At 33.5% G+C, this 62,387-nt stretch overlaps 5 protein-coding genes, 1 long non-coding RNA gene and 1 pseudogene across 12 annotated transcripts; 2 read left to right on the top strand and 5 right to left on the bottom strand.

The window, feature by feature from the left end:
* Positions 1-3,315: 3,315 nt before the first annotated feature.
* On the bottom strand, positions 3,316-8,753 carry LOC122313419 (polygalacturonase At1g48100-like). 3 transcript variants are annotated; one of them, XM_043128399.1, is made up of 7 exons: positions 8,282-8,749; positions 7,194-7,325; positions 5,844-6,071; positions 5,703-5,747; positions 5,404-5,611; positions 4,509-4,699; positions 3,316-3,886 (listed from the first exon to the last, which is right to left on the bottom strand). In XM_043128399.1, the coding sequence occupies exons 1-7, from the start codon at positions 8,681-8,683 to the stop codon at positions 3,494-3,496; spliced, it is 1,599 nt and encodes a 532-aa protein (XP_042984333.1). In that variant the 5' UTR covers positions 8,684-8,749; the 3' UTR covers positions 3,316-3,493. The 3 variants fall into 3 exon arrangements, with proteins under 3 accessions (XP_042984333.1, XP_042984332.1, XP_042984331.1); XM_043128398.1 differs by having other exon boundaries at positions 4,509-4,630; positions 5,703-6,071; positions 8,282-8,753; XM_043128397.1 differs by having other exon boundaries at positions 5,703-6,071; positions 8,282-8,751.
* Positions 3,579-5,355, top strand: LOC122313420. The gene is made up of 3 exons (XR_006243388.1): positions 3,579-3,718; positions 4,908-5,210; positions 5,294-5,355. It is a non-coding gene; the product is annotated as an uncharacterized LOC122313420 (long non-coding RNA).
* Positions 8,754-26,071: 17,318 nt separating the features above from the next.
* LOC122313109 (probable polygalacturonase At1g80170) lies at positions 26,072-29,658 on the bottom strand. The gene is made up of 9 exons (XM_043127843.1): positions 29,085-29,658; positions 28,789-28,917; positions 28,375-28,545; positions 28,249-28,269; positions 27,929-28,136; positions 27,562-27,643; positions 27,284-27,392; positions 26,805-26,921; positions 26,072-26,654 (listed from the first exon to the last, which is right to left on the bottom strand). The coding sequence occupies exons 1-9, from the start codon at positions 29,322-29,324 to the stop codon at positions 26,340-26,342; spliced, it is 1,392 nt and encodes a 463-aa protein (XP_042983777.1). The 5' UTR covers positions 29,325-29,658; the 3' UTR covers positions 26,072-26,339.
* A 127-nt stretch (positions 29,659-29,785) lies between these two features.
* On the bottom strand, positions 29,786-32,573 carry LOC122313107 (pentatricopeptide repeat-containing protein At3g03580). 2 transcript variants are annotated; one of them, XM_043127842.1, is made up of 2 exons: positions 31,487-32,573; positions 29,786-31,297 (listed from the first exon to the last, which is right to left on the bottom strand). In XM_043127842.1, exons 1-2 carry the CDS (start codon positions 32,312-32,314, stop codon positions 30,212-30,214), a joined length of 1,914 nt encoding a protein of 637 aa, XP_042983776.1. In that variant the 5' UTR covers positions 32,315-32,573; the 3' UTR covers positions 29,786-30,211. The 2 variants fall into 2 exon arrangements, with proteins under 2 accessions (XP_042983776.1, XP_042983775.1); XM_043127841.1 differs by having other exon boundaries at positions 29,786-32,572.
* Positions 32,574-32,653: 80 nt separating this feature from the next.
* Positions 32,654-36,906, bottom strand: LOC122313110 (pyrrolidone-carboxylate peptidase 1). Of its 2 annotated transcripts, none has more exons than XM_043127844.1 (5): positions 36,765-36,906; positions 35,293-35,637; positions 34,095-34,199; positions 33,942-33,989; positions 32,654-33,161 (listed from the first exon to the last, which is right to left on the bottom strand). In XM_043127844.1, exons 2-5 carry the CDS (start codon positions 35,551-35,553, stop codon positions 32,922-32,924), a joined length of 654 nt encoding a protein of 217 aa, XP_042983778.1. In that variant the 5' UTR covers positions 35,554-35,637; positions 36,765-36,906; the 3' UTR covers positions 32,654-32,921. The 2 variants fall into 2 exon arrangements, with proteins under 2 accessions (XP_042983778.1, XP_042983779.1); XM_043127845.1 differs by having other exon boundaries at positions 35,293-35,604; positions 36,765-36,864.
* An 11,374-nt stretch (positions 36,907-48,280) lies between these two features.
* LOC122312693 lies at positions 48,281-48,409 on the top strand (annotated as a pseudogene).
* A 2,499-nt stretch (positions 48,410-50,908) lies between these two features.
* Positions 50,909-57,707, bottom strand: LOC122313106 (probable BOI-related E3 ubiquitin-protein ligase 2). 3 transcript variants are annotated; one of them, XM_043127839.1, is made up of 4 exons: positions 57,373-57,707; positions 55,201-55,399; positions 52,147-52,508; positions 50,909-51,582 (listed from the first exon to the last, which is right to left on the bottom strand). In XM_043127839.1, the coding sequence occupies exons 2-4, from the start codon at positions 55,304-55,306 to the stop codon at positions 51,037-51,039; spliced, it is 1,014 nt and encodes a 337-aa protein (XP_042983773.1). In that variant the 5' UTR covers positions 55,307-55,399; positions 57,373-57,707; the 3' UTR covers positions 50,909-51,036. The 3 variants fall into 3 exon arrangements, with proteins under 3 accessions (XP_042983773.1, XP_042983772.1, XP_042983774.1); XM_043127838.1 differs by having other exon boundaries at positions 55,201-55,385; positions 57,373-57,706; XM_043127840.1 differs by lacking the exon at positions 57,373-57,707 and adding an exon at positions 57,122-57,337 and having other exon boundaries at positions 55,201-55,385.
* Positions 57,708-62,387: the final 4,680 nt, after the last annotated feature.

The raw sequence follows: 62,387 nt of genomic DNA, 5'->3' as shown, positions 1-62,387 counted from the left end.
ATTTGAGGATGAGAACCTTGAAATTTCTTACTTTGCAAAGGGAGAAAGAGAGAAGTCGACAAGAGAGCGCTCACCATATTCTGTTGGTTTCTTAAAATTTCTTCTTTGAAACTGATATTTCTATGTTTTTCTTCTTCTTCTTTTAGTTGTTTTTTTTTTTTTTTTGGTCCACTACTTTGGAGGTAGAAATCAAGGTTAGTTTGTAATGATTTTTACATGTTTTTGCCTTTTGGTCATTCAAGCCTAAAGGCTGGAGAGGTTCACCGAGATACAATTGGCTAAAGGGTTGCAAGGGGTTAGAGATAGAACCTAGCTACGACGGGCTGGAGAGATTCATAGGGCTGCGACGGGGTGAGGAGGTGCGGCGGTGTGGAGTGCAAAGGGGGTTGTGGCGGTGTGGGTGGTGGGGACTTAGGAGGGAGTGGTTTAAATAGGGGCAGAAGTATGTTGTAGATTGGGGGAGTGGCCAAAAGTTTAAAATTAATCTTATATATTGTATAATTACAATTTAAGTGTAAATATTCTTTAAATATTTAAGATTGCCCCCAACACTCAAACACACGATGTATCACTCAAATATTTTTAAGTCCATTAACATAATAGTATTGATTTGAAATTCTAAAAAGTCTAATTCACACATGTCGTGATATGCTTTTGTCTTTCAGCTTTCACCATTTGAGTCTAAAAGGGTAGCATTGACATAGCCAAACAAATTTGAGAGTTGCACTGACACAACATGCTAAAAAACCTATCTGACTACCTCTACCCATGTACCCAGCCAAAAACCATTCCTTTTATCAGACCGAATGGATTTGAGAGATAGCAAAAACAATTCTTTTTTCATATTTAAGATTGAGAGGAAGCAAAGCACAAAAAAAATCCACAAAACTCGGAAGTCTACCCCAATACCATAGATACGAAAAGCAAAAATGGTAAAAGATTTGATCTCTATCTCTCTTTATTTGCCTTTGGTGTGCATTGTACAGTTTGTTTAGTTTTATATCAATGATATCACATAAGTTTTTATTGTCTTTCTGAGCTTACATAGTTACATGATTTTTTTTCTCTCATATGGGTCATTCTCAACTTCATTGAGTCTCTTGCCTATCACTTGTATATAACATTTGGGATGTTTTTAACCACATATTAAATTAGTGAATTAGCTAGAAGCTTCAAGAGAGTTTATCTAATAGTTAAAAAAAATCTAGAAGATTTTTGAATATGGGTAAAAAATTTATCTAGCTAGATTATTGATGAGAAGTTTCTAGAGAGATAGAAAGAAAATGTGAAGAATTTATTAGTTATTCACTTGCTTTTTTTGTTCACTTATTAATAGTAATACGATTATACAAATCATACAATAAAAATCTAACGACTTTTATATCATTAAGTACTTTTAAGGCTTATTCTTGATTTATAAATTTTTCTTAAAACTTATAAAAATATGAGCAAACTGAGAATAATTGTATAATTTTATAATATATTATTATTTTTATATAATCACGTGTAAAAAATACATATTGCTTATGCTGATACATATCGCATGCTTTGCCAATCGCTTCCTAGATACCAAATCCCAATTCCGTCTCTGGGTTTAAGCATTCGAAAGAAATTTTGCACTGTATTTTACTTTCCTATAATATGACTTATAGGATTTACACGAGGATTGCTGACGTGTCAAAATTTCATTTGTAGTTGTTGATAGTCTCAGGATAGCTTGCCTGATGAGAAGAGGGATTGAAATATTTTTTTTAGAGGGTTTGGTTTGGCTCCTGTGCAAAGCGAACAAGAAATCTCATGTTAAAGAATTAATGGCCATGATTGGCTACCAATAAGCAATCTTAGCCCTCCAAATTCTTTCCTATTTTTTTTTCTCTCAATGTGCACTTGCACTCATTTTGATCAAATCAAAATCTTCCATATTGTCACTTAATAACTTTCATATATGAAGTTTCCAACATATTTCATCCCTCTCTAATTTAAAAAATGATATTTGCAATTTTAATTTTGGGATGTGTAAATCTTGCATTTTCTTTATAAAAAAAAATTGAGATTTATTTAAAAAATCATATTTTTAAATTTAAAACTCGTTTATATATATATATATATGTGTGTGTGTGAAATTTATACTCTAAAATATACCTAACATTACTCATATAAATTTTTTGTAAAAATTTTATTAAAAATAAGTTTAAAGATATCAATGAGAATACACTTGCATTTATTAGGTTATTTATTACGTCCTAGTATATAATATATTATTTATTATAAATATTATAAACTTAAAAGATATAAATATATTTGATACAAGCTATTATATTTAATGAATAAATATGTTTAATGAATAAATATTTAGAGAGGCTGAAATATGTTGGACGTGTAAGAGATGAAAGTTATTAAATTGCTGGGTTACTAACAAACAATTCTGACCATTAATTCTTTAAAGGAATATGTCCTGTTCTTTTAGTACAAGACACAAACCAAAATTCTTTTCTAGAAAGAAAAATATAGTTATAAGTATAATTATGTATTAATATATATATATATTAACCTAATTTGTTTGATAAAAAAATAAATTTTATCAAAAATAATATTAATTTAAATTTTAACTATAAAAAAATTAATATTAATACTCGACTTTTTTTAAAGAAATGAGAGACTCGGGGAACCGGTTCGAGATTTACACCCTCCAAATAACCAGCTGACACGTCATTGTCCTAAGATGGAGAACAGAAACTGAAGCATCGACCTGCGTAGAAGTGAAAGAGGAAAATGTCGCTTAATCTTCTTCTCGATCCAGGAGTTGGGTACTTTATCTTGCTAGATTTAGTTTAGTTTATTCACTTTATCCCTGAGCCCACTCCTTTGATAATTTTTCTTTGGTGTAAATAGTTGGTTAAAATAACTCTTACCCATTGTTTATGCGCGTTGATTACTGTTCTTGATTCCAGAGTCCCTAATAATTTGCTGGTGCTATACTTCGAGAATTCGTTTCCTTTAGGGCTATAACTCCGGAGTTTCCCCATATTTGATGTTTTTAGTTGTTGTTATTCAATGGGTAGACCAAATTTTCCTTACTTTTTGTGCTCTTTATCGATTCAGAATCATGTGGTTCTTATTCACACATAATTTTTACAGAAATGTGCCCATGCCCTTGTATGCTCTTTTTTTATAGTGATTTACATGATTCTGCATTTTTATAGAGGATATTATTCTATTTCAAAATGGGATGTTGAAATTTGTTTGCTTTCTCAGACTTTGACAATCTATTATAACAAACAAGCTAGCCTTATTCACCATATGGGACTCCAAACAAAAGCAATGCCTGTATACTCTCACAATTATAATTGATATAATGCTGCTAGAGAAGAATTTGTATAAACTAGGATTGTCATAACATAGACGCTGTACCTAACTAACTAATGGTGTGAAAGGGGTCTGGCAGTCATGCCGACCGCACAACTATCTGTACCATTAAATAACAATGTTGAGTTCAGCAAGAATCGTGATCGGATTGAACCCGGTTGCTGGATGGCTTTCCAATCTGTAAACAATCTATTGGAGGTATTGTAGGAGTCATCAACTCTCCAAAAGTCTGCCAGCAGAAGGGATCATACATGTGGTAGCCCTCTTGCAACGGTTTTAGCTGTATGGCAGTCAGTGTTACATCTGTACATGGTAGGCTGTCACTACAGGCAAAGTGTACGGGCTTGACTGTGTAAGTCCCTCTTATCCTCTCATAGTTGATTCCTGATAAAGCGACAGATGATGTTTGGTTTTTGCATGTGCTTTTGTCACAATAGTACTGGTCAATCACAATTGGGAGTTGAACTTCTGAAACTTGAATGTTTGAGAAGAGTACCCCCTGGACAGAGCCTGATCCTCCCTGCAGATTTAGCATTTCAGATCATGTGTAAGAGATATAGCTGGTTTATATGTGATTTTTGTAACAACTTGGACGTTGAAGGAACTCAGATCTAGTTCAATAATAATATTAGAGGAGTAACTTGTATCCGACATTGGTAACGGCATGCATTGTATGGTAATTTTTCAGATTGTATTCTTAAAAATTCCCAAATTCTGAGAGGAATTTCTTTAAAAAGTTTAGTGAATTAATAAAATGTCTTCTCAAGGTTCTCATGTTCTTTAGTTTCTGATATCCTGGAAGCTAATATTGAATTGGGTCAAAGTTATGATAATAGGTTTTAAAAAATTCTTTTAGTTTATACAAATTGCTAAAACTCTTTAATTCAGAATTTACATGTTGATATCTATTTAAGAAGAGGAAAAAAAAAAGGAATCCCTCTATAAAATTTTATCCGTCTTTGGGTAAAAGAATATTTTCCTTCCCTATGCATATGGCATAGGGAGTGAGGTTCAAGCATTTTGAGTTCCTTACAAACGAAAAAAAAAAAAAAACTGATCCGACTTCTTAACTAGAATTTGATTTTGTTAATTTTAACTTCTTGAACTTTTTAGTCATATAGAGTCAGAAATGGTAACAATACCTGCCATGTCTTGATTCTGACACCATTCATTGTGTTGTGCATAATGACATCTCGAACGGTGATGTTAGAGACACAGGCTTTGCTGCTATCCTTTCCTAGACTTCCAATGCTGATTCCATGTCCTGGTCCACAGTTCACATTGTGTATATATACATTTGAACATCCAGTTTGTATAGAAATACAGTCATCCCCTGCACGTATCATAAGAATTCGGCAACTCTTTTTTTAACAAAAATAAAAAATAAAAGTTTGCTTTTAACATCGGATTTATTTTAACTTTAGTGGTCCTGCTCACTTTACCCATCGTTTATGTATAAGATTTGAGTTTTTAAATTTTATTTAAGGTTGTCATTTCCTCCTCAAATGTTCGCGTTTTTAATGTTCATGCTATGTTACTAGGCGGGTCTCAATTTAAGTACAGATAAACAAAGTGAAGGAAAGGGGAGCAGAAGTTATAGTTGCTAATGAAGACAAAAGAACTGCAGAAAACAACAAAGAAGTCTTCATGTTATCCGTGTTCAAGATCTAATCCCCTATTGGATGGTCCACTACTAATTTAGGAGAGAAAACGTCATATAATTGGTGGTTGAAATGGGAGAGTTTCTGGAGCCATGTGTCAGATTGTGAATGGTCAGAGATTGTTGGCTCTAATGGATAAGGCTTTGGCAGGATAGTATTGTGTTTTGCACAATCTTGTTTCAGGTATCTATCTTCTTGTGTAATATTTTCTGTCACTGATTTCTATGTTCTTTCAATATTTGTAAACCCATCTTTTGGCTCCGTAGGCTGTATTCTTGATTCTTGCTCGATGGTTGGCCCACAACTGTGTAATTCATCTATCAAAAGACAAAAAAAAAAAAAAAAAAAAATTATTCAATTAGGAGTGATTAATTACCGCAAGCAAGGTTGGTGCTGTGAATTAGAACATCTTTTGAGTTCTGCAGATGGATTCCATCTGTGTTGGGACTGTCACCAGGAGATGATACACTAATATCATGGACCAACACTCCCATGCAGTTGTCAAACTTGAGGTGGCACTGGGGACTACTTTGAATTGTTATGCCTGTGACGGTTACGTTAAAGCTCCCATAAAACCTCAGTGCCTGTGCAAGAAAATGCAACAATTAAGTTAAAGGATTGACATGTGCACAAGCTGTATATGTTGCCAATGTCAAGTCTTGAAGTGGTCCTTACAGTTGGCTTGATGCTAGGCATTGTCCTCCCAAGCTCGCCTCTTATCTGCCACACAGTTGTTGGAGAAGCATGATCATGATCAGTTACAGGTAGATAATGCATGAAGTAATTCAGTGAAAGAGAAATGAAGTGAATTGCTACCGGCATTGGTGGATTCTTTTCAACAGTGCTATTTAATGGGATAATGAGTTTTTGTTCATCGTCAACCGGGTCATCAAATTGGCTGTCTTGCCACCAGACTGAGCCTCTTCCATCAATGGTGCCCTTACCCTGGATGGTAATTCCTCTTAGCTTTGTGAACTCGAGCCATTGTAGCAGACCTCTGCCCCAAGCTTCGGAGTTTGTGGGAGCAATGATCGTACCATCCAGCTGAGAAAATGTCAAAATCATCAATGGTCATGCATTTGTTTGTTGGTAATACTAGACCCATTCTAATTTATAAATGCCAAAAAAACACTGTTCATTTCACTGTAAAAAGACCCCGTGTCTCTCTCAGGGTTCTCCTCGCAATATTAGAGAAGTTATCAATAGACTAAGTGAATTTGTTTGCTCATCGTCCATACACTACATATTTGATAAAAATAATAATTAAAAAGTTATGTATAGTGTGTGGAGATGATGAGTATAATTTTTCTATAATAATACCAGATAAGAAATTTGTGTATAGTTGTGAAATGATTTGTGAATAGTAATGAAATAAGTTGAGTTAAGATGTTTTATTGAATTTTAGAAAATGAGAAAGAAAAAGTTGAGTAAATATATTATAAAGTTAAAATAATATTAGAATATAATATTTTAAATTTATTTTTGTTTTAAAATTTGAAAAAGTTGTATTATTTTTTGTGTTTTGTTTAGAAATTTGAAAAGTTATAATGATCAAATAATGATTAAATGAAAAAATAGAAACTTGAAATTGAAAATTGTTTGTATTTGAGTGAAGTTTTGAAATGAAATTAAGAAAAATTTTGAGATGAAATAAAGTGAGATTATCAGTGTTCCCAATTGAGACCTAAGATATACCTAAGCAATTGGAAACAAAAAAATGTATTTAAGTCGATGTAGAGACGCGCCTGATGTGTCTGGCATATCAAATTTTAAAATTCTTATATAAATTAAATCTTGCCATGTCATCAATATATAGACCGATAGTGTTTATTTTGTCACTGACTTTCATATATTAAAATTTAAGAGATACTTTCATTACAAAGAAATTTTATAAAAGAGTAATATTAGGTACATATTCTAAATAGATAAGTCACGTATATACCATTTGTAGAAAAGTGAATCTCACTAATAAAAAATATTTTTTTTACATTTTTTTATGAAGTTTTATACGAAATTTATCTATTTAAAACTTATACAAATTAATTATTATCTAACCTATTATATAAATTTATATGAATTTATAAATTTATTTTTATCAGATATGCTTAGCAGTTTTATTACTAAACATGTAGTTTGTCAAAAGAAAATTATTAGGAGGATACATACCTGAAATACAATGTTTGCTTGACAGTAAGGACCAGAGAAGGAAATGGGTCCTACAAGGAATTCGTATTCTGATGGAACCATAATCATTGATGCCTCTACTTTACAAGCAGCTGCCCATGATGCTTGGAATGCCTGCGATGCATAGTAACAATTTCACCATTACTTTTATTAGAAAGCCAATATCTTTTTGTTTACTTTTTCTTTCTTTTTTACTGAGATACTTGTGAATCACATCACATAGTACGACCACATAAACAAACAGTTGGTGTTCGTTTCTGATCTGCAGTTGCAGTAATTGTTGGAATCTCAACTCAAACTGTCTTAGAATATAGATGGGGGACCCGGACACCTTTCTTTTTCTTGCTTGGGTCCCACCTGTCTGGTTAGGTGGGGCCCAAGTTACTTCTTTTGTATCTCGAATTCTTTCTTTGGCTTATGCCGGGTTGGATACGAAATATTTTATTTTATTTTATTATTATAATTTTTAAATTTTTTTTATATAAAATATAATAAATAATTTAATTTTTTAAATTTTAAAATAATAATAATAATATTTTATTTAATTATTAACTTTTATCCCTTATCTAAACAGCACGACATGATTAGCCTTCTTCCACCAACAATTAATAGTTATAACACACCAAATTTTTGTCACCCTCTTCTATATATGGTTTAGCACACATTTTTCTACTTCTATGCTTTAATTCGGAAAAAATGTTATATACTATATATACGTTCGTATTATTCTATTGTATTGATAATGACTTTTAAAATCATTGCGAATTCATGAAATATTTTGTAATGAAATTCAGACTGTTTTTAGTATTACATTTGGATTTCATTTTTAAAAAAAAACTCGTCCTTAAAAGTTCAATTTTTTGTAGTGGATCATATTCCTCTCTTATTAAAAACTCCATATAAGTAGTTCTTGTGTCCCCTCATTTTTTGCAGAAAAAATGAAAACTTTGTAATCATATTAAAAGATTAATGTAAATCCCTTCATGAAACTACTTAATGCCAAGCACCAAAAGACTCTTTCTCCCCATTTTTCTTATTAATTTCCCATTATGTTAGAATTGGAGAATCACCTGTGTGTCATCGGTGCTTCCATCACCCTTGGCACCAAAATCAAGCACGTTAAAGCTGGTGGCAGCAGTATGGCCGCCACCATTGTAAACTTTTTGCGGCGGCGGCGGCGGGGGGCTTGATGGGATGTTTTCTTCTGGTATGGGAGGTGGAGGTGAGCTGGCCGGAGCTTTTTGAGATGGAGGTTTCGGCTTTGATCCTCCAGGACTATAGTGGTGGTTTCCATTGCTGGGATTCTTTCCTTTCTTCTTAGACAGAGAGGCAGCGCTACTAGTTCTGCTGTGCCTCCAATGCCTACCTCTTCTTGCATTGCATGTCTCAAAATTTGATGACCAAAGTATGAAAGCAATGAGAAGCATTAATGCGAGGCTTCTGAAGCTCAAACCAGTCATCATGTTTGGCATAAACGTAGACCAGAGAGAGAGAGAGAGAGAGAGAGAGAGAGAGAGAGGGCTACTGAAGATAGCCAAAATGAGTGGTGGTTTGGGGTATAAATAGGAAGCAGCGAAGTCTTCAAGGTTATGGTGAAAAGACTGTGCAGGCATAAGCCAAAATATATATTGGTAGTTGGTGGCATTTTTACGTTTCATTCTTCCTTGGTGTTTTCTTTCTTTCTTTCTTTCTTTTTTTTTTTTTTGGCTCCTCGTTTATTAATCACATGAACTGTTTGCATTTCTGTGAATTTTGGATGAAATTGATCTGTTTATAGCTCACCAGTGTGTCCCATTTGGCCAGGTGTCGATTTTTTTGTAATAAATGATCAAAATATGCCAAACTTTCCCATTCAAGGCAACTCTGCTTCATGCCAAATTGTGTCTATTTTGGTATCCACTGTTCTTAATTGGTCACTCTATATTAATCTTTATAAATTCATATACGCACATACATATATACAAAAATTCAATCACATCGGTGAAGAATACAGTACTCTTCGTATCATGTTACTAGTGTGAAGAGTGCAGTGTCCTGAATACTAACATGCAAATTTATTTGTATCTTTTATCTTTTCTTTCATTATAACTTCCTCTTCCTGATCTATCTTCCTTCCTTCCAAATTTATATGGCTTTCCTCCATAGTTTCAAGGCTGCACAACATATATTTTACATGTACAGCTACCACTGATAATGGAGAATGTGATGTAAAATCCAAAAAGGAGGCACGTGAGTGGGGGCTCTTAATAAGGTGTCAAGAGCCGGCACTGATTATAACAGCTCTACAAGATCACATGCAGCCACTTCACGGGCTTGCTCTTGTTTTGGCTTTGTCTTTTACATCCCATCCCCATATACCTATCTATCTATATCTATGCCTATCAACAAACTTGAGGCTATCTACTGGTATCGTATTTTCCTCCTCTTCTACTTCCCCTTTCTTCCACCCAATTGAAAAATATATATAAAATTCTTGTTGGCAGAAGAGATAGAGAAAGAGAGAAAGAGAGGCCAAAAAGTAACAGAAGCTAACTGTCTTCAAGAGAACAAATGGTGACGAGGGTTTTCAAACTTTCTTTTCTTTTCAGATTCTTTTCAGATCAGGTACTTGTAGGGAACAATGTACAGCTAGGCACCTCAATCCGCCCATGGTTTTGGTATATGATCTATATATATAAAGAGCACGTACAAGCTAAGTGTCCTACATTTCAAATAATAGGAATTTAATTCATAAACAAAAGACGTTTTAGGAACATATATATATATATAGCTTGCTTTCTTGCACATCACATGTTTAATTAATTCCTGTGAAGAGTACAGTATGACCTTAAGAAGCAAAAAAATAAAGACAAGACAAACAGAGAATTACAGAAAAGATCATTGCGATGCAGCATTCAAAAGGCCACATGAGGAGCTTTGAAGCTTCTTGAGTCATTGGGGTGAGAGATTGGAACGTACTCTCTCTTAAGTGTCCTCACAAAAATAATACATTTAAGCACTGAATATCCATGTCAGTTTAGCAATGTTACTCATCGTTCTTTTATTAAATACTCATACAATAATTAAAAGACTACGTATCATGTTTACCAATTAATTAATATCACATTATAAAATAATGAAAAATTAATAAATAAATATTGATGGATAATATATATATATATTTCTTTATAAGGTTAATTGTAAAATTAATATATAAATTTTCACTCAATTCAAAACCTTTCTTAATTTTCTAACGGTAAAATTAACAGTATGATTGACATGACTTACATCGGTGTGTCACATGTCAGTCTCTTATTAGCTGACATGGTTATTGAAATCACATGTTAGCTAATCAAAGACTAATACATGCCTGCCGTTAAATTTTCAATAAAAGATTAACGCAGATCTCTCGTAGAGTTTAATAAACTTAAGGTATTAATTATATAAAAATTAAAAACCAAAATCTCAAGTATTAATTATATATATATATATTTTTTTACCGTTAGCAAAGTGTCTAAACCAACCCACAATTGTTGGATCATTTTGAAACTCAAAACATTATTATAGAAGGAAAAAAAATCTTCACATAGTTTTTTATATTAATGATAAGTAAAAAAATTCAATAAATATAATTAAAAAGAATAAAATAAAATAAAAATGGTATATAATACGTAAAAAATGATGAATATCAAAGCTTAACAACTGAAATTACCTAATATCACATACTCACAGTAGTTTAGGTAGTCTACTAATGTGTTGGGTGTTTTTTTTTTCTTTTTTTTTTTTTTTTTTGATATTGGGGATTGGGGAGGGGATCGAATCCAAGACCTCTCTTATGGAGGTTGAGTCTCATGCCATCTGAGCCACATGCTCTTGGCGTGTTGAGGTATTTTTAATTATTTTATTCTTCCTTGAAAAACGAGATGAAAAATTGACCGACACCTATGCACCCACGCTAAGTCCAAGAAAAATATGGAATGCTAGCACATGATGACCTCTAAGCTTTTCAACAACAACATGCCAACAACATCGACGTTAACAAAGTAGAATAAGTCTGATTAACATCTCTATACTATACTTTTTTTAAAAAAAAAATTTTTATAATAAATATATGATTTGTAGATAATAAATAGAATAATTTAATTAATAAAAATATAAATAAAAAATAAGTTTTTTTTAAAATATATATAGTACAAGTTTTACTTTTTTTTTTCTTTTTTTTATACATATTTAAATATTTAAAAAAAATAAAAAAACATACCAATATGCAAAAAAATTATTTTTTTAATTATTAAATAAAAAATATTTAAATATATAAATAATCAAGGTAAAAATAAAAATAAACTCAAATTAACGAGGTAGTAACTTTTTCCTATCATGCAATTGATGAGGCTGGATGATCGACCTGTGAGGAGATACACTTTATTTTCATCACCAACCAAGATTGATCTTTTTCACTCTTTAATCCCTCCACTCCACCCGTACCCTTGTCCTCAAGTTTTGCCATCAAAAAAAAATTTTTAATCTCTCTCTTCCTTTTCTGATCCTAAGTTTTTGTCTGTGGGAATTTCAAATGGAACCCGAAAAGGTTAAAAAATTTGTTATCATTATTGTTTGGACTAGAAATAGTACTATTGGTAACTGTGCAATGTACATCATGAGTAATGATCCCATATATTCTTTTTAGGAAAATTCTTGTGTGCCCTCTTCCCATCCCCTTAAAGTGACCGCTGGTCACAAAATTTTTTTTTTTAATTATTTTTACTTAATGATTAAGGATTTTATGTAACTTTATTTTAAATTGTGAATATTTTTATAAAAGATAATTTTATATGTAGTTTTGAAATATTGTGTAATTTTTGTATACTAAATAGCGTGTATTATTAAAAAAATAAATTTTTTATAAGGTTGAATCAAATTTTTCTTTTTCTTTTTTTTTTTAAAGAGAATCTGAACTTTGCACATCTTAGTAACGAGGTTATTTTTATAAAGAAAAATGAAATTTACAATCTTAAGACATATAAGTCTTGTGTACTATCTTTAAAAAAAAAAAAAAGAATAAATTTAGTACTCATATAGTCATATAAAAAATATTATTTTTTTAATAATAAATCATATATTTTTTAAAAGTAACACAAGTGAATTACACACTCTAAGACTCTAGGATTATCTTTTTATAAAAATGTATCGTTTAAAATGGAATTGTTAAAAAAGTTAAATTTATGTCATTTTCCATTGCGTATTAGTGTTAAAATGACCTCTGTATTTATATGAAAATTGTATTTATTATCCTTACATCATATATTATAAATTATTTTTTTCTCTTATCAAATATATGGTATATGGATAATAAGTAGAAGAAATTAATTAGTTTAAAAAAAATAAAATTAAAAAAAATTAAAATAACTGTGCCGTGTGTTATGTAAGAATAATGAATAGCAAAACTCATGTTTATATATATATGTGAAAAATTATATTTGCAGTAATAGAGTACTTAAGTGCTGCATACTCTTTTTTAAAAAAAGTTAATAAATATCAAACATATATAAAAAATAATAATAATATTTTAATAATAGTTACACAATTGATTATTATATATCTAGGATTAGTACTCTTACCAATGGAAGAGGATGCTGCTTAATTGCTCAGCAATACAGATGATCAACTTGATCTACCGTATAATTTCTTTCTGGAAAAACAGTTCAGATTAAGGAAATATTTATATGCATATGATGCTAATTGATAATTTGTTGTACGTCGTGAATAAGCTGTCTATCTGTTGCATACGTACGAGGTTCTTTGTTTTTTAGTCTGTTTCGGGAGACGTAAGCATTATAATATATATATATATATATATATATATATTAAGTATGATAGAAATGGAATTAAATATTATCTGCTTCAAATAAGGTCGAATACATATACCTAAAAAATGAAGTATGATTACATGAATATATGTCTTTTAATATATATTGGAATTTAAATATCATGGGACAGCTCCCATATATATATTTATATATTATATTTCTTAATTATTGTGTTTCATTTTTATGATTAAAATAAATTTTAAAAAATAATTTTACCTATTAATTAATTACCAATGCAAATAATTGGCAAGAACAAGAAGAAGGGCTTTCGAGTCTTCGACTACGACCTTCTTAGCCGTCTTTTTGTGCTTATGTGCTCGTGAACTTTGTGTCCTCTCGTGAACCTCATGCATCCAATACATACATATATATATATATATATATATATATATATAATATTAGGGTTTCTTGTGCTGCTGCATTATTAATCTGTGAAAATGTTTCAGTAACCAACAAAGGCATGAAAAGCTTCATGCTTTTTGGATCGATATTCCATGGTTACATCCATCACATGACCTAAAACCAAGTTGGTTTTCCTAATTAATTAATTAGATCGGTTGGAAACTTGGAATAATGTTGTCATATTCAATGTCCTTATCTATTACAGTAGCAGTACATGAATTTAATTTTTGAGAACATAGCAACATTAAAATAGTACTGTTATTATTCCTATAAAGAAATAGTGTTATTATTTTTTTTTTCTAAGAAATTTTGAAATTAATTTTGAAATGAAGAGGCACTTAAGAAGTACGTACCTTAAATAATGCACAAGTATTTAACAATATTATGGGACATTTTTTCAAAATATTTTCATAGGACTAGATCATGGATTCTAACCCTATTTAGTATTTACTCCTGCTGAGGAGAAATATTGACCATACAAACTTCCACATCACCAATAACCTATAATTGCATTCAAGTGGGAAAAGTTTCAAGTTTTTCAACTGCCCCCTAGAAATAGTAAATTAACTTGTAAACAAGTGGCCACGGATCATTCTAAAATGTGGAGCTACGAAACATGATTACAGTAACTTAAAGAGACACATGCATGCATGGGAAAGAACAATATATATATATATATATTGCATTTCATGATCAATATCTGAGATTCTGAAGCTTCCCTGGGCCATGCAGTACTACTGTACATGAGGTGGTTCCTGAATCTGATTGGTGTAATTTGCCGCTGATGTTAATCTATCATTAATTGTTGGATTGGACATTCATACTGTTCTTGATCGAGGCATGTGAACTTTTGATCTGTTGGCTGGAAGACTCTTTTTTTGCTGATGTGTGTGATCCCAATTGATTCTTTTTCTTAGATTGATCAGAAAGACGCCCAAATGCAGCAGTGTATCTGTCCTCCACTACTTTGTCTGCATAACATCAGCCTCATGAATTCCTGCATGCCAAACAAAAAGCCATCCAACCAAATATATAATAACAATATCACGGATCTCTTTGAATCCCTAAAGTTTGCCTAGCCTCGTGGTTATTTCAGAGCCAGGACAAGAGATTTCAGAGACTTTTTGTGTTTCTTCTTCTTCTTAGATTTTCCTCCTCTAACTTGGTCTGCATTCCAAGATCTGATCAGAGACATTTTCTATGATTCTTGACCCACAGGCCACAGCAGTACATGATGAACAGTAACCAGAAATCTGAGGCAATTAATACAATATATATTCAGGACAGAGTGCACGAGCATGCAATTTTAGTTTAAGTAATGATACACAGCATATTTTTACAATACATTTTATAACAATATTGTAAGATAAAAATATTTTTATAAAATAATGTTATTTTTATAAGGCATTTTACAAAAATACTCCTAATTTAGCACATGATTGTAAAATATATTGTTAAAAATATTGTGTAAATCATATTCCTTTTAGTTTATCAAGATTTGTACTGGAAACTGTGCATGCACATGCGCCATTAGATTTTATTCAAGTGGCAAATTCTTTCTTGTTGGTTATGATCAGATGGCAGTCCTTTCAAGTACCATTGGTACGAATCCAGCTTAGAGAAACGGTTGGCTATCTAAACCTAAGATGAGAATTATTCATGTATGCGCATAGTAACAGTGAGTAAGTGGGATTTTGTCCTCAATGACCCTGTACATGATATGGTAAAAGAGACCGGAATTTTGTGAAAATTATATAATTTTCTCGTACGTAAAGGGAAAATTAATGCAAATATGGTTGCTATCTGTATTTCATTGAAACTTTTGTTTTATTCATAGCAAGAAATTTGATTTGTAGATATGAAATCTTTTAAGGATGAATCATCCTTAAAAGTAATTATTTGAGACAAAAATTAAATTTCTTCTCAAAATATAAAAGCGGTTTTTTACTCATTCAAACAGACGAACTACAGTTTCTAAGACGAAATATAGCGTCTCAAAAAAGAAAACCATTCAAAGGGTCCCAATCTCGTTTGAACAGTATGGTATTTCATATTCAAATGTTGACATAATTATTTGAATAAGGGAAATTATACACAATTGTGGTAGGGGAGGGTTAGAAATCTTTTGAACATATGATTTTTATTTGAATAAAGTTTGAGATTGTTCGATAATGTAGAATTTTCTATTCGAATGTAGAGTCAATCATTCATACGATTGTATTGGTGGGAAGTTATAAATAAATTTAGTGAGGGATGCTTGCTATCTTGTTCGAACAGCAACTTTACATTCGAACGGATTTATAAACCATTCAAATGCCCATAAGATTGGTTCGAAAGGTGACGTAGAAAATAGAAATAAATTTAGTTATAGAAATTTATTGAAATGCATTCAAATATTTAAAAATAATAATTATTTGATTATATTAATCATCATTTTTAAAAATAAAAAATCTAATTATACGGATTTATTATTTATGGTAAATTAAAATGCATCATAAATGCCTTCCTAGAAAACTTATATAATTAATTCAAAAATTAGTTAACGATTCTTTTATGGTAGATAAAATTTGCAATTAAAAAAAGTTTTCTTTCTAGGGAAACTCATTTTTTATATTGCCAAATGGTAAGCAAAATAAGAAAGTTGATTTTTTATAACAAGCAAGCTAGCTATATTTAAAATATAAAAATGATATAGAATTTAAAGTGACAATGTTCGATACAAAATAATATTACTGTGTAAGATTATCCAGGTCCTCCTGCATCATAGTAATGTATCCCTCAATCTCTCGTAGTTGGACCGTGATGGGCGCAGTGATCCTCTCAATGATCCTCTCCATGTTCGGATCAAAAGTGTGCGATACTTCTCAAGCAGGGATCACATCTCCTTGGTAGTATTCCCTACAACCTTTGTATAAGCACCAGCATCCGTAGGAGCTGGATCACGCTCTGTGCCAGTACTGCATGCGTCTGCAACATTAATACTAGCCTTTTGCAACTGACCCTCATTCTTACTGAAAGTGATCTTGTTAAGGAGTTTGATTTGTGGTTGCCTCCATTCTATTAATAGTACATCAACCCCATAATTAACTAGGAGAATAGAGATCATCAATGCATATGATAGACTACTTTAATCAAATACCATGACTCAGATTGAATGCAGATGAGGAAGTATATTGTCAGATCAATTGGCTCTCCTCATGCTATTCGTAACATAAATTGAACCCATTCGATGCCAAAATTTGTCTTGTGTTTCCTCGAATTGATGTTGTGTGAGACAATCATATTCACCATATGAAAAAAGGCTCAACAATCAACCTGTATGATGACCTTGGTACCATCATATGAAGGAGCTGAATCATCATGCATCAATAGAAAAATCTCATCATGAGCAGGATCGTTTTCTACTGGAGCTTCATCCTTGATGGCATCTTCATCGTCTATCCCTATAGTCAATTATTGTGCAGGGTATGCACCCACCTCACGGGGGACCCCTAGAAACTCAATGATACTGTCTCTTAGATAGAAATACTGACTTCTCGAATAACCAACGTGAATGAGTCCTCATTAGCCCACATCTCTAATATGGCCTAATAAAACTCACTGACCATATCAGGATAGGCCACCCCCCTCTGCTCACAGGCCAAACCCAACCGCTATTGCTGATTATGGAAGATAGACTCCTTCCTTCCTAGACAAAATCACAAAAGTTTTCTATAATGATTTCTCGCTCAACTAATATCGACCTCCTTGGCTCACTAGCTTCACTGTTAATTTACCCCTCCCTCCCGCGTTTTCTTCCAACGTATGCCATTAATTCAGTGTTCATAAAAGAAATAAATAAGAAATATCAATAAAATAGGAAATTGTAATTATGTTATATTGAGAATTGTTCGAATAAAAAATATACAATTCAAACTAACGTTTAGCTTATTCGAATGTTAAATAAAACCTTTCGAACAATAACGAGGCCTTGTTCCAATGGTTTAATTTCATTCGAAAAATAAATATGTGGTTCGAACAACATCATCATATGGCCTTGAAACTTGTGTATGAGATACTCCTCGAGCTATTGTTTATCTGTTTGAATCGAGTCAAATTGATTCAAATAAATATTTGACTCAGTTTTTTGCGTTCGAACGTATGGTGACAAGTTTGAATTGGAAAAATGACTATTTGGCTAAAAACTATTTGAACATTTTTTATGCCGTTCAAATGATGGTACCCCAGGCATGAACATCAATGATCAATGACTTAGTTGACTCGGCCATTGTAAAAACCAACGCTTCATAAAAAATAATTAGTTTTAAACATACAAATCAACATGGAGTGAAGTCTAGACCTCACTTAATCATTTATAAGGCTAAACGCCATGCGTGGCAGCCGAAAAATACCAAAAATAGGTCAAATCCAATTTGAAATCCCAACCTCATTTTCAGCACACAACAGCCCTAGTTTCAAGCCTATAGAGACAAGGATGGTGGTACATAACTCTTAGATGACAGCCAATTGTTAGTCTACGACGAAGACTAAGAGTGGTGGCGAACGACAATGGTGGCTTTGAACGGTGTTTGTGAAAATGAACTGTTCAAATTGAAAACTAGGTCTTATGTCTCCAAAAAGTCATGTTCAAACTAGTATTTTTCAATTTGAATGTTTTAATATAATTTATTTTAGATGTTCAAACCAAATGTGATTATTTGAACGGTTGAATATTCATGAATTAAGTTTGCATAATACGTTATGAACTTATAATGTTTCATCTGTCAAGGACCCAGGTACGTTCGAACTGGATGTTATATTGTTTAAACATGATGTAGGGGATTTTTCCCTCAGGCCAGAGGCCTAGTGCACAGGCCCAAATACGAAAGGGGCCCAAATGAGTGTCGGGCAGTCCATCGACCCATCAGAGGACCCTGACCTTGGAGCAGAAGTTGACCTATGACCTGAAACACGCGAGAAACCCACCATAACGCAAAGGAAGAAGGAACAAGCCACCTCAGCATCCCCCTACGGAGCTCAATCCCACATAGCTTTGAGCAAACAGGAAGGCACAAATAGTGGGGAGCCCTTGATCCTCTGATGGATGAGGAAGGGAGAGCCTGACGGCATGCATCTATAGGATGAATGGGGCAAAGAGCTACATCGCATTAATTGCACCACTCCAGAAGCCACGCTGCATTAAAGGTACCTGACTAAAAAAAATGATGAGGGGACATATCCCCCCTAACACAGGGTATGGGTGTTTGACCTTAGAAATCAGGTATAAAAAGCAATCCCCAAGTACTGGAAACTCTCTCTGGACTCTCTATTTTCTTGTACTAAACTCTAAGACGATACTGACTTTGGCATCGGAGAGTCCCTAGCCACCGTCTCACAGTATTCTCTTTGTGTTTGCAGGCCCAAGACCGAAAACCCGAGTTGTTGAGAGCCCAGCCCAAAAGTATGCGAAACACAACATTAACATGTGATATAGAAGTATTTTATTAGTTCAAATAAAAAATATCATGTTCAAACCGTTTATGTATGAAGTTTCCAGAATAAACTACGATGATTCATTTCTATTGAGGACCTAGGTACGTTCAAACAAGTGTATAAGTTTTTCGAATGTGTAACTAATTACCTTTGAATAGTCTATAGTGGGATTTTGGCTGTTCAAACAAATTATGAGCATTCAAACAGTAGAGGACCCAAGTACATTCCAACAGGCGTATACTTTGTTCGAACAATTAATACTCTAACGATATATATTGCCATTTATAGTATAGTATGTTTATATTATACTATAATATTATATATATACATACTAGCTATAATATATTATACTATAACATAATATACTAGTTATATTGTACTAGTTATCTTATACTAATTATTTAGGAAAATGATATAGTCACCGCTTTCAACTACCGCTCACTTTTTTTTATATATATATTTTTTTTACTTCATGATTAAGGAAATATCTTTTTAATGATATTGTGCTTTTTTTAAAAATATATATTTAAAAATGTTAAAAAAATACATATAAAAAAACAACAACAAAAAAACTCTTATATATCTAACTGTAGCTCCAACCGGGCGTTAGGAGTAGTGGACGTAGTACGGTCCAATTATTTATGACTATATAACTATACTAGAATAATTATGAAAATCACTAATTATAAGAATACAATGTTTTTCACAAATATTTATATGTATATATGTTTACAATATATTAAATAAAATTGTTTCGAAAGGAATTTTCAAGGTGGGTCAGGCGACAGAACACAGCTGAGAAATTTTTCCACGCATGACGACATACATTTGGGATATGCTAAGAAATAGTCGATTATTTCTGTTGGAACAGTTTATTAGCAGTTTGAACAGTATGTGAAGCATAAACTAGGTGCCATTATTATGAAGATTTCGTACTCGAACAATTTTCATAATTGAACTGTTTATAAATATATTAGAATGCCATGTTCAAAATGTTCACCATTCGATCGGAATCCCCAAGGTTGGTCGGGTGAGATAAAATAAATTTGAAAGTTTTTTCTATTTATTTGCCTATATTTAATATAATATGCTGAAAAATATTCAATGTTTCTAGTATGAATATATTCTAAGCTGAAATCAAACACGTGGAGAGGTAGGCACCACTTTGAAAATTTAGTATTAAAACGAGTAAATTAGCGTTCAAATGCAAAGTTTCATAATTTAACACTCGAGACTTCCAATCCAAGACTCTCACCGAGTATATTTTTTATTAGAGAATGAGGCAGTGAAGAGCTTAGTAGAGAGAGAAGCTACGTCCTAGAGAGAGAGAGTACGTTGCTGGAGTCTAGACTGTTGAGTACTGTGGAGTCTGGTCCACACGGCTCGAGTGGAGGCATTGGCCCATCGAGCGAAGTCAGGCAGAGTTGAACGCTCGATGTCAGCTTGACAGTGAGCTCGAGCAGATGTGGGAAGGAAGTTCGCTCGACGCACGTTCGATACGCCGCTAGAGCGAACATGTATTTTACACAGATCTAGGGTTTTTTCCACCTTTTGACTATATATATGATTATTATATCATATGATCGTACTGTAGAACACTGTAGACGTACAGTAATCGCCCCATCATTGTAGTGTGTGATTTCTCAGTAATAAAAATCCTCTCCAGCTCCTGTGAACGTAGGTAATTTGCCGAACCACGTAAATCTATTGTCGTGTGTGATTATTTTCTCGTTCATATTATTTTTTTACTTTATTGTCATCATTTTTCATAACAATTGGTATCAAGAGCCAATGTTCAGGTCTGAGGGAAAACGATGGCTGGAGATGAAGTGAAGGTATCGGGGATTGAGAAGTTTGATGGCACGGATTTTGGTTACTGGAGGATGCAGATAGAGGACTACCTCTATGGGAAGAAACTCCATCTTCCACTATTGGGAAAGCGACCGAAAAGATGGATGAGGCTGATTGGAACCTGTTGGATCGACAGGTTCTAAGGGTTATTCGATTAACCTTGTCGAGATCTGTTGCACACAACGTCATCAAGGAGAAGACGAGTGCGGATCTCATGGCGGCTTTGTCAGGTATGTATGAAAAGCCGTCAGCGAATAACAAGGTACATTTAATGAAAAAGTTATTCAATTTGAATATGGCAGATGGTACATCTGTTGCACACCATCTGAATAATTTTAATACTATCACAAATCAACTGTCGTCTGTTGAAATCGAATTTGTTGATGAGATACGTGCACTGATATTATTGGCTCTACTGCCAAATAGTTGGGAAGTCATGAGAATGGTTGTCAGTAATTCTGCTAGTAAATCTAAATTGAAATATGATGATATTCGTGATTTGATTTTGACTGAGAAGGTGCAAAGGAAAGATTCAAGTGAAACCTCAGGTTCAAGTTCAGCACTGAATGTTGATTCTCGAGGGAGAACACAAAATAGGAACTCAAACAGAGGAAGGTCAAAATCAAAGAACAGGGTAAGAGCAAATTGAGGCCTGGTCAGCAGGCAACTTGTTGGAATTGTGGCAAAGCTGGCCACATAGAGAAGAACCGTAAAAATCCTTAGAAAATCGAAAATGATAGTGCTAATGTGGTAACTAAAGAAGTACAAGATGCATTATTGCCTGCAGTTCATAGTCTATTTGATGACTAGATATTGGATTTAGGGGCTTCCTTCTATACATCTTCCCATCGGGACCTATGCGGAACTATATTGCAGGTAATTTTGGGAAGATGTATTTGGCTGATGGAGAGGCTTTGAACGTAGTGGAGATGTGAGACATTGATATTGCACTCCCTGGCAAGAACAAATGGACCTTGCAAAAGGTTAGACACATTCCTGAGTTGAAGAAGAACCTCATTTCTGTTGAGCAGCTCGATAAATGTAGTCATTCAGTAGTGTTCTCATATAGCACCTGGAAAGTCACAAAAAGGGCATTGGTACTGGCTCGTGGTAAGAAAACTGGTACACTATATATGACTACTGGTTTGATTAACACTATTGCTACTATCGTTGCAGAGAGTACAGCAGATTTGTGGCATTGTAGGCTTGGCCATATGAGTCAGAAGGGTATGAAAGAACTTCTGTCTAGAGGCAAGCTACCAGAACTGAAGTCAGTTGATCTCAATATGTGTGAAAGTTGCATTATGGGGAAACAAAAGAAAGTCAGCTTCTTGAAAAGTGGTAGAACGCCTAAAACTAGAAAACTGGATCTAGTGCACACGGATGTATGGGAACCTTCCCCAGTGGCATCTATTGGAGGTTCTCTTTACTATTTCACGTTCATTGATGACCATAGTAGGAAGGTATAGGTTTATTTTTTGAAGCATAAATGTGATGTATTTAATGTGATGTATTTTTTGAAGGCCATGATTGAGACAGAGATAGGCCTGAAACTAAAATGTTTGAGGTCTGACAATGGTGATGAGTATATTGATGGAGGGTTCAAGGAGTATTGTGCAGCTCTCATATCAGAATGGAAAAGACCATTCCTAGGACACCACAGCAAAATGGAGTTGCTGAGCGTATGAACAGAACTATTAATAAGCGTGCTAGAAGCATGAGGTTGCACGCTGGACTACCACCCACTTTCTATCAGATGCAGTCAGTACTGCCATTTACTTGATAAATAGAGGATCATCAGTTCCACTGGATTGTGGATTGCCTGAGGAGGTTTGGAGCGGGAAAGAGGTTAAATTTTCTCACCTTAAAGCTTTTGGCTGTCTTTCTTATATACTTATTGATTCTGATACTCGTAGTAAACTTGAGACTAAGTCAAGGAAATGTTATTTCGTTGGTTATGGAGACGAAGCATTTAGCAATCGTTTCTGGGATGATTAGGGTCAGAAAATCATAAGAAGCAGAATTGTGATTTTCAATGAGAAAATTATGTACAAGGATAAGTCTAGTACAACTTCTGAAGTAGCTCCTCAGGAGTCCGACTTTGTAAGATTAGATGACCTACCAGAGGTCACAGTGCAGTGATGAGATGTGAGTGACGGGGAGAGTGGGTCCAGTGCACCCATTCCTATTATTCCGCAGGCAGTTTCAGAGCCTTCCACTCCTACAGTTGCAGTTTGTAGGTCAGTTAGGACTATACATCCTCCACAGTATTTTTCACCTACCTTGAATTATATTCTGTTGACAGATGGTGAAGAACCGCAGAGTTACGAAGAAACCTTGCAAGATGAAAATTTTAGCAAGTGGGAGCTGGTCATGAAAGATGATATGGATTCCCTGTTAGGGAATCAGATATGAAAGTTGACAAAAATTCCATAAGGGAAGAAGGCATTACACAACAAGTGGGTGTACCGGATGAAAACTGAGCATGATCGCAGTAAGAGGTACAAAGGCAGACTTGTTGTAAAACGCTTTCAGCAGAAGTAGGGTATTGATTACTCTGAGATCTTTTCTCCTGTGGTGAAGATCACAACCATTAGAATGATACTGGCTATGGTTGCTACTGAAGATTTATTCTTTGAGCAATTAGATGTGAAGACAGCATTTCTTCATGGAGACCTTGAAGAAGACATCTATATGCACCAGCCTAAGGGGTTTGTGGTACAGGGAAAGGAAAGTTCAGTTTGTAGACTGAAGAAGAGCTTGTATGGCCTGAAGAAAGCTCTTAAACAGTGGTACAAGAAATTTGATAATTTCATGCACAGTGCAAGGTACATCAGATGTCAGGCAGATCATTATTTTTATGTCAGGCACTTTGAAAATTCTTATATTATTCTGTTTTTGTATGTAGATGACATACTTATTGCAGGGGTTGGTATTGATGAGATCAATAATCTGAAGAAGCAAATGTCAAAGCACTTTGCAATGAAAGATTTGGGAGCTGCAAAGCAAATCCTTGGCATGAGAATTGTCAGAAATAGAGTCAGAGGTACATTGAGACTCTCACAGACTGAGTATGTAAAAAAGGTACTCAGCAGGTTCAATATGGACAAGGCCAAACCAGTTGGCACACCCTTTGGCAGTCACTTTAGACTCAGCAAGAATTAGTCACCTGAGTCAAAGGAGGAACAAAATTATATGAGTAAGGTTCCTTATGCCTCAGCTATTGGTTCATTTATGTATACTATGGTTTGCACAAGACCGGATATTGCCCATGTAGTGGGAGTTGTGAGTAGATACATGAGTAACCCAGGCAAGCAACATTGGGAAGCAGTGAAATGGATTTTGAGGTACCTAAAGGGCTCCTCAGAAACCTGCTTGTGTTCAGGAGAGAACTTAAAGGTGCAGGGCTATGTTGATGTTGGAGATATTGACAGCAGAAAGAGTACCAATGGCTTTGTTTATACACTTGGTGGTACTGCAGTGTCATGGGGTTCTAATCTACAGAAAATAGTTTCTTTGTCTACTACAGAAGTTGAGTATAGTGTAGTGTCAGATGCTGCAAAGGAGATGATATGGCTACAGGGCTTCTTGGAGGAATTGGGTAAAAAGAATCAGAAAGGTACTCTCTACAGTGATAGTCAGAGTGCCATATTCCTTGCCAATAATCTAGCATTTCATTCCAAGACCAATCACATTCAGATCATGTATCACTTCATACGATCATTGTTAGATGACGGACAATTGTTACTTAAGAAGATATGTGGAAGCAAGAACCCTGCTGATATGTTGACAAAGGGTGTTACACTTGAGAAACTGAAGTTGTGCGCAACTTCAGTTGGTCTTCTAGCATGAAGACAGGGGCAGTGAGTTACAGAGGTGGAAGATATCATGTTTGATGAAGACGTCGATACAGCGAGTGTACCAGTCTCCAAGTGGGAGAATTGTTGAGTATTGTGGAGTCTAATCCACACGGCTCGAGTGGAGGCATTGGCCGCTCGAGTGAAGTCAGACAGAGTTAAAAACTCGATGTTAACTCGACAGTGAGCTCGAACGGATGCGGGAAGGAAGTTCGCTCGACGCGCGCTCAACACGCTGCTCGAGTGAATATGTATTTTACACGGATCTAGAGTTTTTTCTGCCGTTTGATTATATATATGATTATTATATCATATGGCCGTACTGTAGAACATTGTAGGCGTACTGTAATCGCCCTATCATTGTAGTGTGTGATTCCTCAGTAATATAAATCCTCTGCAGCTCTTGTAGATGTAGGCAATTTGCCGAACTACATAAATTTTGTGTCATGTGTGATTGTTTTCTCATTCATATTACTTTTTCACTTTATTGTTATTGTTTTTTCACAACATGGACCACTCACTTGTACTACACAAATTGCTCTACAGAAGACGCATTTGTCACTTTGCAAACAAAGGAAATCCAACAGAGAATGGTTCATTATAACTTTGTGTTTTCTAATTCTTCGTGTTAGAGGTAGATTTTAGTATTTATTTTATATATTAACACTCCTTTCATATGTGGGTGAGACTCTTTTTAATGAGAGGCCTAACACGTGAAATATTCAATTAATTGGTGAAGTGTAGAGTCATGATTCAAATTCAGGACTTCTGCTTTGATACTATGTAAAATTATCACTTGTTTCAAAAACTTAAACTAATAGAAAAGGAGAGATTTTTATTATTTATTTTATATGAAAGGTAGAAATTGTTCTACAATGGGTTTAAATAATCTGCCTGTTTATGAATTGTATCGCTTTCTATGGAGTGGAGTCGAATGCCTCAGAGGTCCCCTACTTGTCTGTAATTGTTCTCATTCAGCTTTTCCAATTTTAGAAACACAGCTTTGTTTCTCGGTACTTCTACCAACTATTAATGCATAAAAGATGAATTATTGCGTAGACTATTGCCTCGCACATTTGGTCATGGTGGTGAGAATCATTGCAAATAAATAAAAACCATAATAGTTGAACAATTTTCTCATGGGCCAGCTCCAAAAAAGATCATAGACCAGAAAATAAAACAATGACATCATGAGAATTTTCTTTGTTAATAGATCAAAATATTGTAATATTACCATTTTTTTTTTCCTCAAGTTTGTGATATTTTCTGTTTGGATCAGTCCCTCTTTCTTGCTTGCTGTATATGTGGAGATCAGCAGTAAATCTTTCTTTGCTTTTTCTTCATTTATTTTTTGTAATGCCAACACCCACAAAGATGATTGATAATAAAAGCCAAGAAACCTTGGGTGACCACCAAGTTGTGAAACAATATATAACTTAGTATTCTTAAAATTGTTAATTCTTTTATCCAGTAGTAACCGCACAACACAAATCCTTTCTGTTTTCTCTGAATTAGTTCCACAAAGCTTTTCGTATGCTATAACTATATGATCATATAACATGTTGAATTTACCTTGAGATTTATCTTGGGCACCTCAAACTTCCCTTGAGAAATTTCGAGGGGTGACCCTAAAATCCATTTACCCGGTTTGGTATACTATGGTGTTGTTATTTGAGTCCTAATAGGGAGCTAAGTCAAACTCAGAGCTCAGTGTGAACAATATGCTCTCTGCTGGTTCCTGCATCTTCAACATCTTCTTCCTGATTGATAAAGACATATTCCTTGTCATTGGAAGATAGGCAGTCAGCTGAAGGATGCACAATTCCATAGCCAAAGCCTTGGGCAGAGTTGCAGTATGTCTCTACAGTGCCATCTTTCTTCTCCAAGTTAATGTTGCTAAGGACTATGTGCCTGCATGGATGTGTGTCACTGCAAGCAAATTTCATGGCCTTTGCACTCTTTGTAGTTCCACTAATGTTCCGGTAGACGATCTGGCTTATATTCACAGCTGACGTCTGACAAACCAAGAATATACACAAGAAATCATAATTGTCAGATTCATGATTGGATGACAATTTTATGATATACATTTTTCTAATTAATATGATCGATATCCAAATGACAAAGATTTTAGATTTGATGAAAGGGAACTTGGAGAATAGTACCTGGTTTTGACAAGCTTTTGGAGAATCACAGTAGAACTGATCAATAATGATGGGGTTTGATACATCTTCCATCCTCACATTTTGGTAAGTTACTCCGCGAACATAACCAGAACCTCCCTATTCCAGAACACCAGAGTGAAAGAAATTCAATGCCATCTTGATCCCATGGGGATTCAGACATACCGCAATTTGCTAGATTTCACATAGCTCTAAGTGCGATTTGCTAGAACATGTTCTATGAACATGCAGCAGCATGTAGAGAACTCCAATTTCATGTTCTATGACTGTTGGTAGAAAAATTAGGAATCCAATTCTATGTTTGACACGAAAAATAAAAATCTTATAATAGCCATTGTGAATGGTTATTGTGTCACTTGGAAGGTTATGGCAGTCTCTTTCCTAGTTTCATCCGTTCCTATCCTTTTCCAATTACAAAGTACGGGTATTATATTATTAGCCAGCAGAATGTTGAGCATTACCTGCCAGGTTTTTATCCTGAGGCCATTGGTAGTCTCCTTGAGGAATGCTGTATCCAAGACGACCTTCGTGACTATGCCAGTGGAGTTGTCTTTTCCAAGGCTTCCAATGCTAAATAGAATAATTTTGCACCAATATGAGTAACAGAGAAAATTAATTTTCAGTTACAGTTCTCTAAACTTTAAAGTGTGATCATATATAGTCTGCCATTTTTGCTAGATCCTTTTGGGTTAATTGCACCAGCAAATTCTAAGAGCTTAATGTCAACTAAAGATGGTACCTGATTCCATGTCCAGGTCCACAGTAGATCCTCTTCATCTTGATATTGGAGCTAGCATTGACAATTGAGATGCAGTCATCTCCTGGATATTACATGCAAAATTACCGTGGAACACAACTGATCAGCATGCTTACTTAGCACATCAATGTACATGAGGTAGATCACCTTTTATTTATACTAACTTTGTCAGACACGCTGTAATTGTGTCTATGATTTGTATAGAAGGCATTACTTCAGCTATTACTTGGATGTTTTACAAGTAACAAACTAAATACTGGTTTTTCTTAGTCTAAAGATTAGTCATATCTGAGGCAGTCATTATTCGACTTCATGCTAGTCCCTACTACAAAAGATAAGATTTGAGAACCTGTTCCAATTTTGCAATCTTGGAGAAGAACATTAGTTGATTCAGTGATATGGATTCCATCAGTGTTGGGACTGTCTCCTGGAGCCGACACTCGTACTCCAGAAATGCGCACAGAATCAGACCTGGAAATAACAAAATGCATCTGTTGGCTGTTCTGGATAGTGAGGCCTTTCACCATTATAGCTGAGCTTGAGTCTATAGTTAGTGCCTGCAATTAGTTAATCTTGTGAGTTAAATTCTACTTGATGATTCTAGTCCCACTTGGTCAGATCATGAATTCTCTTCTGGAAGTATGGTTGTAACTATGGATAGATCCTTACCGTTGGCGCCCCCCTGCAAGGCTGTAAAATTGGGAACAGAAAAAAGGAAAAAGAGAATTTAATGTCATTTGTTGAATTAATGTTTGACATACAAATAAAAGTATAGTGTATGTTTTGAAATATTACTTTTGCTTTGTCCCTTTTGCAAGATGATGCCCACCATTTGCTTCCTGAGCCATCAATTACTCCATCTCCTTGGAAAGTGACTCCATTTAGTTTAGAAAAATCAAGCCATATTCGGGGGAGCTTTGGATCCCAGTTTTTTGGCTCATCTGGAGCTATTATTGTTCCATCAATCTGTACCCAAGAACATCTTAGTTGTTGAGATGATAAAGACAGCAACAGTCAATAAAGCCATAGTTTTATCAATGGAAATGAATAGAAAGACCTTAAACATTTCAGTTACAAAACAGAAACCAATAGTTGGTGAAATGAAAGATTAAGTTCATCATTCCTATCCCCTTAAACTTTTTGAAACAATAGAGCATCTGACACTTATGAACCAAATTCTAATATATGGTCGGGTAAAAAGCATTTTACCTGGATCACTAATTTTTCTGAGCATGGCCCCTTAAATCTTGTTGCATTAACAAGATAAAGTCGTCCTTGAGGCACCAAAAGAACTGATTTTGGAGTAGAGCAGGCAATGTCCCATGCTTTTAAGAAAGCCTGATATAATAATAATATTATAGGACAACAATAACTGTAATGACATTTAACTTCATTTAATAATAATAATAATAGTTGGATATATTAAAGTAGGCAAGCAGATTCATGTTCTTGGTAAAAGCTTGAGATTTAAATATAGGCTTACTGAAAAAATTGGGTTCGTTCACCTGGGTATCATCAGAAACTCCATCTCCAACAGCACCAACGCTATCCACATTCACAAGAACCTTGCTACCACGTTCACTGGTCCATGCAGGGATGGGGGAAAGTTCCATCCCATTTTCTTCTTCTATCTCCAAGCTTTCTATTACTTCGAGCATGCCAATATCATCATATACCATGTTTCCTGCAACTCCGTGTGCCGTTATAAGTATTCCAAGAAAGGACACCAAGAATAATTTATCCATGGTTTGTTCTGGAAGTTTTGCTAGATTGATTGATTTTTATAAATTGAATGAACGCATTTGATTATAATTTATATGCACGTATTAATTAAGAAAATGAAAGGTTTTGTGCGCTATATGGCTTGGCTTGAAAGTAGATGAAGGTGTTTCATTCTCTACATGCCCATGCTTTAAGTACAAGGAAAAAAATTTTCCCTCACTCTTTGCTTTACTCTTCAACAAGACCACAAAATCCACCGCTTTTGTTGTTTTCTGTTCATGAATCTCTCTCTCTCTCTCTCCCCCTCCCCAATCGAGATCATCTCCAATTTTTTAATGGAATTAGATCATGCTCATGTTGGATCCACTTTACCCCCAGAATCCTATATAGACAAATGTTAAATGGTGTAGGACCATCCAATTCGATCAGGCAATTAGAGAGAATCTCTACAGCCATGAGAAATAAATAAAATAAAGCTAGCAAGTTAATATCATGTGAACATCTCTCATAAATTGTAGAACACGATCTTCATGTGCACATACAGCGTCTAAAAAATTACAAACAATATTTAATAAGCCCCACGCCCCCAAAAATAGAAAAAGCAGAAGCAAAAGCAAAGAAATATATGGTGTGAGGTTCGATCGGTTAGTTACAGCAAACAGGGCAACCCAATACAAATCCTGCTGTACATGATTACATGCACGTCAAGTTCTTTAAGCAAAAGAAACTCGTCCGCAGTCAATTCTATGGAAGATTCACACTCAGAAACAGGTTCAGCTTCTTGGAAATGTAGTCCAAGCAACCATTGACCACGCTCTATTTTGAGGCTCTGCACTTTATTCCAAGTTTTGCTCACTTGGTTGGTTCCATGATTCCATCCTTATGGGACGTTGATGGTAACAGCGACAGTTTAATTGAGACAGTTTACCTCAATTAAACTGTGACCAATCTTCCGTGTCACCTTCCTTGACATTGCCCTCTTTCTAAGTTGCGTTGAGGTATGAAACTCGCCTATTTCAGAATAGAAGTTTGAAACTTGCAAACAAACTGCAGGATCCTCTGGTTCAATCTCCAACAAGGTTTTGGCTACTCTCCTTCCCACTATCTCGTTCCCATGGACCCTACAACTTCGCAGCAACGAACTCCACATCACACCATCACCTTTTCCAGGTGCCATTTGCAGCAACTCTTCTGCTTCATCAAGCAAACCGGCACGGCCTAACAGATCAACCGTACATGAATAATGCTGCCTATCTGGGTCTATCCCATGTAGTGTTTTCATTGAATCAAACAGCAGCCTTCCTTCTTTGACCAACCCGGAATAGCTGCACCCTGTTAATGCACACAAGAATGCCACTCTATCTGGTTTCAGACCCTTTTGGACCAGTGCTTGAAGCATCTCAAGACCTTCTCTTCCCATTCCATTCCTGGCGTATCCATTGATGAGGGACGTGAAACAAATGACATTTGGGGAAGGTATTTTGTCGAAAACAATACGAGAAAGCTCAATGTGACCACATCTGGAATATGCATCTATTAGGGAACATGCAACTGCATTATCAGATTCAAAACCTGATTTTATTGCACAACAGTGTAGCAATCTGCAGCTAGCAAAGCTTGTTGAAGCAGATACTGACAATGCCTTCAATGTCGTGGAGAAAGTGACTTCATCAAGTCCAACTCCCTTGTCAACCATCAAACCAAACATCTCAACCACATCTTCAGTGATGCCACAGTGCAACAATGAGGTCATTAATGAGTTGCAACACTCCAGTGTTCTCTCCGGACCACAATTATATATGGTCACAGAACTCTCAATGTCCCAACATTTCCCATACATATCTATCAAAGCAGATTGGATATGTATGCTTCCATGATCATATCCCAATTTTAGAACATAAGAGTGAATCTGCTTCCCAAGCTGAATATTCGTCATCCCACTAGACAGATTCAAGAACCTTGCAAATGATCGAATTGATGGTCTCTTGCCTAGAAGCTGCATTATAGAAAATAATTTGAGAGCTTCAGCCAATAAACCATTATCTGCATGGACTGCAACAATTGAATTCCATGAAATCACATCCTCCACTGGAATAGTCTCAAATGATTTCTTTGCATCAATTAAACTCCCACACGCAGAATAAAAATCCACCAATGCATTAGCAACAAATATGTTTGATCTTACCCATCCGACCTTAACCACTTGACAATGCAGCTGCTTCCCTCCATCTAAAAGCTTCTCATTACTGCATCCACGAAATAGGTAACAAAAAGTAAGACCATTTGGCTCCACACCATCCAATTCCATTTTAGAGTACAATCCCAATAACTCATCTGATCGATCCAAATCACAATACCCACGTAATACCAAATTCCACATGGCCAGATTTCGCTCTGGCAACTCATTAAAGAGCTTCAAAGCTATATTATCAAGCCCCATATGCATATAAAGATCAACAAGCGAACTTGAAACAAACAAATTGAAGCTAAACCCGAGTGTCAGCACCCTGCAGTGAACTTGACTTCCTTCTTTATAGAACTGCCCATCCCTACAAACAGCCAAGACAGAGGAACATGTAGACGGACTTTCTCTTATTCCTTGCGAAACCATTTCATCATAGAAGTAAAGAGCCTGTTTTGGCAGGCCATATTGGCCATACCCTGAAATCAGTAGATTATAAGTAACAACATCACGAACCAGCATTTCATCAAACAAGTTGAGAGCGGAATTTAATTGCCCAGATTTGATCAGATCATCAATTTCACGGTTTTTGGAGTAAACTCCCTCTTGAGCATTGCTTTCACAGTATGAGTCCAAAACCAGGCAAGGGGGCGAGGAAGCCATGATTACGGTGCACTTCGGCTTGAAAGTGGTTATGGTTCGGGCAAAGGACAAGCGTTTAGCGCTTTGCATGGCCCATGAGACAATGCTACGAATAATGGGCATCTCTGAAGTACGAAAATAGGATTCCCCAAAAGAATTTCTAATATAAATAAAATCAACATCATCCATATAGAGTCAAGTTTTACTGCTATCTAGTTTCTTTTCGTCGCCTTTTCAAAAAAGAGTTTCTGTTCGTCGCGTCCTAGAATTCCCATATCACCTACCTTAAAACAAGACAACACGCTGATAAGCTTACGTAAAGTTCTTTGGGTACGCCTTAAATACGCCAATTCGTTATAAGGCTTTCCACCCATAATGACAGCCATAACCATATGGTATGCACGTCCCATTTCCACAAGTAATCTGCCGTAATTATTCATAAATACATTGCCATTTGTTTTTTTATCACAGTTCAAGAAAGAAAGGACGCAGAAATTAGAACATAACGCGATAAACAAGCAGCCAAAATTTAATTGAAAACTGAAATGCTTTTGAAGAACTGGCAGCAATTTCTTGAGCACCATAACATAACAAACAGATGTACTTTACACATTGATGACTCGCCCTGAAGAGGGAAGAACCACACCAAAAAAAAAAAAAAAAGGAGCAACAAATACCAGTCCCGTAGGCCATTCAGCAAGTAGTTCGACCATTATATTGATTTTGACCCAGCTGATTTACATTTGCTAGAAGATGACAAACAAGAATGTTTGGATGAGCACACAGACTGAAAACATTAACATGTAGATGCAATGGCTTCCAAAAGGGATGCTACGAAACGCATTTGGGTTTCTTCATCAATTTTTGAAAATAATGGCACGTGGACAAATAAAGATTTGTGACCCTTCTGTTCAGCAAAACGAAGAGAATGATAATACACATAATTGCACACAAATCGGCCGGCATCATTTGATACGGTCACATCAAAGCCCTTCCTCTTCAAGAACTTCAGAATAGCCTCAATGCTGCAACAAGTCTGCAACAACCAAATGATGAGACGTTAAAAACTCAACATGGACACAGGAAAATGAAGAGAGAGCAGAGTCATGACAAGAAAACTCTTCAATATTCCACAGTTGGAACAACTATCAGTGCCCAGTAGTTATCAAAATGAATCGATGAGGGAAGAATAGAGTTCCAGAAAAATTCCAGATCCTCAGACCCACCAACACCTTCTACAATAATATATAGGATTTGGAAAGAATATTAAATTTAACGAAAAAAATATGCCAGATTCCTTCTCTCTATAATACAAGGACAAAAAATAGTTATTTTTTCCTCCTTTATTCTCCTTATTTTACTTTCTCAAGCAGAACATGAACAAGCAAAGTGTAGCAAAAAGTATGCATGTACTTCCAAATAGTCTCATGTTAAATCTGTCTAACTTAAGCCTACTTTTAGCTAGATACGTTTAAAAATAAATAATAGGATCTCTATGAATATTGCAAACTCAAATAACAGTAGATGGAAAATGGCTCTCGATTTATTATTCAATAATTACAGTACTTCTCCCTATTTATAGAGATGTTTTGATGTTTTTGTTAAGCAATCACCACACATGCACCTATGTCCCCCGGTGATAAGCATCATCATGCTCCCATGTCCTTTCTCATTCATACTTTTCAAAGCCTTAAATTACTTGAAGCACTGAACTAATACCATACCCATGCGGTCACCAAAAAAATCAATTCGGTATTAATTCTACCAAACGAATGATGAAAGCCCAGTTATATATTTAAAGCAGGCCACAAAGTACCTCTCTTGCCCTGGAAGTTCCTCCATCTTCACAAACTATGGGAAGTTTCTGAGGAAACATACAACCAAAACATAACTCAGTGGATTAAAAAAATACAATAAAAATAATTTGACACTACATCATGTTAAGGGGAAAAAATAAAAATGCATGCACCTGAGGTTGCCATCCTAACTCATCTGGACAACGAAAATTGGCTTCATTTACTGCCTGCTGCTCAATGGCAAATTTTAAAGCGCCACTATTCACCCCAAAGTGTAACTGAAGAAACAACAAAGATAAAAAGTTTTTTTGTATAAGGAAACCTCAGTCCGGGAAAGACTGGAGACTCTACTAACACAGGCTTCTGCATTATCAGAATCCTCTTTATATTATTTTTTGCAACAGTCCATAAAAGGCCGCATTAGTTGTGATTGGCAACTGTTATCTCCGTGGGCAGGAAACATAAATTGGCAATGCTCTCAAGGAGAGGGAGAAGGAAAAGGTTACCAAGTGAGGTATTGATGTGGGTGTTAACTTCAACAATGTGTGAATGCAAATGCAGTGGAGTAGATAGATCATGGTATCAAAATGCTACATAAAACTGTGCAAAGGTTCGGCATATTTAAGATTTGATAAAAAAAATTAAAAATTAAAAAACTAAAAAAAAAAAAAGAAGATCAAAGACCAAAGGTATTGGTCACTCGGGGTAAATTTCTTTCTTCTTTCCAGCATTGGTGTCCAAAGCATGCTAGTGTTTTAGAAAGCTTTGCTTCCACAGGTCCACAACATTACTATTGATCATAGGGTTGGGATACCCCAATACTGATCAATGAATGAAATATGGTTGTGTCAAACTAATGAATGCCCCATTCTATGAAACCATTTTCATAAATACAAAGTATTACACCATCTATGAATTCATCTAGTAAATATGAAGTAGTCTAATAACTCAGAAACAGTAAATCAAGGGCAATGCATGGTGATGGATAATTTACAGTTCTAATTTTTTGGAGATACAATTCTATGTACTATTTAGTTAAAAATGCTTGAGCTGCGTTGAGCTATGACAAATCTTTTCTGTCAATGCTTTTCAGGCATTTTCTAAGTCCATATCTATGCAGAAATTTCAGGTTGGCCTAATTACTACCAAGCATCCTGAGAATTCTTATTTTCAACCATTAAGTCCCACTACCCTGATTTCGGTCAGGCTGAAGTAGTGCATCCAACTTGTAGGCCCCATGACAGCTGTTCCTAGATGATAAACTAATTTTGGAAATCAAAGCACAAATGGTGTTAAGTTCTTCCAGATCCCAAAAGTACAAAATGATTTCTAAAATTGTTAGGAGTTGCATAATAAAAAGTGACAACTGACCCATACAACTTGCTCATTGCTTGTACCATCCGTTCTTGAGATCCCTGATTCCAACGTCTGGTAAAGCAAAGGCAGGGCCCCATCTCCAGCAGTCTCAAGAACAGTGCAAGTCCCAACAGTAACACCAGGGGGTAACCCCCTCCTTTCAACAAAATCCTTCAGATTATTTACAATTGTCTCTGTAGGATTTTCAGCAACCCCTTGAAACTTCTTAAATCCGGTTACATGAATGGTGACCGCCCTTGGTCCTTCAGATCCCATATTGTCGTTCTGGACACGAATACAGTTCCCTATTTTTTATGAATGCTGAGCCTGCAATTAAAGCCTGTGAGTGCCCACCAACCCCTGGAAAAGCCAACCAGAATCATTATCTATTTTAAAGAAGAAAATGCAAAAAGAAAGCACCATGAATGGATTCCGTATAAAATGCAGAAGAGATTTTGCATCAATAAACTTCCCATCATACAAATTTTCAAATATTATCCAATTTAAAAATAATATGAGATTGCTAGATAGTATAATGCCCCACTAAAGAGCATTGGTCTTGCCAAGCAGGATCTTTGAAATGACATGCTCCCAATCACTAACAATTTTTGCATGCACTGGTACTCAAGACTCAAACCCGCATCACTTGCACTTGACAACCCAGGACATTTTACTTGTGCACTAATAAGAAAAATTCTAAACATAAGCCCATACACTACACACCACACATTTTATTTATTTATTTATTTTTTTTCTTTTACCAAATGTTTGGTATATGGATAATGAGTAGAAAAATTTAATTAGTTTAAAAAAAATAAATCGAAAAATAATTTTAAAAAAATTTTAAAAAATAAAAAAAGTGAGATGTGGGTGTACGAGGCTTATGAGTAGCAAAGCTCGCACTAATAAACAAACCCATATTGGAAAATAATAGGAGGGCTCAATATCCCCAACCTTGTGAGTAAATTGAAAAGGGATTACACTTCAAAAGCTCTGAAAGTACCAATCTACATCGATTATGAGAAACCAACCACATAGTCACCATACGGCATCAAACTTTCCGCATCTTCCACAAAGATAACGAGTTCACAACCTCTCTCCCATAAAAAAATCTGTTTGAATGACTTAACCAACAATCAGTACCTTAGTTTTACAAACTTTTTTTTCTCGTAATCTCCACCCCATTTTGATTTAATAGAGGTTTGCTACTTTTCCTTCAACCTCGTGTTTGTCTCTCTCCCTCTCTCACACGTACACCCATCAAAGACAAGTTATTTAAAAGCAACAAAAACTCGAACCCATCGAGCAAAACTCCATCAAAACTTTTGTACAAGTCTTCAAAAGGTGACAATTATAAATGCGACAGAAATCGGAAGAAAACGGAGAAAGGAATCAGAATCGATAGAGTTTTGACCAATTAATATTGCTTAACAAAAACATAAAGATAATACAAAAAAGTTTGATCGTAAAGCAGGATTGAGAGCTACCTGAAATCAGGCCGGCGCTGTCGCGGAACAAAAAGGAATTGCTGGCAGAGAAGGAGAGCTTTTTCTTTGTTTTGTTGGAAGTGCCATCCAATGCCATCGGGTCGTTCATATATTGCGAAAATGCCAGGCTGTTTGCGGTAAAGGTCCCTGGACAGTAGTTTATCGGTCACGTGGCAGTGGTTCATTGGATTGGAACATCAAACAGCAAATGATTGAGGAAGGTTGTGTCTACACCCACCGTTGGGCATCCCGCTTGGCCGTTTTATTTTTTTTTATTTTTTCATCATCTATTAATACTTTTAATTTTTTTTTAAAAGAAAATTTATAATATTATTAAATAATATTTTCTTAATCACTAAATAAAAAAATTTGAGCAGGATCCACTTTTTCCTTTAACAAAAAGGAATAACAGTATTTTTTTTTTTTTGTTATAATGTTATGAGAATTATGTCTCGATTAGTTACGTAGTTTAGATGAAATTAGTCGAGATAAAATGTTTTTATTGAAAGTTGAATAAAATATTATTATAATATAATTTTTTTTATTATTAATTTTTCTTTTAGAATTTAAAAAATTTGAATTATTTATTATATTTTATTTAAGAATTTAGAAAATTTATAATGATTATATGAGATAAGTTGTCATTTCGATAGTCAATTGAGATGAGAAAAGTTAAAATAAAAATTTAAAAGTTGAATAAAATATTATTAAAATATATATTTTTTAATATTATTATTATTTTAAGATTTAAAAAAATTGAATTGTTTATTATATTTTGTGTAAAAAATTTTTTAAAAAAATGTAATGATAAAATAAAATGAGATGAAACACTTCTTATATCCAAAAGGGCCTAAATCAATTTACAATAATCTTTATTAATATAACTAGCACACCTTTAATTTTCAAGGCAATGATATCAGTTTAGATGAAAAAAATATATTATTATTTTTTATATTTTTATAAATATAATAGGTCTCACATATAAATTTAATGTGTTACACATAAGATTTATAAATAGCATAACTCATATTTTAAACCAGTTTTTATGAGTATTTGATTTCCTATGTATTTACCATTTATGATTATAAGACTGCACCCACCCCAGACTTGATATTGCTAATTTAAAATAGTCTCATCAAAATTCAACTTGCACTATCCACTTGCTAGAGGTTTCAAAAGGAGTATGATTATAGCTATGTCATGATTAAGGGCCTTACAAATTCTCTCTCATTTGATCTCTTTTTTTTTTTTTTTTTGAATGGATTTGATCTCTTACTTTATTAAAGTCATTTGATCCACTACTATTATTAGGGAGATTAAGTTATTATCATCCTATTCCTAATATTTTGATGTTCTTTATATTGGACGGCAGGAAAATGAGACATCACATATATTGGCCCGAAATGCACGGATCGTTTTATATATATATATATATATATTCTCCAATGGTGGTTTCATCCTCCTTACTTTATTCGAGCAAGTCTAGCGGCGGATGCAGTGGGCTGTTATAGTGTGTAATGCCAAGACTAATAATTATATTTTCATTTAGGTATTTTCATGTACCTGCTTCTTTACTAGGGGTGTAACCGGTCCGGTTTGGTCCGGTTTTGTACAAAATCTAGGACCGAACCGGTAGGTACCGGTTTTGCATTTTTCAAAACCGATTACGCACCGATTTTCCTCCTAAACCGGTATTCCGGTTTTACCGGTTTCTGGTCCGGTTTGGTCCGGTTTTCCGGTTTTAATAAAATACAAATTTTTTATAAAAATTCTGTTTAAAAGAAAAAACTGATTTAAAAAATTCTGTTTACCATTTACAAAAATCTGTTTTGCAAAAAACAAATCTGCTATGTAAAAAAATTCTGCTATCAAAAATCTGGTTTATAAAAAAAAAATCTGTTATGTAAAAAATTCTGATATAAAAAATCTGCTTTATAAAAAAAATCTGTTATATAAACAAAATTTGCTATATAAAAAACGACTATAAAACAAAAACTAAAATAAGAAATTTAGTGTAAAAAAAAATCTGCTATAATCCTATATTAGACGATTAGTATTAGTATATATATATTAGTATTAGTTATAGCTATATAATATATTAGACAATATAATAGTATTAATATTAGACTATTAGTATAGCTATATGTTAGTGTTAGTTTTGATGATTTAATATAACTATATTAGTATGAGTATTAACTATAATCTATATTAGAATATTAGTATTAGTATATATGTGATTATTTTTTATGTGATTAAAAATTATATATAATATAAAATATATTATATATAATATTAATATATAAATAGTACCGGTCCGGTCCGGTCCAAAACTAACCGAAACCGAAACCGGACCGGTTCCGGCCTGTTTTTCATTTATGAAAACCGGTTCCGGACCGAACCGTTCCAAAACCGGCACAACCGGTCCGGTTCGGTTTGGTTCGGGCCGGTTTTCCGGTTTGCCGGTTTTTTTTTACACCCCTATTCTTTACTATGAATGAAACAATATTTGACTTAAAAAAATAATAATTTTATATATTATATATATATATATATATATATATATATTATCTTAGAGTGGTTATTTCTCCCCTCTTAATTTTTATATCATTGTATTATTACGTTTCTAATAAAATAAGGATTTTATCTTATTGTAACTATTGACTCTTGATTTTCTATTCTTTTGATTTCATTGCCTATTAATTATTATATTTTGAGTTTTTTTGTATTCTGACCTATTAATTTTGATGTTTATGGAATATCATAATTACTTCATCAGGATTTATTTTAAAGAATATTTTTTCCGTCTCTTTGTAAAAACATTCCTACACAATCATGAACTAGTTGAATGTGTATATGAGTTGATATATATTCTTTAAATACAAAGGTAAATTCATGAAATAATATAGTTTCATGTTATTCGTTTGATTTATTTTGTGATAAAAATAATTTTACAATTTAACGCATCATATTAAATCACGTTACTTTATGAGTTTATTTTTGTATAATCATTTTGAGGTTAAATTATTTCATATAATTTTGTATTAAAAAAATGCATTCTATTAAAAAAAATCCAAAAAATAGTTGTTTTTTTAATCATTTTTCATGTTCTTTTGTATGTGGGGGTTCTTTTAAAGTTTATTTGAACGAAAAAGCTGCACATATATATCCAATTAGAGGAATTTTAGCAAGAAGAACATTTCATTCAATGAGATTAGAAAAAGGCCTACCATTTTCATCTCATCTAATTATTATAATTTTTTAAATTTTTACACAAAATAAAATAAACAATTCAACTTTTTTAAATATCAAAACAAAATAATTTAAAAAAAAAACATATTCTAACAATATTTTATTAAACTTTTATCTTAATTCATCTTATCTCATTTTATCTCATCTGTAAAAATAAACGAAAAACAGTCTCGCAATATGTGACCATTGTTTTTCCAACATTTTGTACACATTATTTTGTGACGCTTTTATCTAATCATTATCTATTTATCCAAAAAGTCAAGTATAAGTCCATGAGCAAAACATCTAATTGAGTTGTCAGTTTTTGAGGGGATGACTAACATTGTTAGGTTTTGATAGTATACAAGAAATCTCTTTAACTCATTTCATTTTATCTAATTATTATAATTTTTTTAAATTTTTTAAAAAAATATAATAAACAATCTAATTTTTTCATAGCTCAAAACAAAAATAATATTTTAATAATATTTTATTCAATTTTCAACTTTCATCTTATTTAATCTCAACTCAGTATCCAAACCTTCCCTAATGACTTAGGTTTCATTTGCATACTAAGAAATATTTCATATGATTCATAAATAGTAGTAAAACAATAGTTAATAGCTTATAAATAGTAGCAAAATATTTTGAGAATATCTGAGAATATTTGTGTTATGAAATAAACTCTTAATGGCCTAAGAGGATTAGTAGTGGCCCTAATAAACTTTGGCTAAAATTTGACTAGAAAATCTACTTTTATAAATTTTAGGTAGCCACTTTTTACAATACCAAATAATAGACTCAACAAATCTATTACTATTCTATTAAAATATTGATTTTAAAATTTTCATTATTTAAATTCTAATTGTAATTTGAATATTAGTTTGCTATTAACAAATTACACATTAATTTTCTAACATTCATATTATTCAAACGAATAAAATTTTCTAATGGTATTTTTTCGTTACAATGGTCATATATTTTCAATTGATATATAGTTGTATTAAAATTTATTATTGTATTTAAATATTTATTCATTATTCTTTCCAAATCTATCAATATTTATTCCAAAGTTGCAACTTTTAGTACTGGGTATTAGAATTAGCCATGCATTTTCCTCTTGCGCTGAGAGTTTGAGACCAAAGTAGTTGAAAAAGGTTATTATTTTATTTTGAGAATAATATTTGGTCAGCAAAATAGCCTTGGGCTATAATCACTATTTTTTGTTGAGTCTATTACAATAATTTATTGTGCATCTTAGTTAAACTTTGGCCAAATTTTAGCTCTGTTGAATTCACTATTAATACTCTAAGACAAAATCGGATAGATTTGGCAAGCAGGATGAGACACAAAATCTTATCTCATTATTACAATTTTTTAAAATTTTCTCAGAAAATATAATAAATAATTTAACTTTTTCAAATCTCAAAATAATAATAATATTAAAAAAATAAAATTTTAAACTTTTATTTAAAATAAAAAATTATCATCTCACTATCCAAACCCAAAAATTTGAAAGACAGATTCATGTTATGTCAAATTAGTTTTTGGTTTTGTTTTTGTTTTTTGTTTTTATTTTTTTGTTTTTTTGTTTTTTTTTTTTTTTTGACATAGTCATGTCAAGTTGGTTGATTCCGGCAATATATGAGTTAACCAAACTTTAGTCCAAATGACCAAACATTATGACCAAACTCGACTCTTTTAAACCTCTTTGGATATTATAAATATTTCATGTAAATAGTGATAAAATAATTTAAATTAATATATTTATTGAATTTTGAAAAAGGAGATAGAGAAAATTTTGAATAAAAATATTATTTTTTACAAATTAAATATAATTTTTTGTTTTGAAATTTGAAAAAATTATATTATTTTTTGTGTTTTGTTTGGTAGTTTGAGAAATTTATAATAATTAGATAATGATTAAATGAAAAAGTTAAAAATTTGAAATTGAAAAATATTTTGTATTTAAATGATATTTGATAATGAAATACCTATAGAATAATATTACATACAGTCATTTTTACTCATTTTTTAAACATTTCAATGATATGATTAGTAGCGTTAATTTTTTTAAAATATGCTACCAATCACATCAATAGAGTGCACAAAAGAGTATGCAAAAGTAACTGTACATAAAATTTTTAATATTTAAAAATATATGAAAATACCTTAGTATACTTGTGTTATCAAACTAGCCATAATTATCAAATTCAAGTTATGGGATTTGAGTCATTGACAAATTGTGTTAGATCTCAGTCAAATTTATGGGTCTGTAAAAGATTTGTAGCTGATAAAAAATGAATAAAAATGAATGGGATAATGTGAAATCTAGCTACTTTGAGACGTACTGATGATATTCTTTACACCAAAAGAACACGATTTTAAAAAAGAATTCGATTTTTAAAAAATTATAACTAAAGAAAAATATGACCTTTAAAAAAGTTGTCGTTGAGATAATATGATTATTGAAAATGTTTTTAAAAATTTGTCAATTTTTTAAGGAAAACGTTTAGGTCACCGTAAAAGGTGATTCCTGCATTGTATCCATTTTTTTTTTTTTCTATTGCTTAATAGTTAAGAAAGTTTGTTTTTTTGAGTTTGTGTATTTTTTCTAAATGTTTAAAGAGATTTAAAAGATGTTTAAAAAAATACAATTTATACTATCGATACAATTCAGTGGTCACATTGCTCAATGGTCTAGTAATGTCTATCGAAAAATGTTACACATCATCCCACACCACACATTTTATATATTAAAATATTATTTTTTATTTTATTTATTTTTTATTTTATTTTATTCTTATTAAACTAATTAAATTATTCTATTTATCATCCACACATTACATATTTATTATAAAAAAATGAAAAAAAAAATTAAAATAAGTGTGGTGTGTGAAGTGTAAGGATGACAAGAAAATTTTTCCATGTCTATTTTTTAAATAGGTTAGATGAACTTTCAACCCAATTTGAAAATAACTTCGGCTTTTGAAAAATGGGTGTTGCTGTTCAACCCGATGATTTTGTTGCTCAAAGTTAGTTACCATTAGAGTAATTGTATTTTTTCTTTTTATTTTAAATATTATTTAAATATTTAAATAATATATATAAATTCACTAATATTCACTTTCTTGATTATTAAGAAATAAAAAATAAAATACTCAAATAGTCAAAATGATGGAATAAAATCATGGAGCTGAATAGTAGTATCATTAAAAAATAATGGTATAGAAGCAAAACATAATTATAGGGAAAGGTAAATGTTTTTTTTTTTATATTTATAATTACAGGAAAATAAAAAGATGAATACTCTTTTCATCTTAATTCTTGTTATCTCCCAACGTATCTAGAATTCGAGTATTTGACAAATTTTAAGTGGATTTCATTTAGGAAAATTTTATGTGCAGTTATTTTTGTGGACTCCTTTGTACACTCCAGTGATATGATTGGTTGTGTATTAAAAAAAATTTAATCTAGCCAATCATATCAGTGGAGTGCGCAGGGAGTGCGCAAAAATGACTGTATGTAACATTACTCTTTCATTTAAATAATTGATAAAAAGTTATTTAAATTATAATATATTATTATAAATAAAGAGAAATGATAACTTAGGTTTTTTTTTTTTTTTTAAATGGTAAGTATTTCATTGTTGTAAACAAGTCCTTACAACATATGAGTACTTACAACATGGTGAACACAAAAAGGAATTTCTTCAAATTTATACATATCCTCACTAAGGAGTAAAGCATTATGTGCTAAAGCATGAGCTGCTTTGTTGCCTTCCCTCTTGGTAGGGATAGCATACCACTTTGCAAAATTGTTGAGCAGCATCTTCGCATTCTCAATTATAAGGCTCCCATAGCTCCAATCCTTTTGTGGAATTTTAGTAAATTCACAACCCGCAAGGCATCACCCTCAAGGATAAATTGATTCACCCCCACTTTTTTACATAAGCTTATACACATCATCATAGTATAGGCTTCACCACTGAAAGCTTCTAAGTTCAATTGTCTCTTGGCTTGGATAGTACCCAGCACCTGTCCATCACTATTTTTGAGAATGCCCCCAATTCCAAGTTGGCCCTTAGCACCATTTATTGCCCCATCCCAGTTCATCTTATACCAACCTATGGGGGGTCTAAGCCATTTAACATTTACCTGATCATTGTTCCTCTGCATGCCATCTTCGTGTTGTCTCTGAACATGTTAAAAAGCTCTAGTTCCCTCTTAGCTTTGTTAATGAGTTGATTAGGATGTATGAAACCTTTACCAAATATAAATTCATTCCTTCTAGTCCAGATGAGCTGAGCAATCATAGCCACTTCCACTAGTGTACTGTCCTGCAGATGCTTACACAAGTGTTCCCACACATCTTTGAAGGATGAACATTGGGTGCTCATTTTTTGTACCTGTCGACTGCCTTGGCTCCATATGTCTTTTGCAGCCTCACAACTCTATCATACATGTTCAGATGTCTCAAGTTCAGTCAGACATATAGGGCATTTGTTGTTTTCAACTACCCTTCTTTTCACTAGGTTCTCCATTATTGGCAAGGCTTTATTCATGAAGCTTCTAACTGCAATAGGCATTGGAAGCTTCCATATATCTTTCCAAAATCCAGCTTCCAGTTTATCATTGGATGTTTCTCCTATTGATCTTGCTATCATGGTCCTCTATAAAAAGTATGCACTTCTGACTGAGAATAGACTATTTTTTGTGTGATACCAAACCAGCTGATCCTCTCTTCCACCTAGGCTAACTGGTATTGACTTGATTATATCAACTTCCTGGGTTGAAAAGAGGCTTACCATAAGTGGTTCCTTCCAGATTCTCAAGTCATTATCAATGAGTTCAGACACCATCACTTGTGCTGCATGTTCCCCTTTAGTGGATTGGATTCTGAAGGTGGGTGGATTAGGAATCCACTTGTTCTCCCAAATTTTGACTTGTTTGCCATTCCCAATTCTCCAAACTAGTCATTCTTTCAGTAAATCAAGCCCACTCATAATGCTCCTTCAGATATAGGATGGCCTATACCCCAATTTGGCTCCTAGGAAATCCCCATTTCGGAAATATTTTTGTTTTAGAATCTGAGCTGGGAGGGATTGTGGTAACTGAAGTATCCGCCACCCTTGTTTGTTCAGCATGACCATATTAAAAATTTTAAAGTCTCTTAAGCCCAAACCCCCTTTAGTCTTACCTTGGTTCAGTTTATCCCATTTCAGCCATTGCATTTTGGAGTGATCCTCATTAAAGCCCACCATAATTTCTTCATAAACTTATTGAGTTTGTTTGATATGGAAATGGGAAGGAGGAAGATGCCCATTGATTATGTTGGAATTGCTTGGAGCACAGCCTAGAGGAGGACTTCTTTCCCTGTAGCTGAGGGGCACTTGGTCTTCCAATTTGTAATCCTGGACCGTATTCTGTCTAGTAGGGAGTGGAAAGGCAGCAACTTTTGATCTACCAAGTAGAGCTGGTAGGCCCAAGTACTTTTCAAAAGAGCTTGAGGACTTGATCTCAGAAATTTGCAGAATGTTCCTTTGGATGTCCTTGGGTGTGTTCCTACTGAAAAAGATCGAAGTTTTATCTTGTGGAGCATCTGTCCTGAGGCAATTTCATAGGTTTCCAAAATATGAAGCACTCTACACCATTCCAGTGAGTTTGCTTTGCAAAATAGGAGACTATCATCTGCAAGAACAAATGATTTACCTAGATTTGACCATCACCAATAGGAATGCTAGATAAGATACCCCTGGCTTCAGCTTGGTTTAGTAAATTAGAGAGGGCTTTAGCACACAGAATAAATAGATAAGGAGACAGTGGGTCCTCTTGTCTAATACCTCTTGTGGGAGTGAAAGAGGGGCCTGCCTCTCTATTGATTAAAATAGAGTAAGTGACTGAAGTAATACAATTCATGATGAGAGAAATCCATTGGGATACAAAATCCAGCTTTTCCATCACTGCATTTAGGAAGCTCCACTCCATTCTATCGTAAGCTTTACTCTTGTCAAGCTTGAGGACCATAAAGCCAGCTTTGCCTTTTACCTTAGAGTTCATTGTGTGGAGGGTCTTATATGCTGCAACTACATTGTCAGTTATGAGTCTTCCTGGAACAAAAGCACTTTGATTCAAAGAAATGATGTCAGGCAGGATTAATTTCAAACGATTGGCCAAAAATTTAGCTACAATTTTATAGCTGACATTACACAAGCTGATTGGCTTAAAATCAGAAACTGTTTTGGGGTCCTTCACTTTGGAATCAATGTGATAAAGGTATCATTAACCTCTTTTAATGAGCCTCCTTGGTTAAGGATTTTAAGGGCAAAATTACAGGTCTCCTTCCCAATGCTTTCCAAACGATTTTGGTAGAAGTGGGTTAGGAATCCATCAGGACCTGGAGATCCAAGGGGGTTCATTTGTGAGACAGCATCTTGGACATCCTTCTCAGTGAATTTGAGCAGGAGTTTGTTGTTCATTGCAGTGGTGACTTTTTGGTCCATACCTTGGAGGCATGTAGTGAATTCAGAGGGGTTAGAGGTGGAGAATAGCTGTGAATAGAAGTCTTAGAATATACCAGCTATTTGGTCTGAGTCATTATGAATTTGTCCCTGCTGGTCCAAGATTTGACTGATTGTATTAGTTTTCCTCCTTTGGTTGGCATGCGTGTGATAGAACTGTGTATTTCTATTCCCATTCTTCAAACAATGTTGTTTGACCCATTGCCTCCATTTTAACTCTTCTTCTTCTAGTTGATGTTCCACTTCCCTCTATAACAATTTAAGCTCATTGACCTGGTTACCAACATCTTCTTCTTGTATGGTTGCAATTTTGTCCATTTTTTGTCGAATAGTTGCAGTTGCATCTCTCTTCCTTTCTGAGTTCCATTGTTTTTTACCCAATGCACAATTAGCCAGCTTGTGCCTTATTGTAGTGCTTGCATCCTCCCCCACTGCTACTCTGGACCAGGCCTTTTTAATGACCTCAAGGCACTCTTTTGTAAGAGTCCATGCTGCTTCATATCGAAATTTGGCCTGCATATATCTCCTAACTGGTGGTTGTCCTTCCCATTGTAAATTAAGTGGAGCATGATCAGAGTTCATTGAAGTTAATACCTGGCATATGGCATTTCGAAACTGGATTTTCCAGTCTGAATTAGCCAGTGCTCTGTTTAGCTTTTCCTTGGTAAACCCCTTGCCACTTCTGTTATTGGACCATGTATACCTATTACCTTTGGTGGAAACTGAGTTGAGTAGCAAAACTCAATAGCCTCATGAAAATCCTCCATCCACTTGTAAGGTCTAGTTACTTCCCCTACTTTTTCATTTTGGCATAGTATTTCATTAAAGTCACCAATGCAAAGCCATGGTATTGTAGGAGAAGGCTTTAATACTTTAAGTAAATTCCAGCTAAGTTTCCTTTGGGATGTGACAAGGTGACCATAAAATCCAGTGAGCATCCAAGGGGCATTGTGTCTTCTATCTGTTATCACACTAAGTGCCATCTAGTGAAGTTTATCAATTGAACCTCAAGGTTGTTTTTGCACATCATGGCTAGACCCCCATTGCATCCCATACTGTCCACAACTCGGGCCTTAGAATACTTAGTTTCAACTCGGACCTTCTCCAAGTCATGATCCTTATGGGATTCAAACAGGAAAAGGTTGTCTCCCATTACTCTGAAATGTACCTCCCCTTTTGGCCTCCATAATTTCAGCATGGTTGCTTTGAAGGCTTCTTAGTTTACCATTTTGTCCATTACTACTAATCCCAGTAAGCACCTTCTACCCCTTTGGGAAGCCACACCATCCATGCTAAGTTCCACTTGTACCTCTTGCTGTTCAACTTCCGTCAATCTAAACTTATTCCATTGCTCGAGAATGGCCTCTATCATCTCACCCTTCTCCTCTGCCTTCCTCCTCCTCTGGTTCCCTAGTAAGATAGACTAACAAACAACCTTGCCTAGAGCAAGATAACACCTTCTCAGCAAAATCTAGAAGACTAGATGTAACTGGTGTTCGACTAGAATTGACAGTTGTATTAGCCAAATTTGCATGCATCTAGTTTATTTTTACGTTACAATACTTTTCCTTGTTTTTTTTTTATTTAAACGTTACAATACTTTTCCTTGGTATAATTTTTGGAACAGTAAGACGTTGCAACTCGCACGTGCGAACAGAACTATGTCTGGAGCGACCTTCCAAGCTTCCAGATATCATCGGAGTATTAAACTCTAAAAGCTCTTCCTTACCCCAATTTTTCGATTTGCCCTAACAATTCAAAGACAGAAATGGGGAAACAACCAGTGAAGTTGAAGGCGGTGGTTTACGCGCTTTCCCCCTTCCAGTAGAAGGTGATGATTGGTCTGTGGAAAGACTTGCCCGACAAGATTCACCACAAGGTCTTCGAGAACCAGTGAAGTTGAAGGCGGTGTTATTAGATATATGATTTAGGGATTTTCTCTTGCGTTGAATAGTGATATTGAGGTTTTATATGAGGGACTGGGATCAGATTGAGAAGATTGGAGACAGCTGTTATATGAGAAGACATATTTTCACTGGTAGACTAGGGATACTGTGTCTATTTTTCATGTATGGTTTCTCTTGTATGTATTGCTGATCATGTTAATAGGTAGAACATAAAAATATTGTAAATTTTAGAATTTGAACTACCTGTAGAAGTGATCATTTGTGTGTGGTTTATTGTCAGCAGCTGGATCCTTCTCCTTATGCTCACCCTTTAGGCGGGCAGACCACACGTTATTCTCTACGAAATACGAGAATGGAAGTTTTGCTGATGTGAAACCTTCTAATATAGAAATTCCTTAAGAGTATTCTCGTGACGAGCTCCTAACCTACTTAGATTATTACATCTGATGTCACCACAGCAATCATAATTTTTTGAGCTAAGGTATAAAATTCCTGATGAAAATCAGTAATCACATTATTTATTACGCTGACTTGTATTGCATTGCAGACTACACGTATAACCTGTTTGGGCAAACAAAACCTATAATCAATGGAAGGTCGATTACAATGTTTGTGTGTGCTCAAAAGATGTGTATTAAATTGAAGAAAAGTTACAACTAGAGATTTTGGAGATTGGAAGTGATGAAGAAGTGCCTCTTATTATGAAAGCAGCTATGACTGCTAGCTTTACATGCATGTCTTAGATTTATGTTTAATTGGTAAGTGTATGTCTATTAGTGTGTCTATTAGTTTGTCCATTGTTGGACCAAATTTGGAAGAGTTTGCCAGTAAAATTTGTTTTGATACATGCTATTTATATCTCATAAAGTTATACTCTGTTTACATTGAGGTTGTATGTCTCGTTGTGGTTGGTACAGCTTCTAAATTAGTTTTGCCGAGCTTTCCACTATCATCTTTAGAATCTGCCATTTTCCGATTATACCCTGGAATAAATTGAAATACTGGCTCGGGCATGCAAGCTCTTAGGGGAAAATCTCACTCATCTCGGGTAGGGGAAAGAGTTTTTTTTTGTCCAAAAAATCATAATAGCATCCCTAAACCCCTTAAACTCTATCATACCAATAAATGGTTAACGTGTCTATATGTGATTTTAAGTGATTTCTTAGTTAAATAGATTAGGATTTCAAATTCAAAGAATATCCAAAATCCCAATATAAATTGGAGTAGAGAATGTTTTTGAAACCCTAAAATTAGTCATTGGGTTTTAGTCTGTTTGCTAAACACTTCTTTAGTTTTAATTTTCAAGAAATTTATTCTTAGGATATGTAGATTTTTGCAATTTAATGCATCCGTCCATCCCCCTCAAATAATCTAATGGCGAGGTTGGCATGTGGAAATTAATCAAAACTCGACAAATTGTTCAAAAATAAAAAATCTAAGAAATCAAAATAAAACTCTTAGGATTTTTTAAAGGGAAATGTTAGTATGTTTTATGAGTTTGTCTATTTATTTTGACTGTTTATGTATTTAATATTTTTTTTTTAATTTAATGGTTAAGAAATAGGTTTTTAATGTATTGGAAATGTTAGTATGTTTCATGAGTTTATCTCTTTATTTTAACTGTTTATGTATTTAATATATATATATTTTTTTAATTTAATGGTTAAGGAATAGGTTTTTAATGTATTGGTGTATTTTTTTTAAAAGATTTAAATATGTTAAAAAATATAAAAAAGAAAAGAATAAAAAAGAGTAAAAGATTGAAGTTGTATTTGATAAAGGGGATGCATTTTGAGCTCTAATTGATTGCCATCCGGCAATTGCGGTTAGATGGATTGACTGGATGAGGAGAAGAATCTAACTGTAAAAACTTGCGTTATTTTTAAAAAATATGAAGAAATGAAAATTTTATTTTTTATGATGTATTTTACTTTTTTTTAAGAAAAGATTATATGAGACTTGCGTATCTTAAATTTGTATCTAGTATTATTTTAAAGTAAATTATAGAAAACGAAGCCAATGGAGTGATTTGCGAATGAGCTAAAACTCGGACTACTTTTAAGAAAATCTATTATAGAATTTTATTTTTCAAAAACTAAAAAATTCCGCCCAAATATTTAATAAAATCTATAATTTTTTAAATCAAAATATTGACCCAAAAAAGTCAATAGAAACCAAAATATGTATTTTTTAAACGGACGTATGATTTTAGTCGTTTTGACTCCTTTCTTGTTCTTCTGTCGAAACATAACTTTGAATTGAAATATTGAATAGAGACAAATTATAAGCGTTTTGTTACTACAATGACGCGCGTAAAGTATTTTCAAGTTTAAGAGCACATTTTTACAATAGTGTACACAAAATTATAAACAAAAATATTATTCTCAGAGAATAAATTTGGCTACTCAAAGATGAATTTGTAGATCCGCCACGTTTGTAACATTGGTGATCATATGAGAGAGAGAGAGAGAGAGAGAGAGAGAGAGAGAGATCACAAGGGAAGGGCTCTTTTCATTAAGATAATTAGTTTAAGACACATACACAATTCATAATTTTAAAGCTATATGAAACAAAGGGTAAATAATTTTTCATTTGTGTAGTAATATGCTTGAATAACTTAGGACATATATACTTCAACGCTTGCAGTTTTGATAAACTGGCATACAGGACAAACACTGATTGACCCCTCACACTCCTTGCATAAACATAGGTGCCGACAAGGCATCAACAATATAGAGACCTCCTTTGTGTTGCATGCTCTACAAATGTGTCCCAAGCCTGGGTTATTCCTGGGAAATGATTTGGCAGGTCCACCTGGAATGCCCGGGTAGTTGTTTGGGTTGATATATGAGGTGGCATCATCGACTTCACTGTCTCCAAATCCTTCCTTAACTTGTTCAGCACCCTGTGAAATTGCCTGCTGGAGCTTGTTCTTCAGGACACTAACAATTGACTCATTGTACTTTGCTCTATAGTGCCAATTCTGGGCTTCCATCGCAACTCGCCTTATCCTCTCTGCAACTTCCCTGTTCTTACAGTTCATGTTCTCTATTTCAATGTCTTTCTCGCGAAGCTTTTTGCTGACACCTTTCTCCATAGCAGCAAGGAAAGAAGCCGCGTGTCTCTTCTCCATGTCCCTCACCCCCTTTGTCAACTGTTCCTCCTGATTCAAGAGTGATCAAAGATTATTCTACAGGTGCCAAGAACGGCATAAAATGATCACTGAAATATTACGAAATTAGCTTGACTACTGCTTTCTGTTGAGTATGATTTCAGAGCCTTGAAAGCCACCACTCATGATCCTCCCCACCCAGGTCTCCAAGATACAACATCAATTAAAAACCAAGAGTAGACATAAAATTACTATTTAATAGACATGAGCAATTCTTCACTTGAAATACTTCTGTTATAAGAAGTGGATAATATTGGGAATCAAATTAAAATAGAAAGGATTAAGACCACCGAATGAAATCATTTTCAAAAGCAAAAAGGTTTCTTTTGGATAATAAAAACAAGGATGGATATGTGGAAGTATATTGGAACCACTTTCTGAATGATGGTATGGTAATGGCAAAACAATTGTGTAATAACAACCCCCCTCCCCCACACCCTCCCCAACAAACACACAAAAGCCCCCAGAAAAGGGGGGGAGGAATAATATTTCCCTTGTGATTACTTTGAACAGGCATGCAGAAAACCGTAATATTGAATAAACGTCCAGGAATACCTGAATTTTGATAAAATGGTCAAACTCTTCCTTCTGTCGATCAAGCTCAGTCTTGATATTATCCCCAAGGGACAAGATGATTGAAGGTGCAGCCGTCATACTTCCACTTGCAGAAGTAACAGATGAATTACGCTCATCATCATCATATGATAGCCTTAATCCTGTTGATACTGGGTTTGGGTTCAGAATGCTTGCTGAGCGATCAGCTTCATCCTGACAGGCATAATAATTCAAGGATATCTGACGCTTTTGCTGCCTTGAAATATCTTCAGTTTCTCTGCCACGTTTATTTGGCCTAACGATAGGAGTAATATGCTCATTTCCAAAAAAATTTACTGGATCAACATTACATCCTGCTGGTGCTGCAAAATAAGTTGTGTATTCATTATGCTTAGAGACCGGATCAACTGCAGATATCTCATTATAATTCCTACATGAGTAAGAGACCCTAACCACAAAAAATTTCCTCTTATCATATTCTACAGTGTGTTAAACAATGGTTTTCATCCCAGATTTACGCATTTACCATTCGATGCTCCTAACTGACAACTGACCAGATCTATGTATCTGTCAACTTTTGGGTGCTGGTGGCAGCTGTGGGCTTAGTTGATTTGGCACGCCACAGATGCAAGCCCACAGCCCCTAATGACAAGGTTGATTTACACATTGATGATGATACTTAAGAAAAAAATCATGGAATGATGATGTTATTAATCTTTCTTCTAAAGTTGACTGAGCTTGATTTTAAAAGTATCTAAGATCATTTCTCACTACTAATTAATCTCATATCCTTATCTCGTAAGTTTATATATTTTGGCCATATGTTACATACCATTCTTAATAATGGTAAAATGGCGGTGGTAAGTCTTCATCAAGGTAGCTATCGAAGGATCAATGATTATATAAAAGAATTGTAAATATGTAGCAAAGGTCTGAACAATGATTTGTCTTTGAAGCAACACATAATATACTTAAGGGAGAAAAGGGATCAGCAGTCTATGAAATTAGCATATTACAATCTATCAATAAAATGAAATCCTAAAAGGCAAAGAATACAAAACGGAAGAACCGGACAAACACAATCTATTAAACTTGTTTTGGTAAGTAAGAACTCTTTATTAAAAAGCACAAAAGGCACAACCCAACTAAACTAAAAGTAATGCAATTTAATGGATAAGTATTAATAGTAACCTACATGGTGAGATTAAAAGCTAATATAAGATCCATCTTTGCCCCCACCACTTTTATAGGCAACCCCTAGGGGGGATTCAACTCCCTGGAGTCCTGCAGTGGGTGGAGATGCCAACCGGCCTAAGATTCATTGGCCATCCATGTTTCCCTCGATAAATACATCAAATGTAGCCCAGAAAAAGTTCATAACCAGCAAATGGCGCATGCGAAAAGCGAATCAATTTTTTTTTTTTTTTTTTTTTTTTTTTTATAATTAATAAGAATTTTATTACCAAGAATAGGCACAGTCCAAGTACACAGAAAGTATACAAAGGAAATACCTACTGCACACTAGAAAGCAGAAAACTATGACACAAACTGATTCAGTACATTATCATCATTCCTTACAAAGATCCTAGCCCACAAACTCAAAGTAGAAAAGAAAAAATAACGAAGATCTTCAAAAGAACGCTCTGTCTTCAAACATCTTCCATTCCTTTCCAACCGTAAACACCACATTAACCACAGAGGAATCATTCTCCATCTGGCAGCAGTACATTTCCTTGCCTCAAAACCACGCCAACATGCAAGGAGATCCACAACTTCCTTAGGCATCACTCAATAAATACCTGTCCGGCCAATAACCTCATTCCACAAAGACTTTGCCACCTCACAATGTACAAAAAAGATGATTAACAGATTCACCATCCTTCTTGCACATAGCAAACCAATCAGGTATACACAAATCATGTTTTCTAAGGTTATCCGTGGTCAATACTTTGCCTAGAGCAACCAGCCAACTAAAGTAAGCCACCTTAGTAGGTACTTTCACCCTCCAAATGCTTTTCCAGGGGAAAACAGCCAGAATGACAATTAAGCACCTTAGAAAAAGAACTAACTGAAAACCTGAAATTTCCCGCATGATCCCACAATAGCCTGTTCTCTATTCCCCGCATCACTTTAGAGTTATAAAATCTTCCCAGAAAATCTGAAACAAAATTCACTTCCCAGCCATTTACATCTCTAATAAAGTCAACATTCCATAGAATGTTATTATCCATACATTGAAGATAATGTGCCACAGCAACATTTTGATCCCCTGCAATCCTGTAAAGTGATGGAAAATTTGATTTCAGAGCTGATTCACACCAAATGTCATGCTAAAAGAGAATCCTCTTCCCTTCCCCACCTTAAATTTAATACGTTTAGAAAACTCCCCCCAACCTTTCCTAATGCCCTTCCATAAACTCACCCCTTACGCTCCTCTAACCCCACCCTCTCCCATATTCAACAGCGACAACATTCTTCCATAAAGCATATATCTCTTCATGATATCTCCAAAGCCATTTTCCAAGGAGTGCTTTATTAAACAATCTCAAATTTCTCACCCCCAATCCTCCACAAGAAACCGGTTGACACACCTTATTCCAACTAACCAAATGAAACTTCTTTTCCTCTCCTATTCCTTCCCATAAGAAATTACGATAAATTTTCTCAATTCTACTAGCAATCCCAGCTGGCAAAGGGAAAAGTGAAAGAAAAGTGAATCAAATCTAACTAATAGTATACATGCACACACATAATTATATGCAGACTTGCATATGACCGGGGGAAAGACATGAAGGATGAGCTTCATTTCCAGCACAAACTGGAAAGCAACTCCTTAATAATAGTCGAATCAGGGAATTTACAATAAGTTAATCAACCAATAACTCTAGCCAGAAGGCAAAATTTCCCTGACAATAGCAGAGGGGGCTCAAGGCCAACCAAACATAACATTATATGCAATATACAGACAAAATTAAACACAGTGCACAGAGTCTTGATGCTTAAAAGAAAAAACTAAGAAGAAGAAAAAACTAAGAAAGGCAGACAAGAACTCACGACTGACAAATAACTGCAGCTGATTTGATGCATTAGTCTGATACTGGAAACGATTCTCATCCAGGAAAGCAGGAAGCAAAAGTTTACCATTGTTGCCTCCCAACATTTTGCTTGAAGAAAAATAAAGTTCCCTTTTTCTGTTGTGTCTGAAGAGTTTCTAGTAAAACAACCTTTAAGAATCCTCCCTGCCAAAAAAGAACTAAATATTGAACATTAAAAGCTACAAGACTACAAGCAAGCAACAGCAATGGTATAGCAAGTTCAGGATGACTGAAGAACAACCAGATACCCAAAGGAGATATTCAACCAATAATTAGTCCCAACTCAAAATATGATGGTTCTAAAATGCCTGCTAGGCTAGCCCTCCTCTAAGGCTATTAGTCTCGATGCATGATTCAAATAAAATATCTTGAGCATCAAAGTTGGGAATTTAAATTCTTAACAAAACACTGATGAACCAAAAAAAAAAAAACTTAATAAAATTTTATTTTGCCTATCAAAAAACAAACAAACAAACCAAGACATTGATGAATCTGTATCTCATTTATAAGCCCAGGCAAATATTTTAAGACAACTCAGAGAGAACAAATATATAAAGACAAACCATTGATTTAAACAACTTGCAATGCGTCAATGTATCATTACACTTTATCATTTCACTTCATCTAATATATGCACGAATCAGCCTTCATGGCCACAATGACAGAAACAAAAATAAGTATCTTGAACAAAAATAAAAAATCCTACTTACAAAAAAAAAATTCCTAAAGTAATTTTTCTTTATGAAAAAAAAAAAACATGCACGCACACAAATGTTAAAAAAAAAAATCATTCTTGTTTTCTATTGATTAGTGATCTGATGTGATTTTGCAATTGCAGGCATTTGTTATTACTATCATATCCATATTTGCATGAATAAACTTCCAAGGGGAAAGCATTAAACTGTCCATCTCAAGCCTGATAAGTTACAAATAAATGCCATGTCTTTACCATACATGCCTTCAGAGAATACAAATTGCCACAATCACATAAACACACAAGTTTCAGAGCAAAAATTATGAAACTTGAATGCCTATAAAAGGAAATTAGAAAACCAAGCTGAGAGCCGGTCTTCATGGGTGTCAAGATCCAGCAATGATGCCTCAAGACTAAAACCACGAAATAGATACTCTCTAGACAAAATGTAATACTTAGAAGTGGCTTTAGTCTGTGTCAGACAGCACACAATCTAGGGATACCACACATCCCCAGATGTTGATTTGGCACTCCAAGCTTGTGTCCTGCTCACATAGGACACCGGATGGAAGTTGCACCCCTATAAAGAAATCTCATGCAATAACTTCTTTACATGAATTCTGAATCTACTTAAGAGAACTATTAGTTTATCACTCAACAAATAAATTGAGTTTTAATGAATATAAACATATCTAAAAGGAAATTATGATGTTGACCTTAAGACTCAAAGCAACATAATTGCTGGACGGGTCCAGAACAACATTTCCTGTTATGAGGACATGAGAAACAATGCTCTATACACGGAACTGAGCTTCAAGAGATACTATCAAAACCTATAAAACAGTATATTGCTAACATAATACAAATCACAAACAACGCATTTAGGTTATTTGAAATCGATGAAATCCATAAAACACACTATCTGCCGAGAGGGCAACAACATACACACCATATAGCCTATACAATACTGATCAGATCACCAATTGACTTGCAGAAGACAAACTAAATATGGGGAGAAGGAAAGTGTAAAAGATAAGATGAAGGCTAATGAGACTCAATAAAAATATAATTGGGACAAGAAAATCAGATGCATCTAAGATAACCCAACTGCAAAATTGATTGAGATAGAGTGTGATAAGCATATACGGGAAATAAATAGTTGGATAACAATGATTTTTTTAAGAACCTGACTATATTTTCTGCACACCACAGATGAGAGAATCTTGGAAGTTAGAAAAAATAAGGCCGTCAATATTTTCAGATGATATAAACAGATACAAGAAAGGAAAAAGGAAAAAATGATAACAAATCTCCGAGCCAATAGATTTTAGATATCCGCCCAAGATTCTTTTTAATCTCCAAAACGTATCAACATATACAGAAAGAATCAACACATACAAGCAACCCAACAGCAAGAAACAGCAGAATACAAGGTACCTTAATATGATAAGCTCGTTTGACAGAGTCTCAAGGAAGACAACTGCTGCCGCCTGGATCCTGAAATTCCACGACTAGAAGAAAATTCAACGAACCAACGAAAATAAATCCGCTTTCTTAGATTTTTATATTTTACTTTGATCGGTTCCAGAAAAATGCAATGCTATGTAAGGATAAGTCAGGAAGACCGATCCTAAAAAATGTTCCATCAAAACGATCAGAGAATGTCGGAACAAGGAGAGGAGGCCGATGGGCGATGAGGCAAAGAGAGCGAGAGTTCAGAACAAATGGTAACTGAAGAAAAATGGAAGAGTTATGATATATAATTAAACAGTATTATTACAGATATTTTGATAAACACAAATAATTCTTATAAACATTGATGTCGCCGTGAATTTTATTAAATTCTTAATCATTTTCATTATATTCTTAAAATTACAGATATTAAAGAAAATAAGAATAAAAGAATAAAAAATATTAAAAACGGATGGCCTCCACATTGCATTTATAGATCCATCCATGCTATTGGCCAGCCCACCCCTCACCTCTACCCTCCACTTCTTTTTACCTTCCTCCTCTTCACCCTTAACCTCTTTTTTCTTTTTTTCTTTTTATTTTTATTTAAGTGGTAGTATGTCCATTTTATTTAAAGAGTTTTTTTTTTTATATAAATTAATGTATAAAGAGTTATGTTATATAAAGTCACTTTTAAATATTTTTTACATACTTCACTAATGTGATTGGTTAAATTAATTATTTTATATTAAAAAAATATGCCAAATTGACTGCAAATAGAGTTTTTCTTAAATTAATCACTCCTCGTTTGGTTACATAATTCAAATGAGATGAGATAAAATATTTTGTTGAAAATTGAATAAAATATTATTATAATATAATTTTTTTAATATTAGTTTTGTTTTTAAATTTAAAAATTTTGAATTGTTTATTATATTTTATATGATAATTTAAAAAAATTATAATAATAAGATGAGATAAAATTAAATGAGATAGTTTAGGTTTAAGTAAACAAACAAAGCGATTTATTATATTTGTACAAGCGTTAAAATATATATAAAAAAAAAAAAAATCTTATAGTAGCTAAGGTGAAAGGTTACACATGAATAGGGAGTAGAATGTATCCATTAAAAGAGAAGTGTTATAACTATTATAGCTGCAAATATATTTTATAAAAATAAAATTATAAATTAACACATTTTATGTGATATATTCTTTAGATTTATTTTATAATAAAAATAATTTATTACATTAATGTTAGTAAGTTTGTAATTATATTTTTATAAAATTTATTTATAATTGAAATTAGTGAGGCTAATTTTGAGAACTCTCATTATAATTTTATTTACTTAAATAAAATGTATTATATTTCTGAAAATAATAAATATAGAAAGAGGATTAATATTTATTTATCAGAATATCAAAACAATAACTGATTTTCATCCGAAAAATGAATTAAATTGATATTAATTAATAATTAGGCTTTTTAGCCTTTGGCCATTGGACTAGTCAAATTACGATGTGAACTAAAGACGTGTACAGGACGTGTAAGCAAAGATTGCTCCAAATAGAGGGGTATTATCGTCATATGAGGTACTTGCAGTTGTCGATGTGGTCGGTACGAACCGCAAGGAATTTTAACTTTAACATAAAAGCGGGAAACATGTTTGTTCCGTGACACCCACGCACGCACGCACTGGACTTTGTTGTTATCTTTGTTTGGTATGTGAGGTCCAATTTACATAACACATTCATCCTCACGATTAATGTGTATTTGAATATTGAGGATACCTTAATATATTTTATTATTATTTATTATTTTTTATCTATTTTTTATTATTATTTAAAATTATTAATATTTTATTATTATTTTTTATTTAAATTTTTATTACTATTCACAATATATCTCAACACTTTTTAATGTCCAAACCCAACAGATTAATGCTTATCCAAACTATAATTATATATATAAATATAAGTCGCGAGTGTGATCCAAGTTAACCAAGCACCAAACTTTGTCAAGATATACCAAACAATAGTGAATTACATACATATAATAAGATGTTAGGAAGAAATTTTTGAAATTGACATGAGATAATATCTTGTTGGAATTGGAAAGATTCATCTACTTATTGTCACGTGTTTCGTAATTCAGCACGTTATGAATGTACTCGGATTCCTCTTTTTTCATTATTGATCATTTCACTATCTCGTTTATAGAAAAAAGAGTGCATCATATGCCTGCATAATTTCGTTTACGCACGTCTTTTGAAAAAAAAAAAAAAAAGGATGTTTTGATAGGTTTGGAAGTCACGAAGGGCCCCCGAATGGAACCAAGAATTGGTTGGGTGTACCTTTGATGTGAAAATTCACGTGAGGTCTTTGTAGAGTATGTTTGTATGGATCACATGGGTTAATACAACTTGTACGCTAAAAGTAGTGCTTTTCCCATAGCCGCCTTTCCTTTTGATAGATTTGGATCTTGTAAGCCACCATGACCCAATATTACTCGGACTTAGCCATAACTGTACGTTCATCCTTAATTTGTTGATTTTTTTGGGAATTTTTCTGTTAGGTTACGTTACTGTACTGGTGGGATTGCAACAATCATCCTAAAAATCATTTATCCATTACACAACCACATAAATATCTTTATTGGATCAGATTTTTCTCGTAAAAAATCAATTTCGTTGCAAAATTTTTGTTATAAAAATCCGGTCCAATAATAACATTTAATGCCTCGTTTATTTTCACAATTTTTTTTTTATCTCATCTAATAATTATAATTTTTACAAATTTTCATATAAAATAAAATAAATAATTTAATTTTTTCTAATTTCAAAATAAAAATAATATTAAAAAAATATATTTTAACAATATTTTATTTAATTTTTAACTTTAATCTCACTTCATCTCATTTCATTTACAAAAACAAACAAGGTAGAGTAATATTATAAATTACAGTCCACACTCTCATCCTGCTTTTATTTTATTATGTAAGATGTGATATATTTATCATCGTTAGATGGTAAACAATCATTTAATAAATGATTATCTAATATACAAAATTGCAAATATATATATATATATATATATTTTTTTAAAAATAGAAAATTGACAATCATCCACACAATCGAAGACAAATAAGCTGAGAGCTCTACTAATACTAGCTAGGCCTAGCTGTTTAACCAAGGTAGCATTTTTTATCCAGTCCTCCATATATTTGGTCCGACTTGTCTGCATTTTTTTAATTAATTCAACATGCTTAGGTTGATTAATTAATCAGCCTAACTTTTCTTTGTTTTTCCTTTTTCAAAACAGTGCTGGCGGCGAACAGCTATATCTTAAAATTACGTTAACAACTCAGCACCTTGATCTTGGAGCGAGGAGGGTGGATGTTGGTGAGAAGTTCAGGAAAATGAGAGAGATATATATAAATATATATGATTAGGAGTGAGATCTGGCGAGTTCGGATAAGAGAAACCGATCGGACCAGATTGCTCCGATCCAATTTTTATGGTCCCGGTCCAGAAGTTTTATCCTGGACTGGACCGAAGAGAATGAAAAATATATATATATATATATATATATAAAATTATTTATTAATATATCACAATATTATATAAATATTATATTATTTATAGTACTAGTATATATTAATTTATTGATAAGTCACTTAATTTTAATTTAATATTTTAAATAATTTTTTATATTAATTGATTTAAAAAAAAAAAGAGTTAGACTGAACCAGATCGGACCGATAACATTCCGTCCTTAGAAATGTCCGGTCTTGAAAAATTAATGAATCGAAATTCATCAGCCCCACCCCCCTTCCAAAAAGATCGGACCGAACCGAACCGAACCGAAGCATGCTCACCCATAAATAATATGATAGTTAATTGTTGATGAAATCAGGTGTGCTAATAAGTCGTTGTTACTTTAACTTTTGTAGTATGACATGTCATTGTTGCTTACCAGGAGCAATGGCATGAGAAGTATTAAAAACTTTAATACTGTGTACGTTATTGTCTAAGGATTTAAATTTTTAAAGTTTTTCGGATAATATTAAATATTTAATAAATAATAAATATTGTGGGATGGACTTCTATATCTATTTCTCTCATTTTAGGAGACTGCAGTTGGTTCCATTAGGCATGGAAGAGATAATGTAACTTCATTTAGGGCTGGATCTTCCATTAAGCAACTTATTTGTTTGTTTTTACAATTCTTTTTCTTAACCTATCTCATCTTATTTAATTATTATAATTTTTTTAAATTTTTATATAAGATAAAAAATTTATTTTTTTTAAATTTTTATATAAGATAAAAAATTTATTTTTTTTAAATCTTAAAATAAAAATAATATTAAAAAATATATTAAAACAATATTTTATATAATTTTTAACTTTCATCTCAATTTATCTAATCTTATTTGTGAAAATAAATAAGACTGCAATTGCCTAAGGCTCCTGGTGGAAGAAGGTTCCCCAAAAAAATTTTAAGTAGAATTTTTAAATAGAAAAATAATACTCAATTAAAAAAATTAATTAGCTAGAATATCAAAAGCATTAAATAAATATTATATCAATGTTAGTTTTAAAAGTATTACACGTAATAATTATTTTAAATACTTTGCTTCTAAGAATACGCTTCTATTTTTTATTAGTAGTTTAATATAAAATGTGAAAATTATAAATAGCTAAAGCTAATTTTGAGTGTTCATTAAAAAATTTGTATAATTTTTTAAGAGTTTTGTTACGTAAAAACAAAATCGTATATTAATCTGCATATCAATCCTAATTCATTTATATTCAAAATTTAAATTAACAATCTTTTTAATAAAATCTATTTTTTGACCAATCACATTAAATTGATGCATATATTAATACGCAGTTGTACTTACAATTAGATTTTTCTGTTTTTTAAAGAGGCAAGGACCCACTTTTTTTCAATTGTGTGGGTTGTATATAGAAGTTTATTGACAATAATGATTATAATTG

The sequence above is a fragment of the Carya illinoinensis genome, chromosome 6 (assembly GCF_018687715.1).
Source record: "Carya illinoinensis cultivar Pawnee chromosome 6, C.illinoinensisPawnee_v1, whole genome shotgun sequence".
NCBI lineage: Eukaryota > Viridiplantae > Streptophyta > Magnoliopsida > Fagales > Juglandaceae > Carya > Carya illinoinensis.
The sequence above is the reverse complement of the archived record's forward strand: the minus strand, read 5'-3'. Positions and strand labels throughout refer to the sequence as shown.

Excerpts from the sequence above, each read along its gene's own strand:
- LOC122313106 (XM_043127839.1), bottom strand. The coding sequence starts at position 55,306 with ATGTTGGGAGGCAACAATGGTAAACTTTTGCTTCCTGCTTTCCTGGAT. Across the intron at positions 52,509-55,200 it reads GCTGCAGTTATTTGTCAGTC|CACCAGCAGGATGTAATGTT; the intron begins GTGAGTTCTTGT and ends CTTATTTTGCAG. Across the intron at positions 51,583-52,146 it reads ACCATTTTATCAAAATTCAG|GAGGAACAGTTGACAAAGGG; the intron begins GTATTCCTGGAC and ends CTCTTGAATCAG.
- LOC122313419 (XM_043128397.1), bottom strand. The coding sequence starts at position 8,683 with ATGCCAAACATGATGACTGGTTTGAGCTTCAGAAGCCTCGCATTAATG. Across the intron at positions 6,072-7,193 it reads AAGCAAACATTGTATTTCAG|CTGGATGGTACGATCATTGC; the intron begins GTATGTATCCTC and ends ACATTTTCTCAG. Across the intron at positions 4,700-5,403 it reads CAGCACCAACCTTGCTTGCG|GGGATGACTGTATTTCTATA; the intron begins GTAATTAATCAC and ends TGATACGTGCAG.
- LOC122313109 (XM_043127843.1), bottom strand. The coding sequence starts at position 29,324 with ATGGATAAATTATTCTTGGTGTCCTTTCTTGGAATACTTATAACGGCA. Across the intron at positions 28,270-28,374 it reads GCAAAAGGGACAAAGCAAAA|CCTTGCAGGGGGGCGCCAAC; the intron begins GTAATATTTCAA and ends CCAATTTTACAG. Across the intron at positions 27,393-27,561 it reads GGACCTGGACATGGAATCAG|CATTGGAAGCCTTGGAAAAG; the intron begins GTACCATCTTTA and ends TATTCTATTTAG.
- LOC122313110 (XM_043127844.1), bottom strand. The coding sequence starts at position 35,553 with ATGGGATCTGAAGGACCAAGGGCGGTCACCATTCATGTAACCGGATTT. Across the intron at positions 34,200-35,292 it reads GCAATGAGCAAGTTGTATGG|TTACACTTTGGGGTGAATAG; the intron begins GTCAGTTGTCAC and ends TTGTTTCTTCAG. Across the intron at positions 33,990-34,094 it reads AGTTAGGATGGCAACCTCAG|AAACTTCCCATAGTTTGTGA; the intron begins GTGCATGCATTT and ends ATGTTTCCTCAG.
- LOC122313107 (XM_043127841.1), bottom strand. The coding sequence starts at position 32,314 with ATGGATGATGTTGATTTTATTTATATTAGAAATTCTTTTGGGGAATCC.